The sequence below is a fragment of the Neopsephotus bourkii genome, unplaced genomic scaffold (genome assembly GCF_033783945.1).
Source record: "Neopsephotus bourkii isolate Nb327-2 ecotype Australia unplaced genomic scaffold, CSIRO-AGI_Nbou_v1 NB_1183, whole genome shotgun sequence".
NCBI classification, from domain to species: Eukaryota; Metazoa; Chordata; class Aves; order Psittaciformes; family Psittacidae; genus Neopsephotus; species Neopsephotus bourkii.
In genome coordinates this window covers 1-71310 of record NW_026901668.1, presented here as the reverse complement: position 1 = coordinate 71310, position 71310 = coordinate 1, and the positions used below count along the sequence as shown (strand labels likewise).

At 41.8% G+C, this 71310-nt stretch overlaps 3 protein-coding genes across 5 annotated transcripts; 2 read left to right on the top strand and 1 right to left on the bottom strand.

Annotated features, from left to right (window-relative positions):
- Positions 1-21959: 21959 nt before the first annotated feature.
- Positions 21960-39937, top strand: PYROXD1 (pyridine nucleotide-disulphide oxidoreductase domain 1). Its single transcript, XM_061363865.1, has 12 exons — positions 21960-22116; positions 25532-25612; positions 27682-27801; positions 29184-29312; positions 31197-31270; positions 32192-32352; positions 33175-33275; positions 34556-34685; positions 35423-35535; positions 38286-38408; positions 38690-38827; positions 39331-39937. The coding sequence occupies exons 1-12, from the start codon at positions 22036-22038 to the stop codon at positions 39577-39579; spliced, it is 1500 nt and encodes a 499-aa protein (XP_061219849.1). The 5' UTR covers positions 21960-22035; the 3' UTR covers positions 39580-39937.
- A 3400-nt stretch (positions 39938-43337) lies between these two features.
- On the bottom strand, positions 43338-61838 carry RECQL (RecQ like helicase). Of its 3 annotated transcripts, none has more exons than XM_061363857.1 (15): positions 61802-61838; positions 59462-59537; positions 57816-58013; positions 55786-55965; positions 54833-54939; positions 53690-53888; positions 52395-52561; positions 51836-51917; positions 50635-50783; positions 50431-50548; positions 49634-49772; positions 48718-48809; positions 46333-46552; positions 44943-45072; positions 43338-44711 (listed from the first exon to the last, which is right to left on the bottom strand). In XM_061363857.1, the coding sequence occupies exons 2-15, from the start codon at positions 59475-59477 to the stop codon at positions 44523-44525; spliced, it is 1986 nt and encodes a 661-aa protein (XP_061219841.1). In that variant the 5' UTR covers positions 59478-59537; positions 61802-61838; the 3' UTR covers positions 43338-44522. The 3 variants fall into 3 exon arrangements, with proteins under 3 accessions (XP_061219841.1, XP_061219842.1, XP_061219840.1); XM_061363858.1 differs by lacking the exon at positions 61802-61838 and adding an exon at positions 60718-60888; XM_061363856.1 differs by lacking the exon at positions 61802-61838 and adding an exon at positions 60495-60658.
- GOLT1B (golgi transport 1B) lies at positions 61833-71285 on the top strand. The gene is made up of 5 exons (XM_061363859.1): positions 61833-62180; positions 66557-66648; positions 68404-68582; positions 69998-70079; positions 71052-71285. The coding sequence occupies exons 1-5, from the start codon at positions 62156-62158 to the stop codon at positions 71058-71060; spliced, it is 387 nt and encodes a 128-aa protein (XP_061219843.1). The 5' UTR covers positions 61833-62155; the 3' UTR covers positions 71061-71285.
- Positions 71286-71310: the final 25 nt, after the last annotated feature.

The following is a 71310-nucleotide window of genomic DNA, read 5'->3' as shown; positions in this document are numbered from 1 at the left end:
CTCTCGAGCTGCTCACCTCAGCAACTGACCTCAGCAAGTCCAGGGCAGTGAGCTTGCTCGCTCTTCTCAATGTCCTAAGGATCTCAAATTCACAGAATCACAGAATCCCAAGAGTTGGAAGGGACCTCAAGAGATCATCTAGTCCAACCCCCCTGCAAGAGCAGGGTAACCTAGAGTACATCACACAGGAACTTGTCCAGGCGGGCCTTGAATATCTCCAATGTGGGAGACTCCACAACCCCCCTGGAAATATAATTACACCACACAGAAGCACTTTGAGAAACAGCTACAGAAGAGTTAACATTTTGCACTAACTATTGGTTTTCTCCTATATAATGAAAATACTTTTTGCTTCAAGCCCCTCTGTCCAACCTGGCCTTGAACACTGGCAGGGATGGGGCAGTCACAGCTTCTCTGGCACCTGGTGCGAGCGCCTCAGCACCCTCACAGGGAATAACTTCGGGATTTTGCACTTGTTCAGTAGTGAAGTTCCAAAGCACGGGAGGGGCCCACTGGCCTAGATACTATCACCAATAAGAATGATGGCTTGACTTTGCTAACAAAGATTTGGGAAAGGCTTTACCTATGCTTGCTACAAGAGTGCTGATGACTAAAAAGGCCATTGTGGGATAGGCAAATCCGGTGGCAAAAAGCATGGCAAAAAGCACAGCAAAAGGTCTCCCTGGGTGGTATAGACTGGGTGTGATTCTTTCTATGTTGTCTTTTCTCCTTGAGACTAGTTCTGTGTGTGTTCTCAAAGGAGACAACAGTGTTATGTACCTCTCTCAACTGAAGGCCAAGGTGGACCACTGATGGTAGGCAATATGGCCAAGGCTGAGGTATTGTTTCAGGAAGTCCTTATATCTCTTCTTTGGGACACTTGTCTTAGGGCAACTGATAGTGAGTTCACCATAAAACACAGTCTTAGGGAGGCAACGATCCTTCATCTTAGAGATGTGCCCTGCCCAACACAGCTGCAATTTCAGCAATATGGCCTCAATACTGGTGACCCCTGCCTGTTCAAGGGCAGTGACATTTGACACATAGTCAGTCCAATGGATGTTTAGAATTGCACGGAGGCAGCGCTGATGAAAGCGTTCGAGGACTCGCAGGTGATGACGGTAGATGACCCATGATTCAGACCCATATAAAAGAGTAGACAGTACAATGGCTCTATAGATACTAATCTTTGTACTTTTCTTCAGGTGTTTATTACACCAGACTCTTTTATGGAGTTTTCCAAAGGCTTTATATGCCTTTGCTATTCTGTTGATTCTTTGTCGATCGTGTCATCTGAGGAAATAATGCTTCCCAGATAAGTGACCTGCTGAACTGACTTCACAGTATCACAGTATCACAGTATGCTAGAGATTGGAAGGGACCTCAAAAGATCATCTAGTCCAATCCCCCTGCCAGAGCAGGAACACCTAGATAAGTTTACACAGGAATGTGTCCAGGCAGGTTTTGAATGTCTCCAGAGAAGGAGACTCCACAACCTCCCTGGGCAACCTGTTCCAGTGTTCTATCACCATCACTGAGAAGAAGTTTCTTCTCAAGTTTAAGTGGAACCTCTTGTGTTCCAGTTTGTACCCATTGCCCCTTGTCCTTTCATTGTTTGCCACTGAGAAGAGCCTGGATCCATCCTCGTGACACTCCTCCTTTATATATATATATATACACTAATAAGGTCACCCCTCAATCTCCTCTTATCCAAACTATAGAGACCCAGCTCCCTCAGTCTTTCCTCATAAGGGAGATGCTCCACTCCCTTAATCATCTTAGTTGCCCTGCGCTGGGCTCTTTCCAGCAGGTCCCTGTCCTTCTTGAACTGAGGGGCCCAGAACTCGACACAATATTCCAGACGAGGTCTCACTGGGGCTGAGTAGAGGGGAAGGAGGACCTCTCTCGACCTACTAGCCACACCCTTTTTAATACACCCCAGGATGACATTGGCCTTCTTGGCCACAAGGGCACAGTGTCGGCTCATGGTCACCCTGTTGTCCACTAGAAACCCCAGGTCCCTCTCCCCTACACTGCTCTCTAACAGGTCGTTCCCCAATCTATACTGGAACCTGGGAGTGTTCCTGCCCAGATGTAGGACTTTACACTTTCCCTTGTTATATTTCATCAAGTTATTCCCTGCCCAACTCTCCAGCCTGTCCGGGTCTCTCTGGATGGCAGCACAGCCTTCTGGCGTGTCAGCCACCCCTCCCAGCTTAGTGTCATCAGCAAACTTGCTGATAGTACACTCAATACCCTCATCTAAATCATTGGTGAATATATTAAATAATACTGGTCCCAGTACCGACCCTTGAGGCACTCCACTAGTTACAGGCCTCCAGCTAGACTCCGCCCCATAGACTACAACTCTCTGGCTTCTCTCCTTCAGCCAGTTCACAGTCCACCTCACTACCCGATCATCCAGACCACACTTCCTCAATTTAGCCGCAAGGATGCTGTGGGAGACCATGTCAAACACTTTGCTGAAGTCAAGGTAGACCACATCCACCGCTCTGCCATCATCCATCCACCATGTTATTTCCTCATAAAAGGCTACGAGATTGGTCAAGCATGACTTCCCCTTGGTGAAGCCGTGTTGACTGCTCCTCATAACCCTCCTATCCTTGATATGCCTTAAGATGGCACCAAGGATAAGGTGTTCCATCACTTTCCCAGGAATGGAGGTGAGGCTGACTGGTCTATAGTTACCTGGGTCCTCCTTCTTGCCCTTTTTGAAGACGGGAGTGACATTTGCTTTCCTCTAGTCCTCAGGCACCTCTCCCGTTTCCCAAGACTTGGTAAAGATGATGGAGAGCGGTCTAGCAATGACCTCCGCCAGTTCCCTCAGCACCCGCGGCTGCATCCCATCTGGACCCATGGATTTATGGATATCCAGATTGCTCAACTGGTCTTTAACCCATTCCTCATCGACTAAGGCAAACTGCTCTGTTGACCTGTCTTCATCTGAGGTCTCAGCGGTACAGGGCTCTTCAGGACTGCCTCCGGCAGAGTAGACAGAGACAAAGAAGGCACTCAGTAACTCTGCCATCTCTGTATCTTCTGTCACCAGGGCACCCGTCCCGTTCATCAGCGGGCCTACATTGCCTCTGGTGTTAGTTTTATCTGCCATGTATTTGAAAAAGCTCTTTCTGCTGTCCTTGACCCCTCTCGCCAGCTTTAATTCCAAGGAGGCCTTAGTCATCCTATCAGCTTTCCTACATCCTCTAGCAGCAGCCTTATATTCTTCCCAAGTGGCCAGCCCTTCCCTCCATGACCTGTAAACTCTTCTCTTCCACTTGAGCATACCCAGCAATTCCCTATTTAGCCACGGAGGTCTCCTGCTCTTCCTTGACTTCCTACGTGCGCACGCTCTGATCTTGAGCTCGGAAAAGCAGTCCTTGAACGTCAACCAACTATCTTGGGCCCCTTTACCTTCAAGATGGAGCCATGGGATTTCCCTTAGCAATTGCTTGAAGAGGCCAAAGTTTGCCCTGCTAAAGTCCAGGGTTGCAATTCTACTTGCTATTCTACCAGTGCTACCACACAAGATCCTGAATTCCACCGTCTCGTGGTCACTGCAACCAAGGCAGCCCTCAACCTTCACTGCTTTGATCAGACCCTCCTTGTTAGTGAGGATGAGATCCAGCAGCGCACCTCTCCTGGTTGGCTCATCCACCATTTGCATGAGGAAGTTGTCGTCCATACACTGGAGGAACCTCCTGGACTGCGGCTGGGTTCCTGAGTAGTCCTTCCAGCAAATATCAGGGAAGTTAAAATCCCCCACGATGACCACGGCCTGTGACTGTGATGCCGCTCTCAGCTGCCTTTAGAAGGTCTCATCAACTTCCTCACCCTGATCTGGTGGCCTGTAAAGACCCCCACAACAGTATCGCCCCTGCCAGCCTGCCCCTTAATTCTCACCCACAGACTCTCAAGTCACTCGTCATCTGTCCCTGGACAGAACTCAACGCACTGTAGCTGCTCTCACACGTAAAGAGCAGCCCCACCACCCCGCCTGGCTGGCCTATCTTTCCTGAAAAGGACATAGCCCTCCATGACTATATTCCAGTCATGTGAGCTGTCCCACCACGTCTCTGTAATTGCCACCAGGTCATAATCTCCTGACAGGTTTCTAGCTCCTCCTGCTTATTTCCCATGCTGCGCGCATTGGTGTACAGACATTTCAGGGAGCAAGCTGAGCACACCGATTTCACCTTAGGATTACAGGGGGCCTCCCAGTCTTCATCAATTCTGGAGCGCTGTCCCACTGAGGCAAGCCCAGCTACAACCCCATCCCCCTTCGAATCTAGTTTAAAGCTCTCCAAATAAGCCCTGCTAATTCGTGCCCCAGCATCCTTTTGCCTCTGTGTGATAAACCTTTCCCACATGCCATTGTCCAGACTGGTGCCCTATAAAACCAGCCGTTATCAAAGAATCCAAAGCCCTGCCTGCAGCACCAGCCTCGAAGCCAATCATTTATGGACTGAATTTTCCCATTCAGTCCCACATCACCAATGGAAGATGGAAGGAGTGAGGAGAAGATCACTTGAGCCCCAGAGTCTTTCACCATCCGCCCCAAGGCCCTGTAGTCTTTCTTCATCCCCCTCAGACTGTGGGAAGCAGCTTTCCCCTCACCCGTCTGGAAGACCAGCAGCATGTAGCAGTCTGTTGGGTGCACTAGGCTGGGGAGCACCCTGGTGATATCCCTGATCCAGGCTCCAGGAAGACTACACACTTCCCTATGATAAGGGTCAACTCTGCATATCGGGCCCTCTGTTCCTCTCAGAATGGAATCACCTACTACAGTGACCCTTCTTAGTTTCTTATCAGAGGCAGTCTTGAGGTGTGAAGTCGACTGCCTTTTCCTATGTGGCCTTGTAGGAAGGCCTTACACCACATCCTCACCTACCTCTCCTTCAATATCCAGGGCCTCAAACCTATTACGGAGGGACACCTGGGGAAGCGGGGCAGGAAGGGAGGAGGGCTGCCCACGACGCCGAACTGGAACTCGCTTCCAACCCTCGTCATCTTTTTGGTCCCCTACCTCTGGGCGACATCTACAGGGCAGGGCTGTCTCGGGCCATCCCCCTCTGTCTGAGAAAGCAGGGGATCCATCCCCTTTTGGGTGGTATCACCCTGGAACCGTTCCAACTGGCCAGCCAGGGAGTTACTCCAGCAGTCGATCTCCCTTTCACACTCCCTGATAGTCCTCAGCGTCTCAACCTCCTCCTTAAGTTTAGCCACCAAGCTAAGCAGATCTTCTACCTGCTCACACCTCACACAGGTGGAATGCTGTCCTCCCTCCCCCGGCAGTAGCGGGCTCTGGCACTCCCTGCATCCAGAGACCTGAACAGCCACGGTTTGGCATGGGGTCTCTGTCTGCGTTGCTACAGCCCTCTTACTGCTAGCTCTCTTTCTGGAGACGACCATATTGGTCAGCAACACGACCTACTTGTTCCTCCCTGCGCCTGGTGTGGCGCAGGGCTCTTTCAAGGCTCAAGGCTCTCAAAGGCTCTTTCAAGTCAATGGGCAGGGGGGTGGTCGCCGTCACCGTGGGAATGTCCCCCACCACGTCAGCCGCTCTCTCGCCAGGGCTGCTGGGGCTTCAGGAATCAGGAAATGTCGGGAATCGCCATGCCTCTGAACTATCCCCTCTGACTTTCCTAATCTCGGTTGAACCTCGCGGTCGCTGAAGTCTCCCGGCTGCAGCTCTAGCTGGGCTAGCTCCGATCAGCTGAGTTAAGTTCTGACTCACCAACGGTAATGTGGGGATGATGGTAATCTTCTTGTTGTGCAGGTTGGTAGAGAACTGCTGTCTTCTTCAAGCTGACTTTCAGCCCAAAAATGTCAGCCACCTCCGGAAAGCAAGATGTTAAGCACTGCAGAGTTGCTTCTGTGTGGGCAACAATGGCAGCATCGTCAGCAAAAAGCAGTTCACGGACAAAGTGATTTAGGATCTTAGTGTGGGCCTTCAGTCACCTTAGACTGAATAGGCTCCCATAAGTACGATATCAAGTGTAAATGTCACTTTGTTCATCGAGGTCTACCATAGCCCTTTGGGGCATCATGCTGAAGAAGATTGTGAATAAAGCTGGTGCGAGAATGCAACCTTGTTTCACACCATTGGTTATTGGGAAGGCCTAGATAGTGCATCGCCATATCTGACTTGGCTGCGCTGATCCTCATGTAACGGAATAATCATTATGAGGAACCTGGGGGGACAACCTAATTGCTTCAATATCAACCACAGGCCTTTTCTGCTCACAGTGTCAAAAGCTTTGGTGAGGTCAACGGAAGTTACATAGAGCCCCTTATTCTGTTCTCTACGCTTCCCTTGCAGTTGTCTGAGAACAAATACCATGTCTGTGGTACTTCTATTAGCTCTGAAACCACACTGACTTTCAGGTAGAAGTTCTTCTGCAATAGTGGGTACTAATCTGTTCAATAGTATTCTTGCACAGATTTTTCCAGCAATGGAGAGCACAGTTATACCTCAGTAGCTTGAGCAGTCTGACTTCACACCTGTTTTTTTTATACAGGGTGATGATGATTGCATCACGAAAATCTGATGGTAGTTTACCTTGTTCCCAACTAGCTCGTGAAATTTAACATGAAGTGGTTGGCCTCATGCTTCCAGATTTTGGGTGGGATTCCGTCGACCCCAGCTGCCTTTCCAGTTTTCACCTGCTGCATAGCTTTAAGAGTTTCTTCCATGAAAGGTGTTATATCCAATTAATTTTTCACTGGATGTTGTAAAAGGTGTTGGATTCCTGTATCTTGGACTACATGGTTACCACTAACGAGTGTTTGAAAATGTTCAGACCAACGATTCAGGATGGAGATTTTAACTGTAAGAAGTGTTTGACCATCTTCACTAAGGGGCTATGTATGTAGTATGTGGGTCCATACACTGCTTTCAGAGCCTCACAGAAACCTCTGTGGTCACCCAAATCTGCACATAGTTGAGTCTTTTCTGCTAGGTTGATCCACCACTTGTCCTGGACGTTTTGAAGTTTATGTTGGAGTTTAGTGCAAGCAAGATGAAAGGCTGCTTTTCTTACATGGCAAAATGGCTGAGTAAGGTGTGCTTTATGGGCAGATCTCTTCTTTACCATCAGTTCCTGGACCTCCTGATTGTTATCATCAAACCAGTCTTTGCTTTTCTTTAAGGAGAATCCAAAGGATTGTTTGGAGGACTGCAGGATGCTATTTTTAATATGTTGCCAAAGCGCTTCAAGAGAAGAGTCTATAAGATGGTCTTCAAGCCTAGTTTGAAGGTTAGCCTGAAAGCTGTCTCTCACTGCAGCTATTTGAAGATTATTAACTTTGAGCCTCCTCCTCGGAATGCCACCCCTCTTAGGTTTGGGCTTAAACTGGAAGTTAAGTTTGCAATGCACAAGGGGGTGGTCTGTCTGACATTATGCACTAGGCATCACTCAGGTGTGACAGACATCGCAAACATTTCTCTGGTGCACAAAGACATAGTCAGTAAGGTGCCAGTGTTTAGATCGAGGATGCATCCAGGTTTTCTTCAGGCTGTCCTTCCGCTGGAAAATAGTATTGATGATAAGCCACTGCTCTGCACAAAACTCTAGCAAGAGGCGTCCGTTATCATTGCAGCTGCCAACACCGTGCTTGCTTAGTACTCCTTTCCAGGCTTCAGAGTTCTTACCTACTCAGGTGTTGAAGTCACCAAGGATCACAGTATGATAGAGATTGGAAGGGACCTCAAAAGATCATCTAGTCCAATCCCCCTGCCGGAGCAGGAACACCTAGATAAGGTTACACAGGAACGTGTCCAAGCGGGTTTTGAATGTCTCCAAAGAAGGAGACTCCACAACCTCCCTGTGCAGCCTGTTCCAGTGTTCCGCCACCCTCACTGAGAAGAAGTTTCTTCTCAGGTTTAAGTGGAACCTCTTGTGTTCCAATTTGTACCCGTTTCCCCTTGTCCTTTCATTGTTTGCCACTGAGAAGAGCCTGGCTCCATCCTCGTGACACTCCCCCTTTATATATTTATATACACTAATAAGGTCACCCCTCAATCTCCTCTTCTCCAAACTATAGAGACCCAGCTCCCTCAGTCTTTCCTCATAAGAGAGATGCTCCACTCCCTTAATCATCTTAGTTGCCCTGCGCTGGACTCTCTCCAGCAGGTCCCTGTCCTTCTTAAAAGGAGGGGCCCAGAACTGGACACAATATTCCAGATGCGGTCTCACCAGGGCAGAGTAGAGGGGAAGGAGGACCTCTCTCGACCTACTAACCACCCCCCTTCTAATACACCCCAGGATGCCATTGGCCTTCTTGGCCACAAGGGCACAGTGTCGGCTCATGGTCATCCTGTCGTCCACCAGGACCCCCAGGTCCCTCTCCCCTACACTGCTCTCTAAGAGGTCGTTCCCCAATCTATACTGGAACCTGGGGTTGTTCCTGCCCAGATGCAGGACTCTACACTTTCCCTTGTTATATTTCATCAAGTTATTCCCCGCCCAACCCTCCAGCCTGTCCAGGTCTCTCTGGATGGCAGCACAGCCTTCTGGCGTGTCGGCCACTCCTCCCAGCTTAGTGTCATCAGCAAACTTGCTGATAGTACACTCAATACCCTCATCTAAATCATTGATGAATATATTAAATAATACTGGTCCCAGTACCGACCCTTGAGGCACTCCACTAGTTACAGGCCTCCAACTAGACTCCGCCCCATAGACTACAACTCTCTGGCTTCTCTCCTTCAGCCAGTTCACAGTCCACCTCACTACCCGATCATCCAGACCACACTTCCTCAATTTAGCTGCGAGGATGCTGTGGGAGACTGTGTCAAATGCTTTGCTGAAGTCAAGGTAGACCACATCCACCGCTCTGCCATCATCCATCCACCGGGTTATTTCTTCATAAAAGGCTACGAGATTGGTCAAGCATGACTTTCCCTTGGTGAAGCCATGTTGACTGCCCCTCATAACCCTCTTATTCTTGATATGCCTTAAGATGGCACCAAGGATAAGGTGTTCCATTACTTTCCCAGGAATGGAGGTGAGGCTAACCCGTCTATAGTTACCCGGGTCCTCCTTCTTGCCCTTTTTGAAGACAGGAGTGACATTTGCTTTCCTCCAGTCCTCAGGCACCTCTCCCGTTTCCCAAGACTTGGTAAAGATGATGGAGAGCGGTCTAGCAATGACCTCTGCCAGTTCCCTCAGCACCCGCGGGTGCATCCCATCTGGACCCATGGATTTATGGATGTCCAGATTGCTCAACTGGTCTTTAACCCATTCCTCATCGACTAAGGCAGACCGCTCCGTTGACCTATCTTCATCCGAGGTCTCAGCGGTACAGGGCTCTTCAGGACTGCCTCCGGCAGAGTAGGCAGAGACAAAGAAGGCATTCAGTAACTCTGCCATCTCTGTATCTTCTGTCACCAGGGCACCCGTCCCGTTCATCAGTGGGCCTACATTGCCTCTGGTGTTAGTTTTACCTGCCATGTATTTGAAAAAGCTCTTTCTGCTGTCCTTGACCCCTCTCGCCAGCTTTAATTCCAAGGAGGCCTTAGTCATCCTAGCAGCTTTCCTACATCCTCTAGCAGCAGCCTTATATTCTTCCCAAGTGGCCAGCCCTTCCTTCCATGACCTGTAAACTCTCCTCTTCCACTTGAGCATACCGAGCAATTCCCTATTTAGCCACGCAGGTCTCCTGACCCTCTTCCTTGACTTCCTACGTGTCGGGATGCTCCGATCTTGAGCTCGGAAAAAGCAGCCCTTGAACGTCAACCAACTATCTTGGGCCCCTTTACCTTCAAGCAGCCTAGCCCATGGGATTTCCCCTAGCAATCGCTTGAAGAGGCCAAAGTTTGCCCTGCTAAAGTCCAGGGTTGCGATTCTACTTGCTATTCTACTGACCCTACCACACAAGATCCTGAATTCCACCATCTCGTGGTCGCTGCAACCAAGGCAGCCCTCAACCTTCACTCCTTCAACCAGACCCTCCTTGTTAGTGAGGATGAGATCCAGCAGCACTCCTCTCCTGGTTGGCTCATCCACCATTTGCATGAGGAAGTTATCATCCATACACTGGAGGAACCTCCTGGACTGCGGCTGGGTTGCCGAGTAGTCCTTCCAGCAAACATCAGGGAAGTTAAAATCCCCCATGACGACCATGGCCTGTGACTGTGAGGCCGCTCTCAGCTGCCTGTAGAAGGCCTCGTCAACTTCCTCACCCTGATCCCGTGGCCTGTAACAGACCCCCACAACAGTATCGCCCCTGCCAGCCTTCCCCTTAATTCTCACCCACAGACTCTCGACTCGCTCATCATCTGTCCCCGGACAGAACTCAATGCACTGTAGCTGCTCTCGCACATAAAGAGCAACCCCACCACCTCGCCTGGCTGGCCTGTCTTTCCTGAAAAGATCATAGCCCTCCATGACTATATTCCAGTCATGTGAGCTGCCCCACCACGTCTCTGTAATTGCCACCAAGTCATAATCTCCTGACTTAACACAGGTTTCTAGCTCCTCCTGCTTATTTCCCATGCTGCGCGCATTGGCGTACAGACATTTCAGGGAGCAAGCTGAGCACACCGATTTCACCCTAGGATTACAGGAGGCCCCCCAGTCTTCATCAATTCTGGAGCGCTGTCCCACTGAGGCAAGCCCAGCTACAACCCCATCTTCCTTCGAATCTAGTTTAAAGCTCTCCAAATGAGCCCTGCTAATTCGTGCCCCAGCATCCTTTTGCCTCTGTGCGATAAACCTTTCCCACATGCCAGTGTCCAGACTGGTGCCCTATAAAACTAGCCATTATCAAAGAATCCAAAGCCCTGCCTGCAGCACCAGCCTCGAAGCCAATCGTTTATGGACTGAATTTTCCCATTCAGTCCCACGTCATCAACAGAAGATGGAAGGAGCGAAGAGAAGATCACTTGAGCCCCAGAGTCTTTCACCATCCGCCCCAAGGCCCTGAAGTCTTTCTTCAACCCCCTCAGACTGTGGGAAGCAGCTTTCCCCTCACCCGTCTGGAAGACCAGCAGCAGGTAGTAGTCTGTTGGGTGCACCAGGTTGGGGAGCACCCTGGTGATAGCCCTGATCCAGGCTCCAGGAAGACTACACACTTCCCTATGATAAGGGTCAACTCTGCATATTGGGCCCTCTACTCCTCTCAGAAGGGAATCACCTACTACAATGACCCTTCTTTCTTTATTATCAGAGGCAGTCTTGAGGTGTGAAGTTGACTGCCTTTTCCTACGTGGCCTTGTGGGTGGGCCTTGAACCACATCCTCACCTACCTCTCCTTCAAGATCCAGGGCCTCAAACCTATTACGGAGGGACACCTGGGGAAGCAGGGCAGGAAGGGAGGAGGGCTGCCCACGACGCCGAACTGGAACTCGCTTCCAACCCTCGTCATCTTTTTGGTCCCCTACCTCTGGGCGACATCTACAGGGCAGGGCTGTCTCGGGCCATCCCCCTCTGTCTGAGAGGGCAGGGGGTCCGTCCCCTTCTGTGGGGTATCTCCCTGTTACTGTTCCAACTGGCCAGCCAGGGAGTTACTCCAGCAGTCGATCTCCCTTTCACACTCCCTGATAGTCCTCAGCGTCTCAACCTCCTCCTTAAGTTTAGCCACCAAGCTAAGCAGATCTTCTACCTGCTCTCACCTCACACAGGTGGAATGCTGTCCTCCCTCCCCCGGCAGTAGCAGGCTCTGGCACTCCCTGCATCCAGAGACCTGAACAGCCACGGTTTGGGATGGGGTCTCTGTCTGAGTTGCTACAGTCTTCTTACTGCAAGCTCTCTGTCTGAAGGTGAACATATTGGTCAGCAGTCTGGGACACCAGCAACAGGGTCAGCAACACAACCTGCTTGTTCCTCCCTGCGCCTGGTGGGGCATTGACTCAGAGGCTCTTTCAAGACAAGGGGTAGAGGGGTGGACTTCATCACCATGGGAACGCCCCCCTGCCACATCAGCTGCTCTCTCGTAAGGGCTGCTAGGGCTTCGGGGACAGGGAGATGTCGGGAATCACGATGCCTCTGCGCTATTCCCTCTGATTTTCCTAATCACTGTTGAACCTCGCGGTCACTGAAGCGTGCCAGCTGCAGCTCTAGCTGGGCTAGCTTCAATCAGCTGACTGAATGAATTCGTACCCACAGACTTTCCACTTGCTCCTGGACAGAACTCAATACTTGTCCCTGCCCCTGGACAGAACTGAAAACATTCTAGTCGCTCTCTCACATAAAGAGCAACTCCACCACCTCGCTTTGCTGACCTATCTTTCCTAAAAAGTACATACCCATCCATGACCATATTCCAGTCATGTGAGCTGCCCCACCATGTCTCTGTAATTGCCACCAGATCATAACGTTTAGACCGCACACAGACTTCTAACTCCTCCTATTTATTCCCCATGCTGCGTGCATTGGTGTACAGGCATTTCAGGGAGCAAGCAGAGCACGCTAGTGGCACCCTTGGGAGACAGGAGGCCTTCTGGTCTTCATTAATACTAGAACAATGCCCCACTAGCTCAAACCCAGCTACAACCCCCTCTCACTCTGAGTCTAACCTAAAGCTCTGTGAGTGAGCTCTGCTAACTGTCGCCCTGATACCCTTTTTCCTCTGCGGGACAAGGTCTAAACAACTATCCTTTCCCTCCTCTATTACTTGCTGAAGGACGTTGTCTTCCACACAATCAAGGAACCTCCTGGATTGCTTGTGCTGGGCCGTACCTTCGTTCCAACGGATGTCAGGGTGGTTGAAGTCTCCCATGAGAACAAGTGCCTGTGAGTGTGAGGCTTTTCCTATCTGTCTGTAGAGTGCTTCATACACAGATTCCTCTTGATCAGGCGGTCTGTAACAGATCACCACAATAATGTCCCCCATCTATGTTCTCTCTTTAACCCTGACCCACAATCCCTGTTGACTGCTCACCTGTCCCCAGACACAGTTCCATACGCTGCAGCCTATCACTGACATAAAGGGCAATTCCCCCTCCACATCTGCTGGGCCTGTCTTTTCTAAAGAGCCTGTAGCCTTTCATTCCAACACTCCAGGCATAGGAGCCATCCCACTATGTTTCTGTGATTCCTGTTATATCATACCCCCATAGACATGCACACATGTCTTAATTCCTCTTGTTAGTTCTCTATGCTACAGGCGTTTGTATAAAGGCATCTGAGCTGAGCTCCAAATGAAGCCGGCTCATTGGCTGCAGTGGCTGAAATACCTCTGCATTGCTTTGAGCATTTATTGTAGATGCTGGCAACTGACTGGGTGTGTTGGGATGGAATTATTCCCCCCCCTCCCCCCAACATATCTAGTTTAAAGACTCCATGACCAGTCTGGCAAGCCTCCTACCAAAATGTCTCCAGCTCCACCAGCCCCCAGTAGACCTGGCCTCCCAAATTGAGTCCCATGTTCCAGATATCCAAACCCCTGACTATGGCACCACTGTTCTAACCATTTATTAATCCTCCTATCCTTTTTAAGGTCCTCCCCTGTATCCTGGAGAATTGATGAAAAGACTATCTGAGCTCCACAGCCCCTAACTACCTCTCCCAGGGCTCTGTAGTCCTTAATGTTCTCAAGGCTACTGTTATCTCTATCCCTAGCATCCACGTGGACCACTAGAAGTGAGTAATAGTCAGAGGGACTCATTAGTCCAGGCAGCCTCTCTGTAACACCTTGACTCAAGCCCCTGGGAGGCAACACACCTCACTTAAGACTGGGATAGGACAACAGATGGTGCCTCTGTTCCTTTCAAAGAGAAGTCCCCTACTGCTATGACCCACTGCGTTTTCCTGGCAGCACCAGTAGTGATCTTCTTTACCAGTGCATCAGATGGCTGTTCATGTTGTGAGGTGTGTGCTTCCTCGTTAGCCCCCTGCAGAACTGCAAAGTGATTCTGAGTGGGGACAGCAGATTTAGGAGGAAGCCCCTTGCTGTTAATTGTCCTCTTCCTCCTTTTTTCTTTTTTCTTTTTGTGTTTTTGTTTGTTTTGCTTTCTTTTTTTTTTTTTTTTGTTACTATTTCACAGCTTCCTGGGTTAATAGCCTCCTTCTTTCCTCCATGAGCTACGATGGACGCTTGAGGCCCCTGCACAGTTTGGGCCTGCAGCAAGCAGTCCTGCTTCCTCTCAGGTTCCCTGACATCTTGCAGCCTATTGACACCGTCCTGCAGCTCAGCCACCTGCTGCAGGAGGACCTCCACCAGGAAGCACCGAGTGCAGCCCTGCCCATTGTGCACCCTCCTGTCACGAGACCAGTGCAGGCACTCTCTACACTCCGAGCTTTGCACTGCAGCCTCCCCTCTCATCGGCTTTGTCTGGGTGCCTACACTGGCCACCGCCAGGGCAGCCAGTGCAGAGCTCCCAGACCAGGCCTGGTCATATGGCAAGTACTCACCATCCCGCTCGACTGCCCATAGGAACTGCCGCGCAAAATACGCTCCCTGGGGCAGGTTTTTAACCACTCAGGGCTGGTGCAGCTCCTCCTGGCTCCACCCCCCGTGAGTCAGCTGCTTGCGTCAGCTGAGCTGCCGGCTCCTGGGCAAGTCCTGTCGAGGATTTGAGGCTCCCTTGATGGCTCTTACACTCTGAGTTGAGGCTCCTGGGCGCTGAGTTTCCCCCTGCTCAGGTGTTGAAGACGTCCTCTCTCAAGCTACTCACCTCAGCAAATGACCATACCTACACACAAGAAAGCCACTAAAATTACAGTATCCAATAGTACATCAGGCCCAAGAGTAAAAGATGTGGAACCCTGTGCTTCTAAGCAATTGTTCATACAATTTTATCTTGGTTAAACTTGTTTGTGTATATTACTTCTTCACTCACTGTAGTACAGGACTAGCATTTAGGTTCAAAATGGAAGTTTTCAAACCTGACCCAACTATGCCTGCTCCATGGACCATTTACTATGCAAGAGCAGCAACTATCAGTATTAAATTGATGGATAAAGGAGACACCAAAGACAATTTCTTTATACAGAGTAGTTTGGAGTCTGTTGTTTGCTTTAATTTAACCAACAAGAGATTCTCAAAATTTTACTTTCTGCTGCTGCAGTACTGATATTGACCTCATGGTTGTAAAGGAAATCAATAGTAATCTATTGAACCACAACCCACACCATTGCATTACAAGTCCAAGCACACTTTAGGGGACTTGCAAGGTGAAGTGGGTTTGGACTTGTAATGTAAAGTGTGAAAATGCATGGGCATTGGCCTCAACACCAGCCCACTCAACACCAGGCCCGAAACCCGCAAGTCTGCCAGTTTTTGTCTCCACACGTTTTTAAGTCTGGACCATACGTGACCAAGAATACAGGTCAAGAGCAGGTATTGTTTAAACCATCACGGTCGCTCAAAAGAATAATGAATACAAATCAGTATTTTTTACTATATGCTTCAGTATATACCATATGCCAAATCTTTGTATTAGGACTGAATCACAACAGAACTGTACTCTGTCCATTAGAGTATGGGCCAACAAAATGAAGACAAACGAGAAACTGTTGATGTCAACATGCATTGTGAAAGAACAACAAGGATTTATTTGTGAAAGTAATACTATCAGAGCTCAAAACATTTGTCTTGACACTGGACAAAATGTCTGTCATTTGGAAATGCATCCTGACAAAAATCTTGAAACTGTACTTGTATATATTGGTAAAGGATGCTCTTGTAAGAGAAACCTCTATGATTTTAAAGTTGTAAACTACATTACCATAGATACAAGTAACCACTCTAACATTTGTGTTTGTAATTTTGTCAAGATGACGGGATATGATTCTAATTATTCAGCTCCTACTTACCAATTGTTACAGTCTAATTACATGCTAATTTGAGATCTGCTGCCTACTCCCATTGGAATGAATCTCAACTTGATAAGAAACTTGCTACAACATGAATATCTGACATTGCTATTGAAGCAAGCTCAAGAAAATGCATGAAAGACTCTTGACTGATGTCCACCATGATGCGGGAAAGATACACCAAATTCTGGAAAGAGCGAAGAAATACAGAGAACATCAATGGTGGGACACTCTTCAGATGGTCACCAACAGCTACAGGAAGCCTAAAGAGAGTGTTTCATCCTGTTGTTTTACTGATATTAACCCCTTCACTTTTTATCTTGATGATCACAATGAATGTAAAAATTTGGAGTATGATGAAGCAATTATCCTACTTGCGATCCCTATTTAACATGCTTTTATATTCCCAATATATACGCGCCTGATAGTCTGTGCAATACTGACACCTAAACACCCTTGTGTGAAGCTTGAGTAACCACAGTCACAGGGTGGGTAATATGGGAAAATTATTTGGGTGGGGGAGAAATCAGAGAAAACTGTGGCCCAACAGAAATTGCAGTATTAAGGAAACTTTTTTAAGGTGAAATACAGTTTGCTTGGCATGCACGGAATCTACTCCACCACAGTTCCCTAGGCAGCACAACCTGCCATCTTAGCACATGCTAAAAGGAGTAACGGAGGGTGGAGCGGAGTGGAGACACCGTGGCCAGGCTCTGTTGTACTCCCCCCAAGAATGGGAACTTGATGGTACTATGCAGCTGATAAACCAAATGGCAGCTGTCAAATGGAAAACAGATGTCCATTGCTGAGCCAGCAACTGTGGCACAATCACTTTCTTCAGATGAACCTTGCTCATTATAATCTCATTTTAACAGCAGTGCACAACACCTCCATCCCAAAGTTACCCACCTCCAAAGTATGACCACTCCTCACTGAGCATGCACTCTGCATTTTATTGACTGTATCATCAAAACAAAATGAGAGAATTTTACACCAATCAGTAACAAAACTATGTATGACTAGAGTCACTCAAGCTCCACCTAAACGTAAAAACATCTGTAAAAGTGAATAAAGGAGGGGAGAAGTCCATTGGAACTTCTGGGATCAGCTGATTGGCTGAATCTGCCTTCTCCCCCTAGGGACACTTATTGGGTAAGAACTTTATACATGCTAAATAATTAACTCACTGTAGGTGTTATCAGTGACTATAGTTTTGTCATGTATTGCTTCAAGCTTGTTTTCCAGCCAGTGTGCTATCAACAGCACATAAGGGATTTGATTCAGTGATGCTGTCAGCGTGGGTCCCTAAATAGGTTAGTCGAATCACCCTCCGATACAGTGGGCTGTCCAGTACGGTTCCCGCAATGGGATGCAGACAGGCTGGTTGGACACAAGGGTCTCGTCCTTCCTGGGACACTGACAGGCTGATCAAATATAAAGGGTTCAAGGAAACCCCCCTTATAATGTTACAATGTGGTCTGAGCCATAGGGGTTAGGAAGCATTGCTTTTGATTCTGCATATACATCAGTGAATGTGACGTGCCGGACACCTCTGCACTCCAGAAGCACCAAAGCTCCTCTTCATCTACGACATCACATAACTGGACTGCTTGGTGAAATTTTTGCCACCATGTCCTGGTCTCTATGGGACAAGGGGTAGAATGGCCCCAACGGCAAGACACCTTCAATGGTCCTACCTCCAATGTGACTGCTATCCTAGACTTATTCTCACAATCATAATCTGGTTTATTATTCTTGTATTATTGAAATTAGTAATTGGTGTGTTGTTGGTTTTGTTTCGGGTTTTTCTTTGGTTTTGGTGTTTTGGTTTTTTTTTGTAAAATAATCTTTCTAGTAGCCAAAAAACCCCCCAATTTACAGATAAAATCTGCAATTTACGGTATCTGTAGGAAAGTCAATGATACGTAGAAGTTAGACAGACTGACTGGAAGATCATTGTACATCGAGAAGTTGGTGATCCACAGAACAGCTGAGCTGTGTTAGCCCAAGGCAGTGGTGGTTGTGCAGTGTTGCATATACAGCCTGGTATACTTCAGGCTATGCCATGATGCACACATCCCTTGGCTACAGGACAAACTCAGCCAGCTAATTGCTATCAAGGAGCCTACTGTTATCTCCATTCGGTACTGGTGATTATTGCCTCCTGATGTCAAAACATGCAGGTGTTTTTCCAGAAGCAAGTATGTAGCTTTAAAAATCATTCAAATTAACCACAACAATAATATTGCACCTTCTGCCTTTATGTAAATCAAGTACTACCTGACAAATAAAACTCAGAATCACTCAGCCTTTAAAATGTTTTGTGCTCTTTTAAGGCTTTATCACTTTTCTGATCCCTTCCAAAGGCCAATCAAATAGTATGTAATTTTCAGATCATCTTTATTATTCAACCAGTGAATCAGGCACCTCTTGTCTCCTTCTGCAAGCACTGATCAATCTTTACACCTGCTTGAAAAATGGAAGACAGTGAAAAAGAAATAATTCCTTCTAGTATTTATCCCTATATAGGGTTTACTGTCATATTCTGTACATTAATTCTTTATTCATGAGTAATGCATTACTCATTCCCAGATAAAACCTGATTTCTCAACCCAAATCAACAAAGGCCTACAGACATGTAAAGAACCCAAACACACTTGCAGAAAAGGGTGACAGAAATGCAAAGTACATCACTACTGGCAAGCAGGGCAGTTAAGATTTTCACAACAGAGCCATGATTAGGAAGGTCTTGCTCTGTACCAAAGCACTGTGGCCATTTACCAGAGTACGCAGCATAGCAGAGACCCAGTCAACCTGTTGGGTTTTTGCTTTTTTTTCACAGAAAAATTATTGTGCTTTATAGGCAGGTGTCTTTTTTTCCAGAAGTTCCGTAGTCAATACCCACTCCATCTATGGACAAGGATTTGGCTACTGGAGTTTGGGGTGGTTATGAGAGTTGCATTTATGTTTAGACTGTCAGTATCAGATAAGCAAAGCCAATGCACTGAACGTCATGCATACAACTAATAGGAGTGACACAGGCACCATGATGGGTCAACAGTGATTTTTAGAGCTCCTCAGAGAATATTAAGAGGTCTCATTTAAATTAACACAGAATAAAACCTATTTTCCTTAGACTGCCATCGACTTGCATGATTTCACATCCTTTGCTACTCCCTTCTAATGCATGTGCACTAAGCTTGGTAAGAAGTGTCAGGAATGAATTTGCAGTGTGTCAGGAATGAATCTGAATCCATTACATCCCTTACACAAATGACATGTTATTAATCTGGAGAAGTTTTTACAGATCTGTACTTATCATCTCTTTGCTGCCAATTAGGAACTAGGAAGGTATGCTGTAATTGCAAGCAATTATTTTCATGGTGGCAATTTGCCCCATCGTGTTCAAAATGCGGTTTAATGGTTTTTGTGAATGGAGGCAGTAACAAGGTCTTGTAGTTTGTGCAAGCAAATGCTCCAAGTAAAATAAGAATTTCTCCTGTCATTTGTCATATACTGCAGAGTAAAATCCTTGGAAGGCATTCATGTACTTGATGATGCAAGTCTATCCAATTTCTTGCACTGTTTAGGTCAGGTCACTTACTCAGGTAATTTACACTGCAATGGAATGTGTTCAGAGCACAGAATTTAGTTTATGACCAAAATGGCCAGCAATACCCTGGACTGTAAAATTACCTTCAGTGCCAGCAAAAAAAAAAAAAAAAAGTTACTTCTTAGAGAAAGGCAAAATGAAAGTATTTAAAAATAACTGCCATCAGAAAGTGACTGTTTTAAAGAACGTGAATGATGTCCTGATAGTTACAGGGCTACCTGAACAGACACTGGCCATAAAACAGGGTTATTTTCTGTGGTGCATGCACTCAGTAGTTTTATCTTTCATAGCTTATCCCTTCCTCCAAGAGGAAAAAAACATTGAACTTCAGCGTTGGAATGAAAATTACACTTATTAATATGCAGAAAATTCTAAGGTAAACCAGACTGCAAAAGCTCGAACTCATTTTAAGCAGTTCATCTCAAACTCTAGGAATCACTGAGCAGTTTACCACATGTATCAATTTATTCCCCTAATTTAACACACTTGATAGAATCCAAGGTCAGAAGTGAGCTCAATGATAATCTGATCCAACCTTTCCTAGCAAAGCATGACCCAGACTAGATGTCCCAGCACCTTGTCCAGCCTAATTTTAAGTGTCCAGTGTTGGAGAGTGTAAGATGTGGGGTTTGTTCATCAAAAGGTTTAAAGGGAAATATTGCTTGCTACACTCTAAGAAACTCTCTGTAACTGTCACTGTGTGGAAACATATTCCTTTTTCGTAACTATTGTACTTCGTGAGTTATAAAGGGAAGTCGCCTTATTACACAAAATTATGGGAAGGAAAAGAAAGAGGCAGGACAAAAAGACGCTGAGGCGCAGCCCCTTTAAGAGCAGCCGCGGAGTTCCCCTTCCATTGCCGCTTTAAGGGCGGGTTAGGTAGTTTGAAGTTGTATCTTGTTATATGCACCATATAAGGGATGGGGGTTGTGATGAGGCTGGTAACAGGCGTTTCTCAGAATCTCTGGAAACTTCTCGAAACTTCTCGAGGATGAGACACCACCCCCCCCCCCCCCCCCCCAGCACCAAAGGGAAGCAATGGAAAAGAGCCACGTCAGAATCCGAGCGAAAAGAAGCAGCGGGATTGGCTGAATCCTTGAACCGAAAATTATAAAGGACAGCCTCCCAAAGAGCCGCTGTGCACGTCTTGGGTGGAGTGGAGACTTCCGGGCGCACCGAGGGCTGTTTTTTTAATCTGCTGTCGCCTGCTCAATTTAATAAATTTATGAATTTATGTTTTAAAATAAGATTGGCTCACTCGTTGATAACAGAGTATCGTATTACAGCAGCAGGCTTTTTATCCTATTCAAAACCAAAGGAAGTAAACAGCAAAGTCATTTGGTCCAATTACTGACCACCAGTAAAACCAGGCTCTGTGAGCTGCGTCCTTTCTGCACAGTACAATTACACCTCATGAAGGGGGAGTTACAGAGAGTGGAGAGGAGCACCTCAGGAACATTAGCTTCCTGTTCCTCTCCGCAATGCTGATGGGGAAAGGGTAGGCCTAGGGGGATAGCAGAATAGACTCCACAACTTCGTTAAAGTTGTAGTTATGCTTTATTCAGCTGAAGACAGGATAGGTCCTCCAAAAGGCATGTGTACCTCAGTGCCGTTTTCCTTTTACATTTATCCTGTAAAGTCATACGTATGTATTAGGTTGCACAATACACCTATACATATTCATATTCTATCCCCGATTCGTAGCTAAAAGGCTCTCCACGCATGCACAGTGCCTCCTGGTGGTCTTGGGCAGGGGTCTTCAGATGAAGTAAGTAGTCTTCCTCATGTGGGTAGGGGTCTTCAAGATGAAGTAAACGAGTCTTCCTCAGGCTTGAACTTTTTACCTCTGGTCCTCATGCATGCTCTTTGGGAGCTGGATGGGTCTGGTCTATGTCCAACTGGTTTAATGAGCTATTCTCTTCATTAGGGTTCTATCTTGGTACTGCCTGATAAGGCATCTGCTGAGCTTGTCAAACAAGCTATTAACTTAGGCAGTATCCCCTTGTACAACCCCCCTCTGTTCTCCTCATTAGGAGGTTCTGTCCTGGTACTGCCTGATAAGGCATCTGCTAAGCTTGTCAAGCCAGCTATAACTTAAGCAGTACCCCCTTGTACAACCCCCCTCTGTACATTTTGTTTAACCCCCTTGTACAACCCCCTTGTACACAATAGGCCCCATCAGCTTCATAGGGAAAACACATTCTCTCACATCGCCATGTTTTGTTCTCGTGACTTCCTATTAAGGAAACGACAAAAGGCCTAAATGTACTTTATCATAACTATTTGCTATCTGTTCTCTTTGGTCCCTTGACAAAGTCCATCAAAACTCTTCAGCGTTCAGCCTTGTGAAAGTATTGTCATAGGAAGTGCAGAAAGTAAACTCTAATTTGGAAAAAAAAAAAAAAAAATACATAAAAACCAGTGGAAAGGGCTGGGCTGGGGTGGGCGACCAAAGTCAGGCCAGCCCTTGCCCTGCGGGAAGTTCCGCGCCGCCAGTGGAGCAAGTTTGGGCGCTGCCGCGCACCGTAGGCGGAGCTGAGACGCCGCGTCACGCACCCTAGCGAGGCGGCGGCGGCGAGAAGCCGGTCTCGAACAGCGTCGTCTTTTCCCCGCGGCCCGGCACTCCGAGCAGCAAGCGGGGAAATGGCGGCGGCCCCCAGCGGTGCGCGGACTCGATTCGTGGTGGTGGGCGGAGGAATTGCAGGGGTGACCTGCGCGGAGAAGGTAAAAGGCTGGGGCCCCTCTACCCCTCCTCACGCATGCGCACTTTGCCCACCTCCCCCCCGCCGCTGGTGGGCGTCCCCCAGCGGTTGCGGGGGGACAGCGGGGTGCGGGTACCCCACACTGCGGCCGTCGTGTTGGTCACGGGCACCAGCGGCTATCTAGCACACCCTGATGCCGATCGAGAGGCGTTAACTGCTCACAGACCCAGAGAAGGAACTTCTCTAGAGAACAGTTCGCTACATTTATGTAGTAATTGCATAAGTAGTCTCATTAATTTAGTAATTACCCCATTTTTTAAGAAATTATTTGTTCCTCTTAAAGAAACGAAAAGAACCCCACAAAACCAAACAGTTCCAGGGAAACGGTGTTGTACTATAATAATGTTTATCTGTCCAGAAATGCTGATAGGTTAAAACTGAACTGCTAATAACCTCATAAAGGCTTAGGACCGTTTCATAAAAAGAGGATAAAAACTTTGTAACTTGAGAAGGCTGGCATTCTGTATGCTAGTCAAGAGGTCAACAAGGAGCGCTGCATGCCTTTACAGGCATAAAGGATCGTACTGCAACTAAGGTTAACACTGCTATGATGTGCGCTTTTTTTTGTCTTCGTTGTATCCGTTTAGGGCTGTACACCTGTGGAGATTGCCCAATGTCAGCAGCTTTTCATGAGCTCAAACTCGAAACCAAATTTGTTTTCTAGTTTCAGGGTGTTTTTAAAGTAGCAGTAACTGGAGGCAATTTTGTACATACAGTTTCGTACCTATAATGTAGTACAGAGTGATGTGGATTACAGTTCAGTGAAAAATATTTAGCTGTTGAAACTACAAAGCAGTCTAAAGACTGTTTCAACTATCTGTTGTCTGTGGATGGAGTGATACTGTTTCATTTCTGACATTGTATAAACTACATGCTGATTAGATCTAAAGAAAATATTGATACTGTTTTGCATCTTTATGCATCTGTGTTGATTCTGTCGTTTATTAGTTTGAGGGGGGTTTTCTTTTTATTCATGGTTACTGTAACGTCGTCTCTGTACTATAGACACTTAAATCCTGTGTTTGTATGAGTAATCCCTTAGAAGTTTGCTAAACTATTCACATAATTAAGGCTTTTGTATATCCTTATGTGCTTGTAAGAATAAGATTTGGGTCAAGATTTAATATTCCTAGAGACTCGTTTTCCTGGAAATAATTTAGAATTGTCTCCAATAGTTATGATCCAGTTTCACAATACACTTATTTCCAGTATACGTTGGATGTCTGCAGTCTTTAACATTGCTATAAAAGGGCCTAAATTTATTGTTTTTTTGAAGATGCTTTTTGCTGTGTTAATGCCACAGAGGTTTTTTTTCTTCCAAAGCTCACAGAGTGCCAGTTACTGCTGTGATTCCACCTCTTTTCTTACACTCCTTTTCATTCCCTCACCCTTATTTTTTAACCTGGAAAAACCCAAATCAGATTGTTATGTGTTGACAGAGACTTCCCTGTTTTTCTCATCTTAGTATTGCAGGAAGCCCTTTGTCAGTGAGCATTAGTGGTCTCCTAGCCTATGTTCTAGTTCACCAAAACCACTAAAAGTGTGTTTTAGAAGGATTTCTGCATTGTACATCCATAGCTGGGAGTATGCTTGAAATAAAAGAGGAGGGTTGGACACAATTTTTCTCAGTCCTGGTTTTGAGCAACTATGGTTCTGTGGAACACAGTGGCAATAAACAACTTGTCCATCATGTTGCATTTTGGGTATTCATTATATGATGTCTTGTAGTTCAGACTTCTTAGGCAGCTATCTGAGAACAGTCATTGCGTCATGTCTGCCTCAAAAGAATTAATACAGTTACTTATATTTTGAGTAAATTTTGAAATATTCCAACAAAATGTCTTAGAAGCTGGGTTTGAGTTAGATTTATTTTCTCTGTCATAAATGTTTCATATTTTACGTAATTTCTGCCTTTCATGCTTATATTGCAACATTTCTTTGTGGATTATGATGACTTACGTATTTCCATAAGTATGGACTTATATATTTCCATATGTATGGATATTCTGTGTGGCAGATTTCTAATCCTAGTATTTTAGAAGGTAAAGAAATGCAACAAACTTAATACAACCAAATGAAAGTTTGAAACAACCATTAAATCTTAAGAGGGCAGGGGGTAAGCATTTGAGCATATGTAAGTGATGCAAAGTACATTATGCCAGTCTTAAAATTTTGAGTTACAGTATACATCTGATGATTATTACATAGAATCACAGAATGGTTTGGGTTGGAAGGGACCTTAAAGATCATCCAGTTCCAACACCCTGCCATGAGCAGGAGCTCCTTCCAGTAGATCAGGTTGCTCAAAACCCTGTCCAGCCTGGCCTTGAACTCTTCCAGGGATGGAGCATCTACAGCTTCTCCAGGCAGCCTGTTCCAGTGTCTCACACTAAAGAATTTCTTACTTACCCGTAATCTACTCCAGGTGGAGTTCCTTGAACTGCTGCCCACAATTCTTTTTATGCAGCCCAAGATATGAATGGTTTTCTGGACTGCAGTCACATGTTGACAGCCCTTATCTGATTTTTCATCCACCAGTACCCCAAAGTCTTCTCTGCAGGGCTGCTCTCAATCCATTCACCACCCAGTCTGTGCTAATACTGTTGATTGCCCCAGCCCAGGTGTGGGACTTTGCACTTGGTCTTGTTGAACTTCATGTGGCTCACATGAGCACACTCCTCAAACCTGTCAAGGTCCCTCTGGATGGCATTCCTTCTCTCAGCATGTCAGCTACATCATACAGCTTTGTACTATCTGTAGGCTTGCTGAGAGTGCACTCAATTCCGTTGCCTGTCATTAATAAAGATACCAAATATGATCCTGTGTTTTCTACAGCATTCTGTAGTTTTTCTGAGTCATATTTGATATAGCTGAGAGCAGCTGCTGCAGCACAGTGTGTTACATGTCAATCTTCCTATTGTCTGCCAATACAACACGGACAGCTACAATGTGTCAACCATATGTTAGGGACAGTTATTCATTTCTATATGATTAAAAAAAAGTATGTCCAGCAACTGGGTGTCTCCAGAAACCACATGATCATAGTCTGTTCCTACAGTTGGTCTTCAGAATACTGTGAAAAATAGTCATTTGAGTAGTCCCTTATACCATGGCTGCAGTTCATGAAGATGTATTTGTGTGGAAAGAATTAAGATCCTGGGTCTCCACATTCTGTTCATTTCAGTTGTTAGCACTCTTATGGGTAGTACTTAAACACTCTTGAAGCAGTATTTATCCAACAGGATTCCACTAGACTAAAGTAGTGTAGTAACATATATTACTTTTTGGTAATACTTCTTTTGTCTTCAAGTAAAAATCTGTTGATTTTACTCACTCATGACTGTACTCAGTCATCATTATTTCTGTTTCTTTACAAGTTGGCCATGGAATTCCCATCAGAAGACATTTTTTTAATGACAGCTTCTCCAGTTATAAAAGCAGTAACAAATTTCAGACAGGTAAGAGCAATTTAATTTTTCTTATGGTAAGACCTTTTCAGAAGTTTGCATATGTACATGTAATTTAGAACCTAGAGCTGAAAATGCTTACGAATTTAAACTTGCTTTCACATCAGTGTGACTTCCGTGGTGCTAGCAGGACTAACGAGACACGTTATAGTGATTCCTAATCATTGGTAATTGTGAATATATTCACACCATACGAGCAAAGGATACTTACGTAGTGGAAGTATTTTCCAAGTTACTGGAGCTTTATTTCACTGATTTGTTAATGGGTGCTTCGTTTCAAGCACTGAAATTACGTCTTTGGTATAAATTACTGAAGAAACTTAGTCTCACTAGTGATTCTCATATACAGGAGGATGTTTGAATTTCGTGCAGAAACAGGCTTCTGACAAGTAACAAAGGGAAATTTCTGTGCAATTGCCTTCAGCTTTACCTACATGTCCAGCAGATGGTGATTCAGTGACCTCTTTCCTGCTAGTTTGAAGAAGAAAACTAAATCCATACATGAGTTCAGATTTCCGTTTCTGGGTTCATCAAGCTGGTTTCACAGAGGTACTCGGATCTTAGAAAGCACTGCTCTTTTTCACTCTCTGAGGGAACTTTAAGCTCTAGCTAAGCCGTGGAAAGAGTTGGAGATTGTATTGCATGTAACTTGGGATGCAAAGCTGCCAGCTGGTATGAAGTTAGGTTTACCTCTCAGGGAAAGTCAGGACACCAAGAGCTGGACTTGTATCTGGCATTTATAGTCATGACTCTCTTTTTCATAGAATCATAGAATGGTTAGGGTTGGAAAGGACCTTAAGATCATCTAGTTTCAATCCCCCTGACATGGGCAGGGACACCTCACACTAGACCGTGTTGCTGAAGGCTCATTCCAGCCTGGCCTTGAACACTGCCAGGGGTGGAGCACCCCCACAGTAAAAAACTTCTTCCTTATATCTAACCTGAACTTCCCCTGTTTAAGTTTAAACCCATAAAAATACCATGATTTTGAAACATGGTATCTTAACAGGTGTGGCATATCTCACTACAAGTAGAGAAAGGTCACTCTGCAGTTTGTCTTACAGCCTGGTTTTATCATAATTCTTTCTGGTCTATGAATGCCTAATTCAAGTCACTACTGGGGAAAATAAAGCAGAAAGAGATCTGAAAAGCAGTTCTTTGCATTAAGTACCTGTAATTGGCTATCAGCATCCCTTCCTTTTGCAACTCTTGTTTTTTGTCCAGGGCTAATGGAATGCTCAGAAGATAGCTGAGAGACTTGGAGCTCTCTGTGAGACTGGTAGAGTAATATGCAACTAAAAAATATCTTCTGAGCTTGAGAGAGCTGACAGTAGGGTCATGAGTATCCAGGAAAGACACTAAACATGCAAAAGTGTCGTCTGTAATTCACATTGGCACAAGTTTCAGCATCTGAAGAGTAAGGGAGGAGCTAAACACTATTTGAAAGTAGCAGAATCTTAAGTTTTGGACACAAGCATCTTAATTTCTCTCTGACTTGCAAGCATGGTGTCGTTTCTGGTTCCTAGCTGCGAGCTCTTCGAATATTCTATAAAGTTGAAGGCCTGGAGGTCCCCTTCTGGAAGAAATCCGGAAAATCAACACAATTTAGAATGTTTCCCAGATTCTGGTTTCCCCCCCCCCCCCCCCCCCCCCGGTCTCTGAAATACCAAATGGTGACTATGGACAGGATGCTGAGTAAATGTTTTGAGGTAATCTTGAATCTATTTTTCCTGAAGACTTGAATTATGTCCTGCATACAAGCTGAAGAACACTAAGCCCTTTTCCTGACATAAGGGCCAACTACCTGCAGCAATAGTTTTTTGAAGACAATGTCACCAGATTATATGTTTTTTAAAAGAGAATACCAGGAACAGGCATGAAAAGATTCTGTATGTAAAAAGGCGCCTTTAGTAGTAACATGATAGCATGTTTTGAGACAGTATGGGCTTTATGTTGTGATTCCTTTACTGGAAGTGAACATAACATGTTTTGTTACAAGCTTCAGAAAAAAGAGGTAATTAAGTAATTCACATTTTAAAATACCTCTCTTCTTTCTACAGGTCTCCAAAACACTTGAGGAGTTTGATGTTGAAGAGCAGCCGAGTTCCCTATTAGAAAAACGATATCCCAATATTAAAGTTATACAGTCTGGAGTAAAACAATTGAGAAGCAATGAACATGTAAGCTAGTGTGTTCTCTTCTATGTGGCTTTTCAGCTTATTTATTAAAAAAAAAAATTAACTTAAGAAATGGGTGAAAGTTTAGGGTGTGAAATTCTGTTCAAAAACACTGAGTACTGAAGTGTTAAGTTACCAAAATTACAAGAAAAAGCTTCCTAACTTTAATTTCATTTATCACTCACACTGTTGTTCAAGTAGAAATACATACAGAGGACAATATTGTAAATCAGAAATTACTTGTAAATTAAGAAACTATATGTTTTAGATTGAAACCTTTCACACCTTAGAGATAGATCATTGAAAACCTGATTGGAAGCACAGAGAACCCAGTCAGTGAAACCAAAACTGTATATGAATCCAGGTGTCTGAATATTTCTGTAACCCTTGATTGCAAACCTGGCCAATTCCTGAGTTACTGCTTGTTGCTACAGAGACCCAATATTAACAATTTTGTGTTACAAAAAAAAAAAAATCCTGAAAGAAAGAATGTTTCCACCTTTTCTGCTTTCATTTTTTTAGCTGGAAATGTGTTATAAGTATGAGCAGGTCCAGATCCTTGATAGTGTCTGTGCCAGCTTGACATACTACTTTTTACTTCAGCATGCATTTATCACAAATTCACATTCAAATCCAAACTGCATTATGCTCATTTTAAGTCACAGAGGTATGATCCCAGTTAGATTCTATGAATACTCTAAATCTAATTATATTCTTAGATCATGAGTATAATTTGGAGGATCTTTTGTCTAAAACATGTAGCAACTCCCGTTATGCAAAACCTCTGTAAACTGGTTAGCTTCTAGTTTGAAAAGGAACAAATAAAGTCGTAAAACGGTGAAATGTAAGTACTGTTTGTTGCAGAATGATGTAGCTGGTTTAGTGCCTACCTTTTTTCTTTAGCAAAGGACAGAAATTGCCACCTTTCTAAACTGTATTCTGGCCTCTGCCTGGTTAAGTTAACACAGGTCTACCATTGTTGAAAGGTTTTGAATGAGATTCTTAATTGCTACTATATAATAGTGCATAGACATACATCTGTTGCTGGGGTGGGGAGGATATTCATCACATGGAAAACCTGTTTCGTAGCACAGCTATTGAGTAAAGAGTGCCACCAACTGGTAATCTTTGTGTTTCACATTTCTTTGAGTACGCTTTCAGTTTCACCAGTCATATGAGGTCATACACTTAGGTTTGTAAGGGTGTGGTGAATGTAATGCAAATAAATGACACACAGTCAATGAGAGTATGAAGGCTTGCTCTTTAAAACGCTGTTACAGCATTTAATATCTGCAGAATACAATACTTTGACATGAAGGAGAAGAAATGCTGATGTTCTCTTAGATGTCTCTAATAGGTTTTTATTTTTTCTTCACTTTTAACAGAAAATTTTCACTGAAGACGGGAAAGAATATATGTATGAGAAACTTTGCCTGTGTGCTGGAGCAAAACCAAAATTGATTTTTGAGGGAAACCCATATGTATTAGGAATCCGGGATACTGACAGTGCACAGGTAAATGTGGTTTGGACATGTAAGTGTAAAATACATTCCTGATTCCGGTGGAAAATGCTAAAGATGAATGTGGAGTGAAACGGTAAAACATAAGGTGATGTTTGTTGTCATATATCCTTAAATAAGAAGACTTTCAGTAGCATCTAATTTTTTTAGTGGTATTTTAAGGCTATTTAATTAGTCAATAAATTTCTTAAGTTTATAGATATTTCACAGATGGTATTTCTAACATGGTAATCTAGAATTAATGGAATCTTTTGCCCTTCAGACAGAAGCCAATCTGAAAACATAAGCAGGAAGTAAGCACTGGTAGAAACTTCCGTGAGGAGGTGTACCTGGTACATGATATGAAGAGCTACTTCTCACAGTGAAAAATTAGTGAATGGCTTTTTTTGTCTTCCTAGTTTTACTGTGGCTTGTCCTCATTGTACATAAAAAAATTACAGTAAAAGATGTGGGAAAGTTTTCACATGAGGAATAACTTAATAGACTAAAACTTAAGCTTAGAAGTAGAAACTGAGGTTTCACTGCTGTAGGTCTTCAGTATTAGAGGAGGCAAGGTGAACATGAACACTGCTTCTTCACAACATAAGAGCTGTAATTCATCAAATAAAGTTTGACATTGAGAATAAAAAAGGAGTTACTTTTTCAAGTAAACTGCTGTGAAACTATGAAATTGGTTTTGGTTGGTTTAGGTATTAAAACTTCAGCTGAGTTTAAAAAAAGGGAAAAAAAAAAGATAAATAGAAGGGAAAAAAAACCTCAGAACAACAAACCACAGAAAAGACAGCCCTCAATGCATTTATCTTGTCTAAATTGAAGAGAAACATGCCACTTGAGTGGCACCAGTGTTGTCTGGAACCTGTGAGGATGTTGCAGGATAGTATCATCATGTGCTTGTTGTCTTATGGTCTTCCATGTGTATCCACTGTCTGCCACTGGGAGACAGTAGACTGAGCTCACATCAAAGCTGATGCTGAGCTTTGAATGAGGCTGAAAATGCTTGTTTCTGGGGTTGGATTTGTTGGGATTTTGTTTTGTTTTGTAGTTGGGTTTTGTTGTTGTTTAAATGATGATTGGTTGAGTTCACTTATTCCTTCTGATACAACTTGAGCATCCTTCTCTGAAGGGATTAAAGAACTGCAGCTTTCCTGGTTTTTACAGTTCAGGTTCTCTGATGCAATTAGCCAGGTAAACCGGAAGTATGGATGAACAGATTTTCGTATAGTTGCAGTAGTTGGTCTGAGCCACTTCAAGTATTTTCTTTCAAACAAATCAAGAATCATGACTATGATCTAAAAAAAAACACTGGGCTGTACTGTCGTTCATTTTTTTTCAATTTCTCTTGCCACTAAGATATGATTTGGAGACTTATTTATTTCTGAAAGCTTTTTGCACAAAAAAAATTGGTTCTCAGATTTCCTACAAATAATTATTTTAAATTCCTGATTTCTGATCAGGATTTTTTAAACTCCTGAATTTCTGTATCTTTGCCTTTTAATGTTACACAGATTACTGTGAAAGGTACGCAAGTTGTGATAAAACTGGATTAATAGATATCACAATGCTAATGGTCTCTAGGACAGAGAAAAGTCTCCTGGATTCTGTTAAGGTCTCTAAGTGGCTTAAATGTAATTATTCAACTTCGCCTGTCTCAATTTGAGAGTTGTAAGGCTTTACCAGTAACTTCATCCCTCAGTGTTAGAACTTCACAGGTTTCCTGAGCGTTTGTACCAGATCTTGGTGTAAGTAAATGTGTATCATTAATCTGAGAAGATCAAAATGACTAACAGAGCAAGAAAATACTGAAAAGGAGATAATGGATCAGTGTGAGGGAACGTATGACTTAAGTTGTAATTGACTTTTTTTCCTTTCTTAATACAGGCTTTCCAGAAGCATCTGGCTCAAGCTGAGAGAATAGTAGTGGTAGGAAATGGCGGGATTGCACTTGAATTAGTGTAAGTAAATGACTAAGTTTTAAAAATAGATGTGCAAATAAAATCTTTTCTACTGTGCATGAGTTTGGGAAAAGGTTGGCTTATAAAATTGTAGCGCTTAAAGAATTTAGTAGCAAAATTGATTAAAATTTTTTTTGCAGTGTAGGCTACAGACGGTACCTTACTGTCACATAAAATTCAGCAAGCTTCAGAAGAAGCTTTGGCACACAGATACCAAGAACGTACAGTGCCTGAGTTGGCACCAACAGAGATTTCTGTTAAGGCTAATAAGGGCAATATTTAAGTCATAAAATTTGTCTGACTTCTGGAAACAGAGGGTGTAATGGGAATAAAGAGGCAGTTTATCTTGCACCCACCCTAGTCTAAGCTGACAGAGCTTTTGAAGTGTCTGATGTGGCCATTGTCACAGGCTACTGAACCATGTGGTCCTTCAGTCAGCTACGTTACAAAACCACCTATATTATGCCAGTATATAGTTTTGTTTTGTGGTGCAGGGAATCGAGTTTTCTGCATGTCTCTACCAGTTCATGTTCCAGGTAGTACAAACAAGATCCAAACGCCAGTTCTTAGCAGTGGGCAGTCTGGAAAAATGCACATTTTTTTAAACTGTGGGGAGCAGGAAATACTAAATAGTAATATCATAAATTTGATCTACCTCCCCTCAGCCTCCACCCTGGTGCAGCTGAGGTTGTGCTGGTGAGATGGTTTGACCTGTCAGCTTGAAAAGATTTCAATCTCTCTTTTTTAATGGGTTCCTTATGAAAATACGTAGAAGCAGTGGTGGATTTGATAGGTTTAAACATCTTGGATCCCTTATTTCTAGGTTTTGGAATTAAACCTGTCACGCTTCTAGTTGCATTGCTAAGAGTCAGGTCCTTTTCAGGTAGTTTGTGACTTTATCCATTGTTTAAATATCTGCAGGTATGAAATTAAAGGCTGTGAAGTGATCTGGGCTATCAAAGACAAAGCCATTGGGAACACTTTCTTTGATGCAGGAGCAGCCGAATTTCTCATTTCAAAGCTGTCTGTTGAAAAGCAAGAGACTCCAATTCAATGTAAAAGAACCAAGTACACAATGGAAGGTATAGTGTTTTGGTCTTCTAACACTGCAGCAGCAGTTTTTAGTGTTAATATAGTCTTAAGATGAGTTAATATAGCAGGTCATAAATAAGGATTGCTGTTATTAGTAGCACCCCCTTCTTTAAAAAAAAGTAAAAAAGGGATATAAAACCCCATTCAGAATATATGTAGAGACATGGCAGCGTGTAAAAGTGAGCTTGTCTTTTATAATCAGTGCCAAGTTCTCCTTCAATTTCCTGTATTCCACCTGCTGAAGAACTCGTTCTGTTTTCTGTAATACTGGTAATACCTGGCAGCATTATGTAGGAAGGAACTCTCCCATAATAAGCTGTTGGAGGACCAGATGAAACCCCTCAGGTTGTTATTACTGATGCAGTGAAACTGCAGTCTTAATAACAGTCAACTAGAACTGCATGAACGAACATTACACAAACATGTATATGACCAGAATAATAATAAAAAAAAAACAAAAACAACCACCATGGTTCTTGGTCAGAAGAACAAATTGTAGAAGAGTCAGCCAGAACCTCACAAAATGGTACCCAGTGTTCTTCATATGTATCATGCTGTGCTATATACATGCATATGTATCTGGCTGTTAAGGGTCCATGCAGGCATCCAGCAGGGGCATGGTTGTTTTGGAGATGAGTGAAGTAATTAAAGGTGTAAAGTTGCAAGGTGCTAAAAATGCTGGCTTGGAGTCTGATTTGCCTGCAAAGTAACAGGTTTTGGATTACACACTTTTGTCTTTCCTTCTAGTTATCAGACCTGCAAGCCATGAAGTATGCATGCTAAATCTGATATTCTTCATCTCTTTCCCTCAGGAAGTGAGGAAAAAGAAAGACCTGTAACAGCGTCTGACAAACTGGGCAGTGCCTTAGGCCCTGATTGGCATGAGGGTTTAAGTCTTAAAGGAACTAAAGAGGTATGGTCATAATCTTACTTATGTATTTGTTTAAATGTTGCTTTAAGTGGGTAAGGATGACAGAATATGCAATGTCACATTCAGGATTATTAGAAAAATAAAATAATGCTTTAACTGATTCTCCTATTCCATCAGAATTTAACAGGAAAGTATGTTAATACAAATAAAGTAATACTCTGCTTCAGGAAGAAGGTCGCTAATCAGCTCCACTGGCATGGTTTTAGCAATTTGCTGTTCAGATTGAAATATAAATGTTGGTTTGTAGGTTTCTGTAGGACTGGTGTCAGTCTTCACTTTAAACAGCAGCAGTGGGGCATCTGTTTCATTTTAGCTGCCATACATACAGTAGGATTTGTACAGAGGTACAGGGAACATCAGTCTGCTGTCACAGCAGGTAATGCAATATAAAATCAGTAGTGGGGATGAACACTGTGGAGAGTAAAAATCCTTTTATTTTTTGGTCAGTTTTGTATTTATTAAGCTATTAGCTGTTAGGCATTTACATCACACATTAGAAAACAGACCTTTTAAACAGTCATAGTATCTACAGAAATAGCTTTACAATGCCAGCTGAAGGATATTTAGGATATTCAGCAGATTAATCAGTGGAGTTTTGGCTGTTGGAAGGCCATGGAAACATGTTGGGGTAGTGAAGAATAAAACCATTCAAGGCCAGAATCCACAAAAGAGAAACAGGTAACTTTCTGAGTTTGTCTCAACCTCAGAATAGGAGTAAGTGGCTGTAACATGGGTCGGTGGAACAGGATATATTTCCTTTTTCTTTTTACAGCATTTAGAACATAATGTTGTTATGAGTATTAAGTTTGTGAAATATGCAATTATGAATTGAATGCATGACAGAAAAATGAAGGATTTGAAATCCTGAAAGATAGGAAAGCTTACTTTTTTCTGTTCTGGTAAGTTCTGAATTCTTTTCCTATAAACTCAGGGAAACTTGAGTATGTTTTCTGGTATGCCAGAAAAATCTGGGTTCTTGTGAAATTTCAAGGAACATGAGGTGTCTGCCGGAAAAGCAGATAAACTGCCATTTGCTGTGGTTAGATCTGTGCCAAAAGAGGAACACGTGTGGGAACTCAGCTAATGTGTCATGCTTTAGGATGGGGTATATGGTTTGATTTTTGGTTTGTTTGGGTTTTTTTTCCAGTTTACTAAAGTCATTTTAGGTGAAGATACACTTGCTATTAAAAATATTGCTTTTGCTGATCATGTTTGAGATCATATCAATTTTGATCATATCAATTTTGGCAATCTTTCTTCAGTTTTCTCGTAAAGTACATATTGAAGTACTATGTGAAGTAAAGAAAATTCACTTACAGCAAGAATTTCTACAGCTGCAACAGACTTCTTTGGATTTTCCTAAAGAAGAGAAGAACGTGGAACCAGATGAAGGTAGGTGCCAATACTGAGCAGAAATAATGTGTTGAAGATTGGAGTATTGGAGCATGTTTGATACTGTTTGCTGTTTTAGAGCAAATACAGATTTGGAAAATAAAGCCTTTATAAATCAAATGGAGCTCTAGCAATTTATAGTGGTTGAGAATTTGATTTATGGGCTACAATTAAATTACAAAATGTTATGGATAAGACCCTTTTACCACAAAGTCGCCTAAATCCTGTATGCAGAGTAGTCCCACCTTGTAACAGTCCAATAAAATCATATTTTAATAGTGGAAGTAAAGCAGGTAAAATAGTGGAGGTAGAATAGGAGGTAAAACCTGCAATAGAACAACATTGTCAAAACGGAAATAATTCTTCAAAGAAAACAGAAGAAAGTATCACTTACTTCATGAATTCTGTCTATAAATTCCACTGAATTGAAATTAATATTTAAAATACTTTTTTAATAACCAGTTACTTCTCACATAAAATTCTAGGAAGTCAAATCTCTGACAGTTAATAGTAGGACTTAGAGCTAAACTCCAAAATCTCATAGGTTTTTGTAGTCCTGAGTGAAAGTCAGAAAGGTTATAGGTAACCTCTAATTACATCTTATTTTTCCGTACCTAATCAGTTAGATGTCTCAGGAGATTTTTTTTCCTTTTTATTTCATTTCTTATTAGAAGACATAATTAATAAAATAATGCCTGTTGGTTACATTCTCAGGGCAAAACTTTCCCCTTTTTCAGTGCTTTGGCCTGTGTATGTTGAATTAACTAATGGAAAAATTTATGGATGCAATTTCATTGTCAGTGCAACTGGAGTTGTGCCAAATGTTACACCATTTCTTGCTGGCAATAATGTAAGTATGATTTCTTTTGAAGTTAAAGTTGTTTTGTTTTTTTAAGTAAGGTGAGCTAAGCTTTTTTCAGCTGCTTTATGCTTTTGTTCTGACATGGACTGCTACAGGTTTCCAGTGTATACCACTTCAAAATAAGGCAGGTATGCTGATGTTGGAAATACAAAATTGATTTCATTTGTGGTCCTGGCTTATTATGTTGCTCCTCATATCTCCTGGTAGACAGTACACATACAATATATACTGTTAAGATTAAGCCTATACAAAGAGAGAAAAACGCTTGTATAATTGGTTAATGTGGCAAATATTTAGAATAATTTTTGTGTTAGTATCTGTAAAAGTCTTCACATTTTTCTCCTGGGAAGGAAGCATTTACTTTCAATATCCTGGGAAACAGAGCTATAAACGTGATCATTTCACTGAGGGAAGTTGTGCTTAAAACAATATCCTGACGTGGATGCTTATCATGAAGTTCATAGCTGCCCTGTGAATTTTCAGGCCTTGTGATCATTCTGTCTCCATGGTGGGTGTCTGGTTTAACCCTGGCTGGCAGTGGGAGGGGAAGAGAGTTGGAAGGAAAAGTTGGAGAAGTGAGAAAACTCAGGCTTTGAGATAAAGACAATTCAGGCAAAGCACAATAAGGAATTCATTCACTATTTCCCATGAGCAGTGAGAGGTTTGGACATCTCCAGGAAAACAGGGTTTACAGGTGTTAATGGTAACCTGGGAAGACAAATGCCATAATTAAAAACATCCCCCTTTCCTCCTTCTTCCCCCCAGCTTTTCTTGCTGAGCACACCATCATATGCCTGGGCCGTCCCTTTGTTCAGTGGGGATCAGCTGCCCGGCTGAGTCCCCTCCCAACTCTTGTGCACCCCCAGCCTTGCCGCTGGCAGGGCAGCATAAGCAGAGGGAGCTTGACTGTGTAAGCACTGCTCAGGCACACCTAAAACATCCCTGCGTTACCAACACATTTCTCATCACAAATCCAAAACACAGCACCATACAGGCTGCTGTAAAGAAAATTTAACTCTCCTACAGGCAAAACCAGCACGTTGGGGTATTTGGTGTTCTGTGGTTCCTCTGATCAGGAAGTGAAATGCTGTCCTATGAATAAAGATGAAGAAAACTATGAAAACATACTGTCCTGGGTTTAGCAAGAACAGTCATTTTTCTCCTTCCTAGTAGCTGGTGCAGTGCTGTGTTTTGGCTTTAGCCTGAGAACAATGCTGGTAACACACTGATGTTTTTAGTTGCTAAGTAACGCTTACTCCGATCAAGGACTTTTCAGTCTCATGCTCTGCCAGTCAGGAGGGGCACAAGAAGCCAGGAGGAAGCAGAGGCAGGACACCTGACCCAAACTAGCCACAGGGGTGTTCCATACCACAACCCATCATGCCCAGTATATAACCTGGGGGGAGTTAGGTGCAAGGCCCAAATCGCTGCTCGGGTCGGGCTGGGTATCAGTCAGTAAGTGGTGAGCGGTTGTATTCTCTTCCCTTGTTATTTCCCTTATCATTATTATTATTGGTGGCAGCAGTAGTGGTTTGTGTTATACCTTAAGTTACTGGACCGTTCTTATCTCAACCCATGGGAGTTACATTCTTTCATTTCTCTTCCCCATCCCTCTGGGAGTGGGGGCAGAAAGGGGGGAAGTGAGTGAGCACTTCATGGTTACGAGTTACTGGCTGGGCTTAAACCATGACACATGGTTGGAACTTAGTGATCTTAAGGTCCTTTCCAACCCTAACTATTCTATTCTATACATCTGATGTTGAGCTGTTAACTATTTCAAGGACTCTGTTACAAAGTCAGATTAGGAATTAAGTATTTGCAATGTATTCTCTGGCCTTGGTAAAAATACAAAATGAACTCTCAAGATGAGGTGTCCCTGTAACATACATAGTACAGTTGGAAATTTGGCAAGCTGTGTTACTTCCGTGCCTGGGGCATCAGTAATAATGTTTTGAAAACCCACACTGTCTTCTAGAAATAATGCTTAATGCTTTGTATCTTACCATGGATGTCCAACCACTCTGCATAGTTTCATGTTAAACAGTTTTATTCAGTATGTAATGCTTTTCTAAGCTTTGGTTTTCATACATAGAGAGATTTTAAAGGATATTTGAAAATCAGTTGTAAAATGCAGCACTGGTCTGCTGTTAAAACTCGGTGAGAAAAGAATGCAGAGATTGCTGGGAAATCCTGCTTTTGTAGGGCAGTTTTCTCTTTGCTTATCTGAAGGGTTCTTGGTTTGATACAATTCAGGAAAATCTCTGCAGGGGGCAGGGTTGCATTTCCATGTGAAGAAGTAATACTTGATACATAGGTAGTTGTGAAACATAACTTCACTGTGGCACTCACTTTTCAGGGGATCCATTTTCTTCCCTTGATGGTGAAGGAGCCTTGAGATGGAGAGGTTGGAACCATATGTTTCTGCTGTGGTGTCATGCTTTCCTAATAGAGTCAGATTAGACAGGACAATAAGTAGCCATAAATTATTCACTCTGAATGATCTTTCTCTCTGTGCTACATGGCACCCAGAAGAGCACTTGCTGGCTTCCCGTAGTGTTGATTCATATCATTTTAGACCTGCAAATGTTCTGATTAAACAGAATACTGAATTTACTGGACTTTTTTAGGAGTCTGCCGTTAAAAAGTAACAAATGAGATGGCTGCTTAACAGAGATAAAGTTGAATTACTTTGTTTAAATAATTATTTTTGTTATTGCTGAGTTGTGTGAATGCTTTAGTTTGCTCTAGGTGAAGATGGAGGTCTCAAGGTGGATAAGCACATGCATACATCCCTGCCAGACATATATGCAGCCGGAGATATATGCACAGCGTCCTGGGAACCAAGTCCAGTGTGGCATCAGGTAAATCAAATTGTACGAGTGTGCGCTCAGCATCAGTCTGATTGCAAAGTAAATTATACAGATGGGAGAAAAGAAAGTTTAACTGAAATGGAAACCAGTGAGAAGTAGATAATCCTCATGTTTTGGTGACAGATGATTTTATCTAGTTGGCTGGAAGAGAAGCTGTTCAGCCTTGCTAAGTGTAATAAACCCACTGTATGCATTGGTGAGAACAGGTCATTGCCCAGAGACATTCTTACATGTCTTCTTCAGTCTTTAAGTTCATTTTTCTTTGGTTTTAGATGAGACTGTGGACTCAAGCCAGGCAGATGGGATGGTATGCAGCCAAATGCATGGCAGCAGATACGTTAGGGGAATCAATCGATCTGGATTTCAGCTTTGAACTATTTGCTCATGTTACAAAATTTTTCAATTACAAGGTAAAGTAAACGCAGTCTGATAGCCTTCAACCACTGAGTAACACACGTCGCTTACTTATTTTCACTTGCTGACACTGAGCAGATGCTTTAATATTGACAAAACGGTCTTCTCTCTGTAATAATTAATCTTAGTTTAGATTTTCTCCATTCATGCTGACTTTGAATGCTGAAACTGAAGAGGGCAATGATCTTTACAGATGTGTTACAACTTCCAATTGGTGACTGACAACTGCTCTACTCTGCATCTCTGTGCACAGATTCCATTTCACTAGGTTTCTGTCCTTGGATAACGTCAGCCAGAGTTCAGCATGGTAGCTGGTTCGTTACTGGGTTCTGTGTATGATAGTTCAAGGTGAAGATTTTTAACCTGTGAAGGGGGGAGGTTCCCCCAGGACAAATATTTCCCTGTTTGCATCAGTCTTTTGAAGCTTAGAACAGTACTGGCAGAAGTACTAAAAGCCACTGCAATGCTCTTCTGAGTGCTCTCATTTTCTTTCTGCTAGGTGGTGGTTTTGGGAAAGTACAATGCTCAAGGCTTGGGTTTAGACCATGAACTGATGCTGAGGTGTACCAAGGGACAGGAGTATGTGAAAGCAGTGATGCAGAGTGGCCGAATGGTGGGAGCTGTGCTGATCGGTGACACGGACTTGGAAGAAACCTTTGAAAACTTAATTTTAAATCAAATGGATCTTTCAGCCTATGGTGAAGATCTCCTGAATCCAGATATTGATATAGAAGATTATTTTGATTGAACAAAACCCCATTTCCATTTTGTATAAACTTTTGATACTGAGTAATATGTCTTGTAAAACTGTTTCCACAGGATTAGCAGAAACATACCAGGGATAAATGCAGTTTCTTAATAAGGTTTCGTATTGATCTTGTCAAAATACTGACTGGCAAATTAAACTAATCACTTTCAAAATGCGGCAACAAAAGCAAGTGAATTAGTGTTGGCAAAGAGTTTTCATCTGGGTTAAATGAGTGTATGAAAAGAAGGCTGTAACAGTCTTAACAAGTGGGCTTCACTATGCGTTAAGGTGGCACCACATTCACTTGAATGCAAGGCAGCCGTCACTTTTTAGAACTGAGTGAAATGTGTTAAATCCTGTGCCTGCCTCGTAGGTCTCTTCTTCCCCAAATCAGGCAAGACTCACCTGCCCTGGTTACGAGAGCCCAGTGACCCCATAGTTTACCACCAAGCACATTCCTCATCTCAGCCAGCCAGGATGCTGTAATGTGGTATCATGGTGGTGCCTGATCCGCTCAAAGCTCCCTCCAAAGTTGGCTAGGGCAGAAAATCCTGCTTCCTAAAACCACCTGTTCAGGTGAACGTTTACAAGGCAGTCATACAGTGTGTTGCCATCCCACTCGCACCCTCCAGCACTCAAGACATGCGAGTACTTGCCATGAGTTTCAAGGCTCTTGTTCCAGCTAATCTCTCCCAACTGGCTCAGATAGATAGATAAACAGAGGGCATCTGTAGGTACAGAGCGTTTGGAGCTCTCACTGCCTGGGAAGTGCTTGGCAAAGATGTGGCAAGATGGATGCTTTATCTTATCCTTTCCCAGAAGTTTATCTCTGAAATGTATTTTCTACTCAGCCAAGTACATGACACAAAAACTTTGAATGCTGAAGCCAGGATGAGCTGTCAGTTGAGAGCAGGTCTTCTACTGCTTGTCACTTTAGCTGCTGAGGTATCGTGATAGAGCTGCCCTGGTGCATCCAGGGTAATCTCCAACAGGATCCATGTGCGGTGTGCTGCAGGGAGAGGCTAACACAACAGCACTGCTGGATATCACACACAGCAGTGTTCCCTGTCACAGCAGCCTGCTGTGGATCCAGCTAATGTGGTAGATGGTATTAGTGCCATTTTGAATGTGAGTCCTGTATCTGACAGGATTTTTAATAGACAGCTATTACAGTCACTTAATAAAACCATTCATAGGGGCTTGTGCATCTTTGCTCCTGCCTGCCTGCTCCCAATTCCCAATGTTACGCCTCTTGGCTCCAGGAGAGAATTTCTGCAGGTACTAAACTCCAATTTGACTTGTAACTAGGGACAAAGGATCTACTGTTAAGTTGCAAATGGAGGTTTAAGATGTTTGTTTTCAATCAAAGGTACAGGCTTGCTTCAAGATCTTTCTTTAGTTGTTAGGCATAATTTAGTGCCTAGGTGAGAAAGCTCAACAATTCAAGCTGTTCCTTAAAGTCCTCTCTGTATTCCACAGTCCCATGCACAGACACAGGTTGTTTAGAACTGGCTTTTGGGTTGATTCTACAATTGCTACTTGGGTGTTGCTGTTTGTTTAGGGTCAAACTGGGAGTAGTTTGTTGTACTCCACTAAATTCAAAGTTAGCAGCACATACTGAGGCTTCTCCCAGAAAATCACTCTTACTTTTTTTAATGACTGAATGACTGAGAATGACTGCTTAAATGAATTAATTCTGCTGTTGGCAGAGGTTTGAGGCAAACAGTGGGTGAAATACTAAGCTTTAGTCACTGATGTGATGCTACCAGAAAATAAAGATGAAGAGCATGTTCTTAACCATGTTTGTTTCATATTTAGGTTGGTATACATATGAATGTCTGGGGGTTGAGGGGCAGACCCAACATGAAACCTACCAGAAGTTAAGTTTATGATGAGTTGGAACTTGCCTTACTGATCATGGGCTGCCAAGATCCTCAGAAAAAAACTCAAATCTGGCACTGAACCTCATGTGTTCCCAAGCACTGCCTGAGGTCAGCAGCAGCTGGTGGGTCTTTCCCACTCCGTGAGCAGTTAATTGTTTCTGAAAATGCTGATGTTCATCAAGGGAAGGCAACAGATATGTATTTCTGCTGCTGAAAAGGGAAGCACACAAATCCTGTAGCTGAAGCTTTTTGACAGAACCACGACCTGATAATAAAGGAATGCTGGTGAGGGAAAAGAGGTTACTCTTTAAAATGGTACAGATGTGTTACTTTAAGCCACAATCAAGCAGCAATACAGTTTTTCTTCCACAAACAACAGGAATGTAAGCAAAGGGATAAGTGGGGTAGCAGAGTTAAGAGACTAGACTGTAGCAACCTCCCAAAGATTAATGTAGCCCACTGTTAAAGCTTAAAGTAGCAGCTTTCAGTGCAGGGGAGCTGGACTCTCTGACCTCTGATGGTCCGTTCCAGCCCAAATAATTCTATGACTGTATGAATGAAGTCACGATCTATTGCTTACAGAACAGAATGACGTTTCTTAGGACAACCAGATCCACCTCGCATAAGAATACACAGCTGTAGCTAGAATGAGCCAACCCAACAGGGCAAGGCAGGCACAAAGAAGAGAGAGAAGTATTTCTTGAGTGGCATATTTTTTCTTTTTTCTGTATTTCCCCCCAAAAATCTATCTTTTACAAAGGAAAGAGCTGAGATTAAGAAAGGTAAACCTTGTTTCTAAACATAAATCTAGGTACTTCTGAAAATCACAGAAGTGGTAATTTTCTATTTGAATAACAAGCTGGAGAAATCCAATTCTAAGAGCAACGGGTGTATTTTAGGGAAATAAACATACAATATTTCACAAAAATCTCTGTAAGTCAGAAGTAATGCAGTCTTGTAACAACGCTCTGTTGAAACTCAACAATATGTGGTAGCAGATGTAAGTATTGCAGAAAGGGGCCACATTGCTCTGCTTAAAGTTGCAGTGATGGGTGATGTCCAAGTGGGCCAGGGCAACAGCCCCTGGCACAGCAGAGACTGACCCACATGTAGCTCCGCAGGAAGGATGGATGCTCCAGCAGCCTGCGTCTCTGGATGTCTGATGTCTCTCCCTGGAGCTGGCACCAGCAGCCTCACCAGTGGGAGCACCCTGGCTGCAGAGCTGAGCTCCTGGTGAAGGAGAAGCGGGTGGAGGTGAGCCACCAGCATAGCCAGCAGGAGGAGGAGACAAGGTCTTCATAGACACACTACAGAGCTAGAGCAAGTCCTGTGCAGCAAAGGAGGGAAAACCTAGAGATTACCCTCACAGGAGCAATGGCTGAAGACACCCACAGGAGGGAAGGATGGAAACCTTGCTTCCAGCAACACAAAAGGGCTCATTTTTCACCTGCAGCTCTGTTGTTGCAGAGTAGATGCAGCACCCTGATGAAGACAAGGATGACTAACTCCACACCAAGGGATGCATCGATGCCAGCTGAAGCCAAGCCATGTGTTCACACAAGGAAGGAAGATCAGCGTTACCGGGGAATGCCCTCACTGCCAACCTGACTGGGACAAATTGACAGGTGTTTCGTACTGGGTGCCCAGATCCCAGATGTTGCTCACTGACTGTGTGATTCAGGATTTTAGGCTTCAGGAGTTAGGAACACACCACAGAACCATTGCCTTGGACCTCAGAAGAGCAGTTTTTCAGCGTGTGCAGGGATCTGCTTCTCAGTATGCCAGGGACACTGCCCTGGAAGGCAAGAGTGCTCCAGAGGGCTTCTTGGTTTCCAAACCATAACCTCCTCAGAACACAAATAGTGTTTAGTCAAACCTATGTGCAGAAGGTCAAGCAAGCATGGCAGAATGCCAACACGGGTGAACAGAGAACTCAGCTAGCTCCAACACAGAAACGAAGGTACAGGATATCCAAAACACATAGAGACATTGCCTGAGCACACAGGGAGTTAGAAATGTAAGAGCTCATCTGGAGGTGGAACTGGCAAAGGATGTGAAAAGCAGTAAGACGAGATTCTCTAAGTACCTTAGGAGCAAAACGAAGGGTAAGGAAAGTATGGTCCCATTCCTCAGAGGGGCAGGGGAGCTAGTGACATAGGACATGGAAACGACTGAGGTACTTTTTGCCTCATTTTCACTGCTATGGTTTTCCCTCAGGCCTCCCAGGTCCCTGAGGGGTCCTACTAACAGTCTGTGGGAGTAAAGCAGTACAGAAAGGTAGAGTTACAGATCACTTAAGCCAGTTGGCCATTCACAAATCCACAGGACTGGATGGGCTGCACAGAGGGATGCTGAGGAAGCTAGTTCTTAATCTTTCCAGATTAAGAAAGAAGAAAGCCAGGGAGAAAGAAAGGATATGATTGTTGTGAACTTGCTGTTGTCTTCAACTAATGGAAGAGCATAACAGCAGTGGTACCAGACTCTTCTCAGAAGAGCAGGACAAGAGGCAACAGACAAGTTGCAATACAGGAATTAACAATTAGCTCTAAGAAATGCCCTTTTTGGGGGGTGGGAGGGGAAGTGGGGTAGTTATGAAGGTGGTCAAATGGTGGAATAGATGCTGAGAGGGGTTGGGGAATATCCATCCTTAGAGACAGCCAAAACTTCACTGGACACAGCCCTGAGCACCCTGTTTCAACTGAACCTGCTATGAGGAGGACACTGGACTAGGTGATCTCTGCAAGTCCCTCCCAGCCTGTGTGATTCTACTATAGTGTTACTATACACTTCCAAAAGAGTTTACAAGACAACATGGTAATTATTTACATAATTATACAGTAATTATTGTAAGATATGCACCAATGATTTTGCTATGTAACATTTTTCCCTTGACTACTAGACTTTCTCTAGATTTGAGGGGTTTAAAGATACTTGTTTCCTTGTTTTGTTTTTTATTAAAAAAAAGGAAAAAAATAATATTACTGAAACAAACTGAACTTACACACTGCATTGTCCATGGAGAAACAAACATGATTAAGTCCTAAATGTAGCCTGTGAAACTCAGTCAATAACTACTGGTTGATCATCTCCACCTGCCTGAAGCTTAAGCTTCTTTGCTTTTAAGTTAGAACCACAGTTAGGCCGTTTATCTTCCTGTGACTTCTTCACCACTGAGTCTTGGACAGTCTTTGAAACAGTCTGAGCAGTTTCTCTGCTTCCTTTCGAATTCGAAGAATGAGTTGGTTTGGCCTGTAAGTGACAAACAAATCTGTTCAAATTCTAGCATTGCTTTCCTTCTTTTCAGCATTCCCACACAAGAGAGAAGATATTTACAAAGTCTATTTTAAATCTAGTTGATTGCATTACTATGAAAAATATATTGAGCAGATACCAAACTATCAAAATTATAATGGAAAGATACCTATATAGCAAGTCAGTACCGATATAAATATGTATATATAAATATGCATATATAAATACCCTGTAAACACTTTTCTTGTTTGTTATCCCTTCTATAGTTATGACATGTGCCTCATTTTTCAGCAGGCCTGCCTTTGGTCCTATCTTCAGGTAGGATATTGTCGCAAATGCTGTGAAGCTGAAGTCTTCCCTGCATAAACAAAACCAGTGTTACGAGGGAAGGTTGAAGACAAAGACAGGCTAGACCACACGGGAGAAATGGGATGCATTAAACCTTCTGAGTGATGTTTCAAATAGCAGCTTGGCTCTCCTTTATCTTTCCAAGTGGACAGCCAGTTAATTTAGTGACTCTAGTCAACACTTAACATCATTCAGTTTGTGGAACTTTACATACACAGAGATATGTGACCAGCAGGTCAAAGGAGGTGATCCTGCCCCTTTATTCTGCTCTCGTGAGACCCCACTTGGAGTATTGTGTACAGTTCTGGTGTCCTCAACATAAAAAGGACATGGATCTGTTGGAACAAGTCCAGAGGAGAGACACGAGGATGATCAGGGGACTGGAGCACCTCCCATATGAAGATCGGCTGAGAAAGTTGGGGCTGTTCAGCCTGGAGAAGAGAAGGCTGCGTGGAGACCTCATAGCAGCCTTCCAGTATCTGAAGGGGCCCTATAAGGATGCTGGGGATGGACTCTTCATTAGGGACTGTAGTGACAGGACAAGGGGTAATGGGTTAAAACTTAAACAGGGGAAGTTTAGATTGGATATAAGGAGGAAATTCTTTCCTGTTAGGGTGGTGAGGCACTGGAATAGGTTGCCCAAGGAGGTTGTGAATGCTCCATCCCTGGCAGTGTTCAAGGCCAGGTTGGACAAGGCTTTGGGTAATATGGTTTAGAGCGAGGTGTTCCTGCCCATGGCAGGGGGGTTGGAACTTGATGATCTTAAGGTCCTTTTCAACCCTAACTATTCTATGATTCTATACATGCACATGTCAGTATGTTGGAATACATGGAGGAAAATGAGGAAAAAAAGATGCAGTAAGCCTGCATTAGCCAGCCTGATATAACTTAAGACTTCATCTGGGCAGCCCCATTTACTCTGCTTATCCATGGAATGTAAATGAGACTCCATATAAACAGCAGACCTCTCCAAAATGAAGCCTGCTGCAGATTTAAAGGTTCCACCTGGATACAGAAGACCCCAGTTTTTTAAAACTGCAAGAGATGGAGCATTTCAAATGCTCCTCCAACTTATGTTTTAACATTCTGAAGTTGAAATACATTAATCTTTTGAGATTTTCTGAATACATTAAATGCATCTGAAATAAAGGCTAAAACTGAGACTACAGAATGTATGCAATAATACTGTGTAGACCCAACGCCAGAGTAATGACAAATGACTAGTAGATACTAAAAAAAAAATAAAAAAGGAAGTTGTCATCTTACATACTTCAGATACTGCTGCAGCAGTAAGTGGGCAATAATTCTCTCCAGCTCCTCTCGAGGGTACTTGGGTGGAATAACTTCAGGCACCCTCAGTTTTGCTACACCTTTCCCAGACCACGCATCGATTAATTTCAGTGGGGTTAGCTTCTCACTCATGTGTTCAGCCTGCTCAAGTATCTTGATTAGATCCCTGCAGTATCCTGTTATATCCATTTTCTCGCATGCTACAAATAAAAGTGAAGTAATATTTAAATAACCAATTATTTAGAGTTATTTAGATAGTATCCATATATACACTAGGTGTACACATATATATGCCCTTTTATATATTCATAGATATGGACGTATATCTATAAATACATATCATTGTGTCATATAATAGTAATGCTTTTTTGGTTTTGTTTTCAAACTATAACTTAACAAATAAAAGCTATAACTGTCCCTCTGTCAAATCAGGATTTGTTTTTACTCAAATTTGTATTTATGTTTCTACTTCATTATTAAAACTCCAGTCCTGCAAATGTTTTTGTATGTATTTAACATTACAAACCACACAAATTATTTCAAAGAAGCATTTACAAACTGTAAAATTTCTAAGGTAACTTCTATGTTACTCTGCAGCTGGATGCCTTTTCTTCACCCATAATATTTATTATGAAATATTAGAGAACAAAAAGGAACTGAAGACTGTAAGTGAGACATTTCTTCTCTCAAGACAGTTATGGACGAAATGAGACCAAAAATATATTAAATTCATACAAATAAGCTTCATGATGAATAATTATTCTGAGCTCCAACACATCCATGTAGTTCATAATGATCATGCTTCTACTTCATGATCAGATTATGACATAGAATTACCCAACTGCCTCATCCAATACTAAGAATTAAGTACTGAACAGCCAGTACTACTGCTAGGTTTCCTCAGACCTTGCTTAGATATCCAGAGACCCTGGGGGTAAAACCAGCAGTTAACAGGACATATTTCAACTATATTTCGTCACATGGTTCCTGTGAGTCTTGGGTACAAGCCAGCTCCATACTCTTCTCAACCTCTGATCCCAGTATAAACTTTAACTAAGCTCTATTTCCAACCAGAACAAGACATTGTTACTTACACAAATTTGCAAAACAGGTTTATTATATAGATGTATAGTTAACTTTATAAAGAAAAAAGAAGCTGAATATCTTTGTTTACCTTGCCCCTCCAAAAAGTGTACAGGGAAATAAAGTCTAGTTATGAGATCAGCTTTGAATATAGAGGTGTTCCTTAATTTTTCAAGTGTTGATCTCTAGATTATCCAAATGCTTCACAGGTATGTGGTATGAGGAGATGGTATTTTTTACATATTACAAGAATTCACTGGGTCCTCAAAGAAATTTAAGGTGGTTTTGTGTGTTCAGTTAGAGATGCCCAAGATCAACTTTTTCCCAGCACTCCTTCCAGAGTTTTCTAGATTTAGATGGGGATTCCTATTTTGAAATCACAGCTCACACTTAGGAAGTCCAGCAAGAGATACTTTATGCATCTTCAGAAACTTAATGGCTTTCTGGATGAGTACCAAAAATGACAGTTAAAGCAGGCAGTGATCACCCATGAAAGGTAGTTTAAGCTAGCTACCCAACACTGCCCAGGATGGTTGTGGTCAAAGCAGCGAAAGAGCTTATGCCCCAGAACCACATTCTGCCGAAACCATCCTCCTTTACCATGCAGCAGATCTTGTTTCCATTCATCTTCCCAGTTCCCTCTATGTCCAGCCCATATGCCTTCCCTCTTACGATCCCATCTTTCTTTCAAAGGAAGAGTGCACACTAGACAGCTAGCAGTTAAGGCTAACACATGGCCAAATCTTGAATTAGTGTGCTCAGCTGTTCTGCACAGGTACGTCTCATGAGCATGCAGCACTGAAATGCTCAGAGGTTTTAGCAGGCAAGCTGTAAGAGGACACATGCAAACTGTGTGTTCTCACAGCCTAAGTGTGAACAGTTCTGCATGCTGAGAGCAAGAGGCTCCCTCTCAAAATAAAGCTTTAACACCCAAACAAATCCTGAAACAAACCCCGACACATGCCGGAATTGTTTTAAAACAGGTAAGCCAAACTCCCTCTTGCCCCCACTTCACTTCTGGGAACAGGTGACTAGCTGAGCCTGAAAGATACCAAAGCGTCTGGCCCCAAGCAAAAAGCAGAAAGGATCCTACTAAACACCCTGAACTCAGCAGTATTAAGTCATAAAAGCTTGATGTTCAGAACAAAATTTGCACATTGGAAACAGGCAGTATTATGAGCACACTTCACAGAAGTTGCTCACACTTTTTCTAATGTAGGTATTTCTTTAAGCCAACCTTCTCCATGGTCACCATCCCTGGTTATAAAAACAATTTACTTACAGCTCTCCCTACAGCAGTTATCACACATTTTGTTGCAGTTTGCAGAATCCCATACTTCATCAAAATGGTGGGCTATGAGGACTCGGCGACACCTGAAATAGCAGAAAGCAAATGACTATAGAATATAAGTGTATACACCTGTGTTATAAATCATGAAACTGGCAAAAAGAAGGTCCCTTGGGTCAGCTCATATCTTAAAACAAGCATGAGGGAAAACAAATACTGCTACACAGTATTCCCTGTCCGCTGTGTTAATAGGAATAACCAGCAGCTTTTAGTAATAGTGAACACCACTGTAGGAACAGATTGGTTAAAACAGAAAAGTAATCTGCAATTTCTACAGAAGAAAAAAAATCATAAGAATATGGACTAATTCTTAGTCTGAGGCCAACAAAGGGTACACTGAATGCCCAGGTTACCCACAACACATATACAAGTGTTTTCCATTAAGTATTGCAAATAGCTCAGTGCAGCAGATAAAGCACATGTGATTCCTGTATGGCCACTGAACACTGGTACCTTAGGAGTAAAACCCAAAGCATTCCAGTTTTCACTCTGAATGGGATTTATAATCGAAACAGTGTTTGTCAACAGATGTTTCACCTCAACATAACTGCTTCCAGAACTTTATCTGAAGCTGGCAAGCAACACACCAACAGTCAGTTATGTGCAACAGTACATGTATTGAGCAGCTAAACCACAAACTCCAAACTCAAGAGTCTGGTACAGTAGGCAAAAACCCCCCTTCCCCCCTCTGTTCTGAGGGGGGAGGGAGGGAGGAGTTTCTTTGATTTATTGCTGGCTTTTACTTATTTTGTTTGAGTGTTTTTAATTGTTTGTTTTCAAATGCCCTCTATAAAACCTCACTAACTGGCCTACTTACAAACTAAGCAACCAAACCACCACAGTAACTTACTTCTTCAGATTCTGGCAGTAGGACACCATATTATACAGCTTCTCTTGCCCTACATTTTCCATCACTACCATTGAGCTGATTCTGAATATATCTCCAAAACCATAATACAAAATGCAGTCAGCTTTTTGGTCATCTCTGCCTGCAATGCATTAAAAAAAATAACAACAACAAAATAAAATTAGAAGAGGTTTATTTTAAGTACAGCTTTTTTTTGGTACAAATATCACTCTTATCCGGATGGGTTTCTGCAACCCCTACATAGAGAGGACATGACGGTAATAGAGTATCAAGCATAACACACTAGGCAACAGAACATAGCATGACACAGACTAGAAATAAAATAGCCGTAACAGCTATTAAGTGCTGCTATACACTGATCAATCCTTAAAATTCCCTGCTCCAGACTCCCCATCCTACTTGTGTTTCTGTGGCTACTGAAATGCATACAGCAATTAGATATCACCTAGAATCAATCTGAGCAGGTCACACAGCCCCACCGCTACGCAAGGAAAAAAAAATCCTTTCTATAACATACATCTGATCAGTCAATGTCATGTTATGAAATTACTCTGGTAACCCACAGATGCCACAAAAATCAAGTAATTGAAACAAATGCTGAGTAAACGGCTGGTTAGTTTGCTTCAAAGCCTCTTTACAGAGGCAGAGTTGCATTACACACTCTGGAACCTGCCTCAAAGACAAGACACTTCACACAAATGACTGAAATCAAAGTGCAATTTTTTTTTTTGTTTAATGAATGGAAATGGCAGCTTTGCAAAAGCCATTTCCTACAATACCTGCACGTCCACTTTCTTGGTAGTAGTTCTCCATGGATTTGCTCATAGAATGATGAATTACAAACCTCACATCAGGTTTATCAATTCCCATGCCAAAAGCAACAGTTGCCACTACAACCTGAAAAAAAGATTAAGAAACCATCAAGGTATCAAACCACAATTTGTTTAAATAAACCATAGGTCTGTAAGAAATATCTACTTAACCTGAATCTGATTTGCTGCCCATCCTTTATGAACTTTGCTCTTACATTTAGCATCCATGTTTGCATGGTAAGTCCCTGCCTTGATTCCCAGTTTCTGCAAACTCATAGTAACTTGCTCAGAATCCTTCTGAGAAAAACAGTAAACAATTCCTGCACAAAAGTGAGAGATGCCTTATTGTAATGTTTGAAAAAACTCACAACAAACAATCCCCAATACTTAAAAACAACTTTGAAATTGTTATTAACTTAAAAATAAATAAAACCCAGCAAACAGTCTTTGTGTCTATTCAGTCTCCAGTATGGTAGCCATGAAGGAAACTTCAGTTCTTGGCTTTGCCTTGTAGGCTAAAGAGAAAATATGGATAGCAATCCAAATAATTATAGAAGCATTCTATGTTCAAGGATGACAATGGTTATTAATGCTTACGTAAAGAGGTGCTGTTCATTATGATGTCTCACCTGATGTTCCAGATATATCTGGTTTTTGTCATTAGTCAGCCTGGGCTAAGTCAAGGATTACACACAGAGCCACATGATTTGTGATCATCTTAGCTCAGTTTGTCCTCAGGGAGTTGCTCGTCACAGACAGAGTTCGATAGCAGAGCCAGACCGCTGATCTGGAAAACTGGGTTCTGGTGCCTTTGTAATATGGCTCTCCTCTTATATTTGTACTACATAATTCATTGATTACATAAAGTCCAACTTTTACAGTTCTGCTTTCATCACAGAAGTGCAATTCTCCCCAACACGCAACTATTCTGGGCACTGGATAATACATGAATCTTGTGATCAAATGTGAAAAAGAAGTGCTCAAGATAGTAAGTATCCTGACACACAGATACTAAATAACATAACACGATTTAAGAACATGTAAGTAACCTTTTCCGAGCCCTGTTTTTACAAACTTAAAAATTGCTATTATTATGCAAACGTTGCTCTATATACATTAACATTATATTTCAGTACTTCAGAATATATAAGCAAAATGTAAAGACATTTAAACACTAATGAATGAAAAGAGTAATCGTTCGAGGTACAGATCTTACTAAGTTTCATTTCTTCTAATGCTGGATGTTTAAGGTATGGTGAAGGTAAAATTTCTCTACAAGTTTCAGGATTACTCAAAAACATTCCTGTAACACTGAAGATTATAAAAAAATACCTTAAAAAACCAAAACAAAACAAAAAACCACATTTTTTACCTGAAAGTCCTTTGTATCTTCCGTTAATCATCTTAACTATGTCCTCAATGAAATCTTCATTATTTGAAGGCTTATGCCGAACCTCAAAAATACAACATACACGTATCAGAGCTCTTCAAGTGGGCAAACAGTCTGCCAAACAATCCTATTTATTCTACTTCTTCCAGTACAGTAAAAACAACTGTTCCGCACCAAAATTATTATATCCTATTTGTGCACAGTCAGATTACATCTCAAAAGTCCACAGAAAAAAAAACAAAACCAAAACCACAAGTTTTCCCATGAAGAACAATAAAAGAACCTGTGGCCAAACTGAAAACACAACGAATCACAACGCTTTGCAATCATATGACTTATTTTCCAACAGGTTGCAGTAGTCTGTTACCTACCTCTCCCCTGTATACATTTCTATCTGCTAAGCCTTGCCCATAGAGACAAAGCAGCCCGAGTTCCTCTGCAGATGACAGTAAATTCAGCAAGATGAGGAGATGAAAGAACACCACTGCTCAGTTGAAAAGCTATTTATTATTAAAATGTATAATTGAAAATTAAGACATACCTCATAGTAAAGATTGGGCCGGTTGAAAGAAGCAGTAAATGTAATGCATTTTTGAACATGCAAAATTTTCTGAGCATCTTTTAAAACATGATTTGTAGCAGTTGCTGTCAATCCAATCAAGGGAGTATTGGGAAACTGTCTTTTCAAGATACCAAGAGACTTGTAGTCTAAGCAAGAAAACAGAAAGGGGAAAAGAATTTCATGTACCACAGATTCAAAGTTAAAAAAGATATTAATGTAATTCAGGTAGATAGTATTCAATAGGGTAATACTGCAATAAATGTTATTATCGATCAGTTTACTAAATAACTAATTTATACACCCAAATGAAGTAATAAGAAGGCTGCACTTATCAAAACAGATGCTTTATCTTCTAACTGAGTTTTACAGAAGCTGCCCCAATTCAAAAGGCGAAGCATATTGAAATAGAAGTCCTTAAGAAGTTAGAAAAAATTAAGTGTCATGGCATTAACAACCATTCAGGTTATTTTTCAGGTCCGTTTTTACAAACAACTTTCCAGTAACCACAGCTCTGATAGTAAACAGTCAATATGGAATTTGGATACACAGACCAGAATGTACTAAGGAAAGATTCTAAAGGCTCAGTGCTGACAATCACTTGCTGCCTTAGAAGAGAAATGCATCCAGTGGTACAAATTCCACATTGCCTGTTCACTGGCATGGCTCTTTGCTCAGACATCGCTTTTTAACAAAACTGCAAAGGTTGACTTTACATCACTATTGCTTCAAATCAGGTTTTCTTTCAAAGGCAGAGTAACCAGTAAGTAAGTCTTCTACAACAGACAAGACAGGAAACAGACTGAAGTGCACCTTTTTTTTCCCCTTGCAAGTCAAGGGCCTTTAGAAGTGATCAAAGCATAGCTCATGAATTTACAGAATGCTCTAGCTCTTGTCACCCAAAGTATTACAAAGTGGTATACAGAATGACATATTTTTCATGTAGCATTAGATTAAAGCTGATTGTATTGTCCATATTAAATATGGCAGCCAAAAACTTTCATTTTATTAAGGTTCCAATTAAAATAGACTGAATTAGGAGTTTTTCAGAATACTGACAGAAAAATCTACATTGGCATCATCCCCCATTTGCATGAACTTAACTCCTGGACAGGGATATAGTCATTTGTACATTAAATTTAAAGTCCTTGAGCTAACACAGGTATTACACTAAGTATTTGCTTCACACATAAGAAAGCACTTGGCTTTATTTCAGGCCTCATTCAGTATTGATGCCTGAAACTGCAAACTGGAAACTGGATTTCTAATGAGCATACCAGGCCTGAAGTCATGGCCCCACTGACTACAGCAGTGGACCTCATCTACAGCGATGCGAGCAAGGCGCCCTGCTTGATAAGCCTTCTCTAGCTTTGACATGAACATTTTGCTTTTTGCAATCTTCTCCGGGGTCACATAAATGAGCTTCAGTTGGGAATTTCTGTTTAGCATTTCGGTATGAACCCACTTCACATGTTCCTGTTCAAAACAAAAGGAGAAATCAGGGGCTAACAAACTAGGACAACTTGCCAGCTATGTGCTGTGATAATGTGAATAAGTGTCTTGTGTTCTTGTTTTAATAACAAGAACACATTAAACCAACACCTTTAATGGAATAAATAGATTTCATGGGGCTATTTAGAGGATGTAAAGTCCCTTTAGCTGGTGTGTGTTGTACATTTTTACTGTTTCTAGACTTAAAAAAAGGCTGGAGTGGGTGACTTTTTTGTCCATTAGTAACATGTTGAACAGTGCAGGCTTTTAAATATAATTATTTATCATACTTTTGGATAGGAAGCTGTTTGACCCAGAGACCAAGAAGCAACTTATTTCCCAGTCTGCTATTAGTCAATTACTTTCTACAGTAAGTCAGTTACTTTTTACATATTTTCCTGACTAGCAGAAGGCCATGGTCATTAACTTCTACATGACGCTGGGTTTGATAGTTTAGTGGCTTGATGCAATGTGCCAAACTTGGAGCCTGCTTTAAGGTAGAACACTTTAAAAACTCAATAGTAAATACTACAGTCATGTACAATAAATTATTTTACACTTGTATTACCACAGGTGTGTTTGTTACATTATAGTTTATTGGAAAAATACTGATACCACATGATGAAGGAAAGACAAATATTCAATGGTTTGCTTTTTCAAAGTTCTGTGATAGATTTTCCAAATATTAAAATTAATATTTTATATATAGTGATCCTCTACAAAGACTTATAGTAGTGGTAAGTACTATGTAACAGTTTACCACCCCTTATGAATTGTTAATAACCTCTTAAGAATCTTAGCACAGTTGACAGAATAGCATCAGCTGATGAAACTGTGCCATTCATTCAGTAGTCATAAACAATGTGCACAGAGGCACAATGTCAGCACATACACCACAAAACCCATGAAGATGTGGCAGTTAAACATACCTTACTGCTTGAGGCATTTAATAAAGTTGCAGAAATACCAAGCTGTTCCAAAACCATGAGCTGATCTTCCATAAGTGATATCAAAGGACATATCACAAGTGTGAAACCTGTAACAATCAGTCATTGTAAACTGAACAGTTGAGATGTCACAAATATCTCCTGTAATATGTTTTACTAATGCACCAGCCCTGTCCTGAAGGAAGTGCCAAAAGTGAGCTTAAGCTTCATACACACAGTAGCAGATTCCCTTCCTATATAGCTGACAAGTGACTGCTAGGCCACATGGAGACACTTCTTATCAGGTGGCCATCACATGCAACTTCTCTTAGAATCTAGACCACAAACATCTGAGCTGCAATAAACAGAGAAAGAATTAATATACAAAACAAAGAAAGTTGAATTCACATCCGTGTCATGAGGTGCTAATTTACAGTATAACTAAGCAATGCTAGGTGTTGATAAATTATGTATTTGTAAATAAGTAAAATTACATGCAACTGGATGGATTATTAAAAAAAAAATTTTTAAAGACCAGAACTGGACACTTATCTTTTTAAATGAATATACAAAGGCTCTCCCAAATCATCTGAAGCTAAAACTTTAGAATGGAAAAGACAACAGATATTCATACTTCGATAACTTACAGTCAGTACATTGATTAAAAGAGAAAGAAAGGAGAAGTAATAAATGTTTAAAAAGTTTTTTCAGTGTTTAGAGGAACATAGATAAATTACTTAAATCTAAATTATACGTAAAAGGCACATTCTTTTAAAGCTACTATTGCTCATTGACAGAAAATAAACAGAGAGAAAAACAAGTGTTTCTAGTCCATTTTTGCTGTTTTTCTCATACACTGATATTACACACCAATATAATGTTCATTCTCCAAAGAACTACAAAAAGGAGAAAATAAATCCGGTTGTCTATATACGATCTTTTCTTCCCTTACATACCTTCAGAACAGACAGCTGGCAACTGGTAACAAAGGCTCTTTCCACCACCTGTAGGCATGACAAGAAATACATCCTTTCCTGCCATTGAAGCATTTACTGTTTCAAGTTGCAAGGACCTAAACTTCTGGAGTTTAAATTTGCCCCGCAGTGCTGTGTTTAGCTTCTCATACCATGGAAAATCTGTTAAGGGAAAAAAAAAAGAAAGCAAAACATGTTTCATAACAAGTTAAAATACAAGAAAGAAGGACAATTTACATGTACAGTAACTAAATCTGGAAGCAACACAATTTTAGATCTGGAAAGGTGTTCAAAGATTCAATAATGGTACACAAAAAGCCACACACAACCTGAGTCTCTATAAACCAGTTTCTAAGGTGGACCTTTGAAAACCCTATGAAATGTAAATACAATCCACCTCCAGACTAAGCGTTCTCATTGCACGTAAGTATGAACTAGTGTGAAAACACCCACAAGCAGATGAAGCACCTCAAATTGCTAATGAGCAAGTTAACTGCTTAGTCCACAACTAAATGGAAATCAGAAGCCGACCCTGAAAATAAATAAAACCAGAGACTGAGACCTGCAACGGTTGCCTGAACATCTATCTCCCTTATACAAATGCAGTGAATACAAATAGTATGATAAAAGCAGGGCTAACATTTTTTCATATATTTCAGTGATAATAAGCATTTGTTTTAAAAGGGGGGAAGGAGAAGTTTAATCACCCCCAAAATAATGACCCCAACATTCTTTTCTTCACTAAAGACTGCTTCATTTAATGATGTAATACTGTAAAAACTTAAATGATGCATCAAGAACAGTATTAACCATTTTCACATTATTAAAATTAAAATGCAGAACAACTGGGGAAACTCCAGGCTACACCATGCGCAGCGCAAGCATTAACCCTGGGACTTGAGGTTCCAAAGAGCACAGCTGAGATCCAAAGCTCTCTGGAACCAAGAAAATCCTCCCACTGACTTCACTCAGCTTTATACTGGGACCAAATTTAGGAACAGCTCTTATTCAACATGTACACAGCACCTGATTGCAAAGATGTTAGTTTTCAAAGCATAGGAGGAGAGATTTAGGCACAAAGCTATCCAAAACAAATTGATTTGTTCAATAGCATTAATCTGCAATTATAAAGTGTCAGTATTCTTACATATGCAGAACACTTTTCTCAAGCACAAATACGGATTAGACTACAAAATTAATTTTTAAAAAAGAAAACAAAAAGAGAATACACACAATAGATAGAGGCAGAAGCTAGCAACGTGTTTCCAAATTGCAAGTGAAATAAAAGAGAGGGAAAAAACAGTAAAAGGAACAGAATTTAATTTGGTTAGGCATAACATGGTCAAGACCCACCAAGTATCCAGGAGTTCAGTTAATGTTTAACTTGAAAGACACCACTTCCAAAAGAACAGAAGCCCTCGTATCACCGTGAGGCACTTGCCACTTAGACTAACTCTACCATACTAATGTATTCTACATTACTTTTGGCAGTCAGCATCCATCTAATCTGCATTAGTTTGGTAACACAATGAAGCTACATGACCCACGGCAAACACAACCAATGTCCTACCCACTCAAGCGAGAAACACAAAGACAGCAAGAAGCAACTTTGATAAATCGAAACTGTTATCAAATCCTGAAAAGATCCAGAGTAATTACTTTTAGAAGATAAACAGGGAATATAAGTATGGCAGTATATCCAAATTTATGCTGGGATTCTTACAGCAAATCCAATCAAGTTGTGACTTTGCATCAATAGAAGAATAAAAGTAGTTATAAACAGGCCATTCTTATGTTAATTCTGCCCAGAAGAACTCAGATTAATATTTATGAATGTCCAGGGGGTTACATACAAACATTACCCTGCGTAATGAATATGACAGGTCACCCAGCTGAACAAAATTAAATAGGACAAATACCATTACCCAAACAAAATTCTGTATGAACACATTTTTTTCCCTACTGAATTAGTTTATTTCTATATTAGAATATTTGAATTTGTCCCTGCAAACCTTTTTTGTTCCATGCCTCAGCTGAGGTTTCAGTGTCTTTACTTCCACCTGCCTCCAAGTCTCCTGAGGACTGCTTTATCAGACTCTTTATTCTCATCTTCTTTTCGATGAGTTCTTGCTGTTTATCTACAAGCTCCTGAATTTGCATCTCCACTGCTTGCAGCTCATTTTCAACGGAGACCAGTACCTCCTCCAGCACTGAAGGGAAAAGCAAGTTAAAGGCAATATAGAGACTACAGTAACATGTTAATCCCAGTTTTAAATGATATTTTATTTGATTTGTTGATTGAGATAAAAATTAAAAACAAACCAAATACACCTACAGAAACAAGAAAGCCTGACAGGCCCACTGATGAGATTATAGCATCTAATATTGCATATGCCATGTAAAAATACTTAGCAAGACTAACAACATATTTCTTACATTGGTAGGTCATATATACACAGCTATGCTGTAAGTTTTCATTTCCGATATGGTGTATTAGAGATACGCAACACTACCAATGCCTTCATTAGTAAATAGAGAAAAAGTATATTAAAATCCACTTTCCCAAAAGCAGTGCCTCTCCAGAGAAACACTTGAAATTATTTTCTTTTCTGCAGATGAATATTAAGCACTGAAAAGCACATTGCATAAGCCCTGATATTAAAGCTGTACTACAATGAAGATGAGTACTCCAGCCAATAAAGCACACTGCATAAGCCCTGATATTAAAGCTGCACTACAATGAAGATGAGTACTCCAGCCAATTCCAAGGTGAGCACATTAGAACATATTTATTAGAAAGCATTTACATGTGAGAAGCACCATGAACCTCAGCAAGTAAAGGTTTTCTGAAGGCAGAAATAGTGTTGTTAACAAAAAACTACATTTTAGGCACTCAGATCTCCCTCCTATGCAGAACCAGAGAATCTGCTGAATGTCAAGGTTTGAACACAGAGGACAAATGCTTTTTCAAACACAAGCCCTTCTTCGTATCTGAAAAACCTGAGGCAAATACTCCCCAAAATCTTATGTTACACAAGCGAATCTTTGGTGGGAATTTGCCTCTTTACATCCTAATATGCATGTGTGTGAATTACAGACTGTGTTGTAGAATCCAGTCCCCAGGGTTTAAAAGAGTAATTAACACATACCACAGTATGCCAAGCAGATGCCACTATTTCAGAGCCAGGTCAGAAAAGCATAAGAAGAAACGTTTTCCTCCTCACTGCCCCACAAAATACAAGATTTTTGTCCAAGCATAGCAGGTATGATAATGTGCTTACGGAAGCAAAAACGTATGATATAGAAAAAGATATCCTCATTACAAACGGCAAAAAATGGGGATGTTTGTCTTCCTAAATGCCCACTATTACACAGCAGGAAAGAGCTGAAAGTATCTTAAAATATTAAGCATATTTTCAAATTATTGAAAATCAAATAATTTCTTTGACAAACCTGCTTTTGTTTTACTTTTTATCTAAGCAATAAAAAGTTATCCAGTAAAAGAACTTTTCCTTTAAATCTGAAATATAATAGCATAAACTCCACACACTCCTTTCTGCATCCATCAAATTCATATAAATAGCAGTAACATCAGGTGATTGTGTCTGTTAGGTAAAGTATAGCAAAATGAACATATTGAATAGTAATTTTGGATTACCTTCAACAGCTGCCATCTTTGGAGGCTGGAAAATGTTGTTATTCTTAGGAGACTTTATTTAATCGAACAACTATCACTAAGAATAAAATAAATAAATAAATAAATAAAAATTATTCCATGAGTAATCCTTCTAAACTTCAAAGAAAATTACTACGAGATTTTTCATTAATAGACAAGGTCTTAACACAACGGTTTAAGCAATAGTTCCTTAATCTGCCTATATAAATAGGCCTAACTAGACGAAAACATGCTTTTTTCATGCTGCGAAAGGGAGAGATACCAACTCACATCCAATTCCTCAGGCTACAGGCTAAACGAAACCCAGTTAATTTTGACCAAGTCATAAATTTTCTGTGAAAGGCACTGTCTAATACAGACCAGTCATTCACCTACTTTCGACATACTTCGGGGTTTGTCTCTTCAAAGACTTAAAATTTATTTTTTGAGCAATGTTCTTTCTCATATTATATGCTAACAGTACAAAACCCAAGAAACTTGATACTGTCTCACTCTTGCTGAATTCTGAATTTTTTATTATATACATGGGAGCCATATCTGAGGGAAAGTGAAAGGGTACAAATTCAGCCGACTATCACTATAAGCAGATTCTACCATAACAAATATTTTACTGCATTCCAGTAAATGAGGGGGAAATATATATAAAAAAAGAACATGTGACTAAAACATTGACTTTGCCAGAAGAGGTTATTTTTAATTATAAGTTAAAGGCCCACACTTCAGAAAGATGATTGTTGTATAATACAACTCAGCAGTGTCCACATTATATAATTCGAGTTACACAGTTCTGCCTTCACACCACCTGTCACCTGCACAAATGTATTTGTAAATATGAGTCTCCCCAAAGTACAGAGCAAGCAGGGCCATTCCAGAAAAAGCAGTAGGTGTGGAACAGACACACTTTGAATGCATTACACTTCTAGGAAACACAAACCTCACAAATACCACTAGGCTGACAGCTAAGGAGACATAATCCATTTTCTTATCCAAGGAGTGTACAGAGAATGAAAATTACCTATGAATGTTTCCCTATGTGCTGCTGAAGTTCCATGAGTCTTTAATTTGGCTTCTGTCTTGGGAAGTAGTGCAGTGTACCTTATAATTAATTCTGTAACACCACTGCCACCAAAGACCCCCCAATTACCATTTGACTCCTCAAAAATGCAGCTCCTAAGAAACTGAATAAAAATTAACACATTGCTTATAAACTATAGTGGACAAAAGGCAAGTGGAAGTACCTTGTCCATCCAACAGTTTTACCTCTCTGTAAAAAACCAGCTGAATTCCTGCCAATTCATCCCATTACAGCCTTTTTCTTAATAGCCCACCAGCTGGGGGAGAAGAGACCTCTAAGCAGATACGTGATGGCTGTGTCTAAACCAGGACAGGTTAGTAACCAGCATCGCTTTTCACTCTGCACAGACTTAAATCAGTGTCCCATCACTGGAAGCTTTCTCACAACATCTTCTGCCAAGACTCCAAAATGGTCCTATTCTAAGAAGTGACATTAACAGATCATTATCAAACCAAGAAATCACAACTTAGGGTGAAAAAAAAAAAAAACCCGACAATACCTGCACAAGCAAGATGTGTCACCTTGGCAGTAGTTTAATCAGAGGTATCTAGAGGAGGGCCCCAAGGATAATAAGGGGCTGGAACACCTCCCATACTAAACCAGGCTGTGAAACCTGGGGCTGTTCAGTCTGGAGAAGGCTCAGGGGAGACCTTAGAGCAATCTTCCAGTACATAATGAGGGCCTACAAGAAATGGGGAGAAGGGACTCTTCATCAGGGGCTGTAGCAATAGGACAAGGGGTAATGGGCTTAAACTTGAAGAGGAGAAGTTTAGGTTAGCTATAGAGAATTCTTCCTTGTGAGGGTGGTAAGGCACTGGCACAGGTTGTCCAGAGAAGCTACCCCATCCCTGGCAGTGCTCAAGGCCAGGCTGGACGGGGCTTTGAGCAACCTGGTCTAGTGTAAGGTGTCTCTGTCCATGGCAAGAGGTTGTAACCAGATGGTCTTTAGGTCCTTTCCAGCCCAAACCACTCTGATTCTCTAGCCACCATGCAGGTGAAGCGGGCGGCAAGGGGGCTGCCAACGGCCTCAGCTCACACCGCTTCCTCCCGCGCGACGGTGTCAGCCCTGGGGAGCGCCGCGCTCACTCCCTCCCTATACAAACGGTCAGTGCCGGACCGCGCACCGCCCTCCCCGCTCCCGCGCACCAGCACCAGCACCAGCACCAGCACCAGCACCAGCACCAGCACCAGCACCAGCACCAGCACCAGCACCAGCACCAGCACCAGCACCAGCTCCCAATTCGCACCTGTACCGCCGGCTCGCAGGCCATACCCCCTTCCGCTTCCGCTTCTTCCACTGCCGGCATCCCTCTAGCCAATCGCCAGGAAGGTGCTGGTGCAAGGGTGGCCACGTGCATCCCCTATCCCCCAATCCGTGCCGGCGCTGCGAGGCTTCCGTCTGAGGTAATGAAAGCAGAGAGGCGGGCATAGCGACGGCATGCCGTTCGAACAACGCGGGTATCGATTGGTGCCGGCTCCTCCAATCGGCGACCCCCTTTCAGCCGGCGGCGAGGAGAAGGGGGCTGCGTGTTTCCGGAAGACGTGGCCGTTGCCGGCTCTGTGCTCCGCTCCCGTGTCCCGCTCCTAGTCCTGCCGCCACTATGATTTCCCTCTCCGACACCCAGAGTAAGAGCCGCACCTCGCTACCGGTAGTCCGCGGCGGGAGGCGGGTTGCCCACTGTGGGGCTAGGGGCTGCCGTGCCGGGAAGCGGGGAGGCGGGGGCTATGGAGGTGTCCCGGAGGTGGCCGCGCAGCTTGGAGCGGGTGCTCCCGGAGCCTACCGGGCCCTCATTTGTGGTTCGCGCCTCCGCGGCATGTCCGTTGCAGCTGTTGGAGTGGCTGGGGCTAAGGGCGCCGGGCGGGGCCGGGTGGCGGAATGCGCTTCTTTCTCGGCCCACGCCCGCTCGGTGTACAGGCTGGGCGCGGCGCCGGGAGGGGAGTCACTGAGGCGGGTCCTGGCCTGTGCAGGTGATGGACAGCCATCGGTACACTCGTTTGTCACCCCTCGGCGGTCCCCGATGAGCACCGGTTGGAAATAAGCAAACCTGAGGGCGCAGGCGGGGCTTTCTTAGCTGCCCTTGTCGGTATTGCTGCTTTGTGAGGGCTGTCAAAACCGCGCTGGTGCCGGCCTCGGGGCTAGTAGCGGTACCGTGAGTTGTGGGTAAAACAGGATGGAGGGGTACAGCGAAGCCCCTTGCGGGACCGGCTGTCCCGTCCTTTGGAGAGCAGCGGCACCAGCGCCGCCGCTGCTGGCGTTTGCCTTGGGCTGCGAGCTCCTGGGTGCTGGAAGGGATGCTGTGGTGTGAGGATGGCGAGAATGAATGAAAGATGAACGGTAAGCAAAAGTAGCAGTTAGCTGAAATCTTATACTGTTCCTGCATGTGGACATTGGTGGCTTTGAATCACTTAATTGTATGTTTTTGGCTTGACTGTGTTCCTCTTGCCTTCCTGTTATAATGCTGGATGTTGGAAGGTGACAGAGGGGGGCTGAAAGTGAAGATACTCAGTCTGAAGTGCAAGAAAGAATCAGAATCATAAAGTGATTTGATTTGGAAGAGCCCTTAAAGACCATCTGGTTCCCAACCCCCCTGCCATGGGCAGAGACACTTTCCATTAGACCAGGTTTCTCAAAGTCCTGTCCAACCTGGTCTTGAAGAAGTACTTTTATGTAGCTATAGTTTTGCTAATAGAGATACTGAAAGGGAAAATACAACTAAATCAAAGTGAAGAGGTTCCCAAGAGCTTAAACTGCAAGTTAAAGAAGAATGTTTGGCCTTTGATTTAAATTAACGTCTTGCATATGGTGCATTTTTGGCACAGTTGCCGTGAAAGGAGATGAATATGCTTGATAAGCACCATAGTATTGGTTATGAAGGAGGGTAAGTGCAAAGGACATAGAAATGAAAATTAAAAGAACTAACTTTAACTGGATGGTAGGACAGCAGGAATGGAGGTGTTGGAGAGCCATTCAAGGCCAAGGACGAAGATGAGCAGAAAAGCAGGCTAGCTAGCAGCATCCAAGGTCAGTGATTTCTTGAGAAAATGAGGTTCTTTGCTCTGTTAATGGGATGGGTACTAACCCTTGCGGTTTATTTTTAGATTTCCGATTGGTTAAACCCTTGCGGCTTTGCTTTTGCCCATTCCCCTATTTTCTTGCCCAGGGTATTCAGGGAGAGAAAAGTTCCTCATTTGAGAGCTTCAGCTAACTTCAGTACTGACTGTTGGTTTTAACTGGCAGAGCCAAGAGTAGGAAGTAAAATACTGCAGAATTTAGGGTGTTTTAGTGTTTGAGTTTTCCACTATTTTTCCCAAATTCTGGAGATATTTCACCAGGTATTTTTAAGCTCACTGCTGTTTGGAAAAATATGGAGTTAGCCGCCATAGAGTCACTGGTGTGGTAGTGTGATTAATATCTGAAGAGGACCACTGTTAGATGATGCTTGAAAAGTTAAATTTGCATCTGTAGTCTAGAACTTCTTAAGTGATTCATGGAATGGTGTATAAATCACCAGTAATTGCAAAAGAATGCACTTAGTATTGAAAAAATAATTTGGGGAAAACTAAAAAACACAGCTAGAAAAATAATAATTAAAAATGGGAACTTCATATAGCCTATAAACTGCTTTAATGTTTTTCTTCTGAGAGCCTATCGCAGTCTCATTATTTTGTACACAAGAGATAAAGGATGTGCATTGTCTACCCTGAACTTTCTCAAGCAATGTATCTTCATTTTAAGCCTCAGTGTTTACTAAGCTGTTTTGGTATAGTGCTGCAGTAAGCTTGCAGAGATTACAGGGTTTCTGCAGAAAGGTTCAGGCAGCATTGCTCTCTTCTCAGTACATCAGAATCACTTTTAAACAATCCAGGTCAAATGTCACATGGGTAGTATGTGTTTCTGCATTTCTAGGCATTGAAATGTTGTATTTGAGTAATACAGGAAGGCTCTTCTGATGCAGGAGAAAGCATTTCTAAATGGTTCACACTTAGAAGAATTCCTTGTTCATTGTTGCACAGATTAGGTATGATATGTCAGTGCTTCCCCCCTGCCTTTAAGAATGCTAGTCAAATATATTTCCAAATTCTGATACTAACCAAGTCAGTAATACCTTCTATTGAGAGATTGGGAATAATAGTCCTGGACCACTCCTTGAAAGTGAAACTGAATCTGTTGTAGCAGTAGGTGATTGCAAACATGTTTCAAATGAATACATGAGAAATGTCAGAGCAGTAATTGCAGCAGCTCTTGCTAGTTGGCCTCTGCTTTCTTGCTAGATGCTACTTTGTGCCATGTCTGCTGAGGGAATGAATACTCACTTCCCATGACCGCATATTTATCTTATTGGCAGCTGATAATTCCCTTGGAGTTCTGCCACCAAGTGTTTTCCTCCCAGAATACAGATTGTTTCTGCTCTTCTAAAGTATAGAGTACTAGAGAAAAGGGCAGGCTGCAATTGTTATCTTGCCTTCAGTCAGCAGACTCATTGAAAATACAATTTGCAATTCCATTTTTTGTTGTAAACAGGTATTGAGAGTGTCTGTAGTAAATCAGCTGTGGCAGGTTACTAAGTATTTCTGATTCTGGGTGGTTAAAATGCTCATAGCAAAAGCTTAAAGTGGCAGACAATACTGTAGAACTACAGATTTAATACCATGTTGTCTGCAGCCTTGGTGAAAGATGAGCCCTTACAGAAGTTAGGGAAATTGAATGGTGCTGTAACAAATCTGTTTGAGCTGTTTTGAAAATTTTTTGCTATAAGTAAAGGGAAGTTCTGAAACAGGCAAAATGATACTGCTGAGCTCTTCAAGCAACAGTGAATTATCAACTAGGTCTAAATTGCAATCAAAAGTGCAACCAAAATACATTTGAAAGTAGATCTTGCAGACAATAGCAGTGAAGGCTATGATAGTGTGGGTGGGGTTTTTTGTTTGGTTCAGGCTAGACTATACAAAACTACTGGAATCTTCAAAAGATATATATGCACAGACAAACTGGGCTAGCAAGCTGCTTGTAGTGTTACGGCTGATTTTGTGTCTTACAGGTTTCTAAATTCTCTGATGACAGAGATAGCAATGTAAGTGCATGGATAAATGCAAAGGCTGTTGCAGCCATGTTGCTGTTGTTGCTGTTGTTCCTGTTAACTTCACTCCCGTGCAGTCTTTGTGAAAGTTAAAGAAAGGCCTTAGAGGTTTAATTTTAAAAGTAAGGTATATATTTTTAAGTATGATCTTCAAGATACCTTTAGAGGCTAGTGTGAAATGGTGGTTTTAATCATAGCTTGATTTTTTTAGCCCAGTTTCTCAGACAAGCCTCCCATCCTACTTTGCCCTTCCAGTGTTTCTGGAGCAACCTTTACAGACAGGAAGAATTCAAAGGTACTCATGTCTACGAGTTTTGTGAAAGCTGGCAACTGGCTGCAGAGCTAGGCTAGTATTTTATTGCTGTCAGTGCAGGTGTAACTTGGTAACAGCCTACAGCATTAATCTGAGTTGTGTTCAAGCCAGAAGTTGGGGTTGTAGGACTTCTGTGCAAGATTGTGGGGGGTGGATGTGAGATCTCAGGAGGATGGAAAGGACTGGGTACTTACGTTACTGTGGTAAAAGTAATGGGATAAGAGTTGCAAATGGAAAGCAAAGTTTCATTATCTGTTCATGAAACAATTATTTCCTTCAGACCAGCAGTAAAGCAAAAGGGATGTCTTTATGTGTGTGTATATATGCACACATGTTTTTTTTGTAGCATCTGATTCAGTACATAGTGCCAAATACATACTTTTTTGATAAGCAGCTTCCAAAGATCTTTCTGATATTGAAGTAATTGGTGTCTACAAGAATTGCTATATTTGTACATTCAGGAATGTTTTAGGTGGTCATAAAATAGGTTGAGTTTTTCTATAAACTTAAAATATCTGTAGGGTGAATGATGTAAGGTTTTCACAGTTTTTATGCATGAGTTTTTCCTGGTACCGTGTTTTGTTGTATACCTAAATCTGTTCCTTTTTCAGAGATTGGAATGGGACTAACAGGCTTTGGAGTGTTTTTCCTTTTCTTTGGAATGATACTCTTCTTTGACAAAGCTCTTTTGGCTATTGGAAATGTAAGTGCCTTCTGTTTAGTTTTAGATTCTGCACTGCTTAGAATGAAGTATATGATATGTTAAAGAAACATTTTGTCAGTTTGAAACTGGATCACAAAAAATACTGTGGCAATTTTTTATAAAGGAAGAGTTATGCTCAGTGATAAATCATTTTTCCTGATTAAAGTTAGAACAGTTCACATGAATTTAAACGTCGTACCTCCGGGTCAGGCCTGCAGTATATTGGTCAGACAAGAAGCAGCTTCTTCCACAATTGTTATGCTGCTGCAAATATGACTTTTAGATTGGCTGTGATTACTAATGCTTTCTTTTTTGTGATCTTGTAGCTGTCAAACTTACAAATATATTTGGGTAAGAATAGTATTCTGTATATGGTAGCAAATTTAGCTTTGTTGTACTTTATGACGAAAGAAAGGAGTATGACTTGCTGATAGCTTGGATTCAGAAGAGCCAATCACCCTTCATTGTAGAGAGATTTAATATCTTTCATTTTTACCAAATCAAAATTTTCACTTAAAGAAGACTAGAAAATAAATTCTAGTTCTGGTACACAAAATTCCCAATCCAAAGCAAATAGAAAATGACAGTATATTTTCTGAATGTGATAATCTCTGTGCCTCTGATGTTTTCGGCTTCACCAGCCAGCCAAGAGCACAGCCTGGTAGAGGCTTGCATCCTCTTTTTCTGATGCCTTAGTCTGTGGTCAAAATTAGTCAATTTAATTCTGTAGCAGCACAATCAGATGCTGAGATTCCCTGAAAGAAGATTAAAAAAAAAATGTGTATTTGAATTTGGGTACATTAGTTTAAGGATTATTCTGAACTGTCAATAAAGCATATAGTGGAAGAGTAAAAAATATTGCTTATTTTTCCTTTTTCTAGCATAAGGCAGAAATACAAGATGCTGTTTAGGGAAAATGTTGAAAACTTAGGTAGGAAGAGACAATGACGGGTTATGACAGATTATGCAAGAAAAGTTGCCATATCCTTAACAGAAACTTAAAAAACCATATATGTATCAGAAAGAGGAAGAGGTGGTAAGAAAGTGGTTTATTAAATAATATCTAAAATGTACAGTTTATCCATAATATCAAGTAAAATCTGAGTTACTCTCTACTTCTCACCAAAAATGTTACCTAGGTGTATGCTTGCAACTGGAATAATTGCAAGTCCTGTTGATAAAAGACACTGAAAGTAGCTCTAACTAGTTGGGACTAGTGGAAGTGTTCAGAATGTACTGGAACTAGTAAACAGTATACAAGAGGAAAAAGAAATAAAGGTAACTGATAATGCCCTTCAATTGTTCTCATTTTTTGGCTTTTCACTGTTTGGTAGATTAGTACAAGATGTTGAAGATGTCTTTGTGACAGAACAGAGGTGCTTCTGTAACATGTCTGCTCTCAGCCTTTATGAACCTTTGCTGTCAGCGGTGCTAAGCTTCAGCACTGCTTGTGAATAATGATTGTACTTATATGGTAGGACAGATAAAACTGTTGTCACCAGGTCTTTTTACATGACTGTACTTGTTGGAGACCACAAAAGTAGACTCTTTTCAAGCAGCTGAGAGAAGAGTTCTGAATGTTAGCTAGAAATGCTTTAAGACTGACTTGACAAAAGATTACTAGTAAATTCTTGAGCATCGCTTGGTGTTAAGACAAGTTGTGCAAGAAATGCAATTAGTTATGAAGAATTAATTTTTTTATATATGTGTACATCCTAAACTTATGAATGTAATTAGCTTTTTTTTCTTTTCTAGGTTTTGTTTGTGGCTGGCTTATCTTTTGTTATTGGTTTAGAAAGAACATTTAGATTCTTCTTTCAAAAGCACAAGATGAAAGCAACAGGTTTTTTCCTTGGCGGTGTGCTCATAGTTCTCATTGGTTGGCCTTTAATAGGAATGATCCTTGAAATTTATGGGTTCTTCCTGTTATTCAGGTAAGACTTTCAGAATACTTTTCTGTATTGGTGTATCTAAGAATAAATATATGACAGGATTGCAGTGGTTTTTATTTTGTCATTTGTTGGGGTTTTGTTGTTGTTTGGGTTTTGGTTTGTTTTGTGTTTTTTTTTTTGTTTGTTTGTTTGTTGTTGTTGTTTTTTTTAAGGATGCATCTGCCTGAAGTGAGACGCACAATTATTAGTTTACCCTGGTTTAAATCTAGAATATCTCTTCCTTCTAGTCTTTAAGGTGCTGCCACAAGTTTCCCATCAGAAGTTTAGTCTTTTGCCGTACTTTCACATGCTCAGGTTGCATTCACAGGAGAAGACTATTATGAGACAGTATCTCTTGTACTCTGAGCTGCTTTTGGAGCCTTGTTCAGATTACAGGCATCCAAGGTTATGGCTAGCAGTATTATCCTTCCTGTACTGATTATTCCTTATTTTTTGCTACAGCAGTTTTAATTTGTTACAAGTGGTTTGTGTGCCCTGCATCACAATTTACTGGACCTCTGAAATGATGCAGTCTCTAAAAAAAGAAAAATAAAATCTCCAGGAAAAAATTACTAGTATTGATATTACCCAGCAAATTGTTCTTAACCAGTGCAGTGAAGAGGATGATGACTTGCAAAACTTCACTGTTTCATTGTGGCTGAAATCTCATTACACATTAATACTTATTCTATGCAGGGAATGTATAGCTGAACAAGAGAGAGCTCAGAATGCCACCACCAGCTGAATTGCTGTGATTGACTGCAAACAGCTGAGGTATTGCCACAGAAAACTTGTTTTCCTGCTGCACAGACCAAGTGGACAGTGCAGGGGGCTACACCATAGCAACTGTGCTAGGCAACACACTGACTTGTGATTCAAATCTCTGACTTTACGTGATCTGTGAAATAAGTAATATGCAACTGTCATGTTTTAATTTTCTTTAGTTAATGTAAAGAGTACCATATATAGTATCAAAGGGAATTATTCAAAATTAGCCTCAATTGTTTTTACATTGAGTATTGCAATAATATATTTCTTATAATGTAAAAAGCAGCTGTCTCTAAATATGTATGGTAATTTTCAGAAATGAGTTGGGAGTATGAGTTCTGTTGACTAAATTGGGTATTCTTTCTTTAGTTGGGTTTTTTTTTTTTTTGCTTTCCTTTTTGAAGAGCTGATTGAGAGTCTCTAGCTATGAAGAAATAAGTTCATTTAAAAATAAGGTGGTTGTTTCCTTGTTTTCTCCTTTCCCTGCTGAATGTATGTTGATGTATTTGGTACAATTAATGTGCTGCTAACAAGCTGCAAGATTTTATGTAATCTTGGTTTAAAAAAATCTCTCATTTCTTCACTTTACAGCAATATAAGAATAGTTTAATTATAAAAACTAATACAGCCTTCTGATATCTTACCTAAAGGGGGTTCTTTCCTGTGGTGGTTGGCTTTATTAGAAGAGTTCCAGTTCTTGGCTATCTCTTGAATTTACCTGGTATAAGCTCGGTAAGTGTTTGGTACTTCATGGAAAATTTGAAGTTTGTACTGTTCTTTTTTATTCCATTATTATAGCAATAATAGAAATGCATCAGAAATGAAGCAAACATAAATTCAGAGCAGTGATTTTGAGTGTATTCCCCTACTAATTCTTGCACAATACAGACTGCATTCATTCCCAGCAAGAGGCTTCTAGATGTAAAAGGAACAAAAGGACACCTTTGGAGAAGCTGCCCCTACTTAGGCACTGTGAAGTGGGAAGAGCCCTGGACTGGCATTCAGAGTGATGGGGTTCTGCTTCCTGCTTCACTGTTGGCCTTAGGAGACCAGACAGGTGAATCAGGCCACTATTCTGTGCTGCTTCTCCTAGCTGTACAACAAGGAGACCACTGTTTTTCTTCAGATGATATTTAGATATGTTCATGAAAAGTGGCCTGTAAAAGCAAACTGTGTAGGTCAGTGTTAAGGTGTAGCTTGTGTGGTGAATCTAGATACTCACGATGCATAATCATTCATCAGATATATTTATTAAGGCCCACTGCACCAGACTGTCTTGCTATTTACTAAGATTTGTATTTTTCCAAATGCAGTTTTACATTTTCTTATCCAAATAGCCAGGGATCTGAAGAAAATTAACAGGTGGCAGAAATATGTTAATCTAGGATGTTTCAGTCAACTACTTTTACTGTGCTAATTTAAGTATGCATTTTAACACAAGCATTTTTAACCCTAGTTTTGAATGCAATAGTTTTAATAGCTACTACTAAAAAATTAAGGGAGGGTGTAACTTAGATGTTTTTTTTAAAAATTAGTGTTCAAGATCATCTGTTCCAGTCTTACAGTTAGGCCAAGTTCTGGCTCATAATTCATGATCAATTGAATGTTTCATTTGTCAATTGATCTTACTTAGTCATATTTAATTTGATCATAATGGGGTTAAAACTTGTTTTTAAAAGATAATTGTTAATGTTTTATTCAAAGCCTACGTAGGCTCAGAAGAGAACCCACAGTAATGGTCAGTTGAAATATCTTACTTGGTCTACTAATGCATGTGTGGCTGATACTGTATTGTTTTGTTTTAATCATTAAGCTAGCAGTGTTATCTGCATTCTTCTATTTCCTTTTTCATCCTGTTGCATCTTCATGTTGCACTGTTAATGTCTATATGAGAAAAACATGTCATGCAGAAACACAATTGCAATGTAAGATTTTTAATTTTCATCTCTAGTGCATCTTGATG

Coding starts and splice junctions, on each gene's coding strand:
- GOLT1B (XM_061363859.1), top strand. CDS start 62,156: ATGATTTCCCTCTCCGACACCCAGA. Junction 66,649..68,403: donor CTCTTTTGGCTATTGGAAAT/GTAAGTGCCTTC, acceptor TTTCTTTTCTAG/GTTTTGTTTGTGGCTGGCTT. Junction 68,583..69,997: donor GGGTTCTTCCTGTTATTCAG/GTAAGACTTTCA, acceptor TCTTACCTAAAG/GGGGTTCTTTCCTGTGGTGG.
- RECQL (XM_061363857.1), bottom strand. Junction 52,562..53,689: donor GGGCCATGACTTCAGGCCTG/GTATGCTCATTA, acceptor TTTCTTGCTTAG/ACTACAAGTCTCTTGGTATC. Junction 50,784..51,835: donor AAGATACAAAGGACTTTCAG/GTAAAAAATGTG, acceptor ACTTTTGTGCAG/GAATTGTTTACTGTTTTTCT.
- PYROXD1 (XM_061363865.1), top strand. CDS start 22,036: ATGGCGGCGGCCCCCAGCGGTGCGCGGACTCGATTCGTGGTGGTGGGC. Junction 25,613..27,681: donor CAGTAACAAATTTCAGACAG/GTAAGAGCAATT, acceptor TTCTTTCTACAG/GTCTCCAAAACACTTGAGGA. Junction 38,409..38,689: donor CAAGTCCAGTGTGGCATCAG/GTAAATCAAATT, acceptor CTTTGGTTTTAG/ATGAGACTGTGGACTCAAGC.